This window comes from Aphis gossypii, chromosome 3 (genome assembly GCF_020184175.1).
Source record: "Aphis gossypii isolate Hap1 chromosome 3, ASM2018417v2, whole genome shotgun sequence".
Lineage (NCBI taxonomy): Eukaryota > Metazoa > Arthropoda > Insecta > Hemiptera > Aphididae > Aphis > Aphis gossypii.
The window spans coordinates 28,442,714-28,493,935 of record NC_065532.1 but is presented as its reverse complement, the minus strand read 5'-3'; the positions used below and the strand labels follow the sequence as shown (position 1 = coordinate 28,493,935).

The 51,222-nt window shown below is 27.1% G+C and overlaps 8 protein-coding genes across 12 annotated transcripts; 5 read left to right on the top strand and 3 right to left on the bottom strand.

Annotated features, from left to right (window-relative positions):
* The first annotated feature begins 2,785 nt into the window (after positions 1-2,785).
* On the top strand, positions 2,786-12,960 carry LOC114127707 (putative leucine-rich repeat-containing protein DDB_G0290503). Its single transcript, XM_027992032.2, has 16 exons — positions 2,786-3,273; positions 3,724-3,818; positions 3,946-6,196; positions 6,924-6,952; positions 7,033-7,131; positions 8,200-8,316; positions 8,393-8,449; positions 8,508-8,702; positions 8,773-8,907; positions 9,500-9,785; positions 9,868-10,006; positions 10,118-10,219; positions 10,860-10,956; positions 11,020-11,125; positions 11,195-11,482; positions 11,957-12,960. The coding sequence occupies exons 1-16, from the start codon at positions 3,141-3,143 to the stop codon at positions 11,992-11,994; spliced, it is 4,167 nt and encodes a 1,388-aa protein (XP_027847833.2). The 5' UTR covers positions 2,786-3,140; the 3' UTR covers positions 11,995-12,960.
* A 714-nt stretch (positions 12,961-13,674) lies between these two features.
* On the bottom strand, positions 13,675-20,505 carry LOC114127708 (serine hydrolase-like protein). 3 transcript variants are annotated; one of them, XM_050204996.1, is made up of 2 exons: positions 20,097-20,505; positions 13,675-14,623 (listed from the first exon to the last, which is right to left on the bottom strand). In XM_050204996.1, exons 1-2 carry the CDS (start codon positions 20,143-20,145, stop codon positions 13,725-13,727), a joined length of 948 nt encoding a protein of 315 aa, XP_050060953.1. In that variant the 5' UTR covers positions 20,146-20,505; the 3' UTR covers positions 13,675-13,724. The 3 variants fall into 3 exon arrangements, with proteins under 3 accessions (XP_050060953.1, XP_050060954.1, XP_027847834.2); XM_050204997.1 differs by lacking the exon at positions 13,675-14,623 and adding an exon at positions 15,596-16,731 and having other exon boundaries at positions 20,097-20,479; XM_027992033.2 differs by lacking the exon at positions 13,675-14,623 and adding an exon at positions 16,868-18,153 and having other exon boundaries at positions 20,097-20,496.
* Positions 20,506-20,617: 112 nt separating this feature from the next.
* On the top strand, positions 20,618-26,100 carry LOC114127680 (protein arginine N-methyltransferase 9-like). Its single transcript, XM_050204995.1, is given in 10 exon segments — positions 20,618-20,823; positions 22,839-23,136; positions 23,224-23,350; positions 23,634-23,870; positions 23,949-24,116; positions 24,174-24,908; positions 24,982-25,287; positions 25,403-25,556; positions 25,633-25,816; positions 25,819-26,100. Coding segments are annotated over 9 exon segments (2,229 nt in total). The 5' UTR covers positions 20,618-20,823; positions 22,839-22,970; the 3' UTR covers positions 25,971-26,100.
* A 1,467-nt stretch (positions 26,101-27,567) lies between these two features.
* LOC114127691 (ATP synthase subunit g, mitochondrial-like) lies at positions 27,568-28,619 on the top strand. The gene is made up of 3 exons (XM_027992008.2): positions 27,568-27,735; positions 27,821-27,981; positions 28,447-28,619. Exons 1-3 carry the CDS (start codon positions 27,699-27,701, stop codon positions 28,549-28,551), a joined length of 303 nt encoding a protein of 100 aa, XP_027847809.1. The 5' UTR covers positions 27,568-27,698; the 3' UTR covers positions 28,552-28,619.
* Positions 28,620-29,863: 1,244 nt separating this feature from the next.
* LOC114127714 (uncharacterized) lies at positions 29,864-31,337 on the bottom strand. 3 transcript variants are annotated; one of them, XM_050203691.1, is made up of 3 exons: positions 31,058-31,337; positions 30,093-30,309; positions 29,864-30,032 (listed from the first exon to the last, which is right to left on the bottom strand). In XM_050203691.1, exons 1-3 carry the CDS (start codon positions 31,132-31,134, stop codon positions 29,883-29,885), a joined length of 444 nt encoding a protein of 147 aa, XP_050059648.1. In that variant the 5' UTR covers positions 31,135-31,337; the 3' UTR covers positions 29,864-29,882. The 3 variants fall into 3 exon arrangements, with proteins under 3 accessions (XP_050059648.1, XP_050059649.1, XP_027847837.2); XM_050203692.1 differs by having other exon boundaries at positions 30,102-30,309; positions 31,058-31,336; XM_027992036.2 differs by having other exon boundaries at positions 30,090-30,309; positions 31,058-31,327.
* A 921-nt stretch (positions 31,338-32,258) lies between these two features.
* On the top strand, positions 32,259-34,520 carry LOC114127710 (pachytene checkpoint protein 2 homolog). Its single transcript, XM_027992034.2, has 8 exons — positions 32,259-32,466; positions 32,711-32,897; positions 32,962-33,153; positions 33,231-33,458; positions 33,528-33,721; positions 33,789-33,942; positions 34,012-34,124; positions 34,213-34,520. The coding sequence occupies exons 1-8, from the start codon at positions 32,423-32,425 to the stop codon at positions 34,379-34,381; spliced, it is 1,281 nt and encodes a 426-aa protein (XP_027847835.1). The 5' UTR covers positions 32,259-32,422; the 3' UTR covers positions 34,382-34,520.
* Positions 34,521-35,574: 1,054 nt separating this feature from the next.
* On the bottom strand, positions 35,575-36,750 carry LOC114127704 (uncharacterized). Its single transcript, XM_027992028.2, has one exon. It carries the CDS (start codon positions 36,395-36,397, stop codon positions 35,648-35,650), a length of 750 nt encoding a protein of 249 aa, XP_027847829.2. The 5' UTR covers positions 36,398-36,750; the 3' UTR covers positions 35,575-35,647.
* Positions 36,751-42,062: 5,312 nt separating this feature from the next.
* Positions 42,063-46,337, top strand: LOC126550843 (uncharacterized). The gene is made up of 7 exons (XM_050203193.1): positions 42,063-42,268; positions 42,874-42,900; positions 43,077-43,230; positions 44,513-44,673; positions 45,315-45,456; positions 45,565-45,681; positions 46,154-46,337. Coding segments are annotated over exons 1-7 (606 nt in total). The 5' UTR covers positions 42,063-42,264; the 3' UTR covers positions 46,155-46,337.
* The last annotated feature ends 4,885 nt before the right edge of the window (positions 46,338-51,222 follow it).

Sequence of the window (51,222 nt, the reverse complement as noted above, 5' to 3'; positions counted from 1 at the left end):
TGGGTTATAACTTATAAGGGTTATCTGTGTGCAACAATTTGACCGGTATTTATTTTATTTAATAAATAAGCAATTTATAAATTTATAATCATATGATTATATGAGCATATCATTACATCCACCCTACGCTTTTTTGTATTGTGCCCTCACAACAGTCACAATACGACTCATGATCGAGTATTCGAGTGTCAGCATGATAGGCATTAGTTGAGATGTTAGGGAAAAAAAATAAAAGTTTGATTACTATGTAACTGGGTAATGTTTTTTTTTTGTATATTCATAATTTAAGGTTTCGAGCTCACATATAATGTAGCCTATTAGAATGGTTAGGTTAGAGTGTAAGACTGAGGCTTGAGTTTTCTCCACTCCTATATTCAATTATTGCTCTATCTGCAGTAATCTGTATTAATTTCAATGTTTTATTTTTTAATTTGAATCTCCTAATTGGTGGATTCGTGGATTATAATGATTACTTTACAATTTTATTGTGGTTTAACATTAATGCACGTATTTGTATGCATTTACATAATATTTATTCTGGTAGATCGTATGATATGCCAAGTGAGCAAAAAATTTGTTTCATTTCATGACATATTGACATAGGTAACGATTTAAAAAATGAAACTTTTTTAGTGCATATTTTCGCATATTTTGACATTTTTCTATTTTAAGGGCTTGTTTTAAAATTTTAATTGCATATTTCATCTTTGAATGCATAAATATATTTTTTAATTATGTATACCTACTATATATCAGCCATCGCCCATCAGGGATGGTGAATCTTTCTGTACTCGCGAGTCAAATAAAAATTTTGATTCTGTTTTATTTTTCTTGTATGTGGTGTATCTATGTAGTAGGTATTATATAATATTACATTCATTTTAATGGTACATATTGCACATAACACGTGCTCCTGCATGACTACGTGTCTTATTCAATATATAATAATGAATGATAATAAAAACATGTTGTTATAATACAACAGAATCCAAACAAAAGTGTTCCTGATCAGAATATTCGGAAAACGATTATGAATTGGTTATTTAAAAAAAAAAATTTTAAATATCTTGTATCGTGTTTTTTTAAGTTCACTTCGGAAATGTGGGAGTTATAAATACGTTATAAATATGACACAACCATACAACCGTGAACAAACTAGGTATCCGAATCAAAAACATTCCTATATATAGAGTATTGGCTATAATAAATAATTCTCCTATTATGTATAGGCGTAGGTATAGTATATACCATATTATATATGGTACCTATTTAAGTCAATGTCATCGTCACTCTCGCGCATCTGTTTGAACTTGGGAGTCAGTCAACAAAACTAATTCAACACAAGTGCACTGAACAATGAATATAATAATATAAATTATATTATATATTTACATACTTATAGGCGTAGGGTGGTCAAATTTGTTGGGGGGACTTTATCCTTTCCAGAGGCAGACATTTACGAGTTTTTAGGAGGCTATATGATTCAATAACTGGGGAGCTTAGATTCAGACTGGGGGGGGGGGCTAAGCCCCCCCAAGCCTCCCGCTAACTACGCCTATATGCATACTATATATACTACTAATACATTACTACAATATTACTAAGCCCGGATTAAGGGGGGCAGAGGGGGCCATGGTCCCAGGTCCACAACGGATATTAAACAATGTAGGCCCCTGGCGAATAGTACATTTTTTTTATTAAATCAGAAATATTTGGATACAGTAATAATAGTATAGTTTGTATATCAAAAGAAACATGTACATTGCAGGTATATAATATATATTATATAAGATTAAATATAAATGTTTGCAATGGCCTATGATATTAACTTATATCATTATTATATTATAATACATTAACGTTTCCTATAAGCTATAACATACCTAATGTAAATTGTTTGGCTAAAAGAGCATTCTCTAAATTAGCTCGTATAAAAAACAAGTATAGAACAAACAGTTCTCAAAAAAATTTAAATAGTATTATGATTTTGTGTACAGAGAGTGATGTTTTAGACTTTGGAGGTAATTAATACCGAGGATATAATTAATGAGTTTGCTTCCCAAAAATCAAGAAAAAATTATATATACAAATAACATTTTTATTTTTGTATTTTAAAAAAGTAAGAGATAAGTTCATAAATATAATTTTTTTGTCCGAGATATTTTTATTTGTGGGTCATCAAAATTTTGATTATGATTATGGGCCTCTAAAATTGTTTGGCCTTATATTACGTAGGTAGGTACATAATCTGATACTCACGAGTCTTGGCAATGAATATTCCTCGGAATATTTGATGTATAGATGTGTCTGATATTTTCATATTTACTTTATAAATTATTAACATTTGAAACAAACAAATGAAAGGAAGCCTAAATGGTCTTATTTTCTAATTTTTACAAAAAGACTAAAAAATAGGATCTTTTTGGAAAATTTTGAATACTTTTTCCAGTGACTCGATTTTAATTTTAATTTATCATCGCTTCAGAATCAGACACAAAGTAGGGAATGGAATGGGATCGATATAATAAATATAAAATAATAAGTACCTATTTTAACACGTAACTTCAAACTCGGCGTAATTTAATAATTATAGAGGAATAAATAATAACATAATTAAACTATTTATATTATTATTATAGTTATTAGTTATTGTTCTAGGGTTATAATTAAGTATAGGATTATTTTAGCACAATTCGAGGGCGTCAGCTGATTAGTGATTACTGTTTGTCAACGTGTTAGGACAACCACGTACAATCATTCACAACTCACAAGCCGCCTGTGTTATCAACTGGCAGTAGACCGCGGACGTCGTTTTCTACTTTCGTTCACCGACTGATCTAAATAAATCTGATAGCTAAATTCTGGGCACAGGACGTATCAAACCACGGCAGTTGTTACTTTGTTAGTTTGTTTAGTTTGTTACTTGTTGTTCCTTTCATTAGTGCACCACGAAAACAACTGTATTTTAATAATAATAATATAACCGTACTATAATATCGCGTTGATTGCGTAGTACGTGTTTTTGTTTATTTATTTTATTGTGCGTGTCAAGATATTATTTTTCAATAACGATTAACGACGAGTTGGTCGATTATATTTTAATTGTTCAGATGAGTTGAAACGCTCAACCAACGCTCACAATGTTTATACTAAAGATAATCGTCATCACGTCAGTGATACTTCACATTGGTTCACCAGCGGCGCAATGTGGCTCCGATCCTGTATTTGAGTTTCAGTGTCTAACTCCTGAGTGTGACAGTATACTGGTGAATGGTAAGTGATTTGGAGTCTGTTGGAATGTTAAGACCGTATACTATGCAGGGCCGTAGACGCGAGGGATTTAGGGGTTCAAACATCCCCATTCACATTGTATATTGTTGAAAATATAGGTACAAATGTCTGACTACTTTATAAAGTTTTAAATATTACTTCAATATAATTATGAACCCCCCATAAATCCTGTCTACGGCACTGATACTATGTGTTTTGTACTCATTATATGTAAGATTAAATTAGAAATTAATAATGATTATAGAATTTGTAAATTTTGTACTACTTATAGTAAATGCATGGATTTAATTTCTTTAATTATTATTTGGAATATTCTGTTGCATATCTTATTTACCAAGAATATTTACATTTATATCAACAAATTATATTTTAATCATAATTCTTATTAATACTAATAAATAATACTTAACATTTTATTTGCTTTGAATTTAGATAAAATCTCTGTGGGCCGACGTCTTATTAGTCCAAAACAAAATGTCACTATTATTGGTCAAAATGATGACATGTTTTTGGTAAAAAGCATGAAGGTGAACTGATTATTTATATTTTAATAATATTGCACAATTACTAAAAAAAATTCATTTAAAATAAATTCTTTAATTTTTCTTTTAATAATTAATTCATTATATCACTTGTTATTTTATTTATTTTTAGGGTAAGATGTCTAAAATCAATAGAAAAGATATTAAAATATTTCATTTGGCTAAATTTGAACATTGGAAGTTTAAAGTAAATTTTTTTAAAAATAATTTGGAAATATGCGAATTAAATAATCAAAGTAATGAAGAAAACAATAGTGATTCCAGTATCTCTCAAATTAGTACAAATACAGATGAAATAAATGTTAAGATAAATGATGGAATTGATACATCAGAAGTTATCCAAAATGTAAATAAATTAGATACTGAACAATACGATGACAACTTAAGTAATGAAACAGATTCAATTTCTTCAGAATTTGACTCTGAATTTGATGATGAGATGGATGAAAGTATAGAAATCGAGAGTGAAGATGAATCAGGTCTAGATGATATTTTAGTTCAAATACCATCAATTGATAGTACTGATAGCAGTATAACTAAAAGTGCAGTTAATGATATTTTATCTACAACGAGTAATCAGATTTTAAATTCTGGACCTGTTAATTCTGAAAAAAATTATAAATCTAATATTATTGACCAACAAAATATCCATACATTAGCTAATGATCAACAATTGGAAAATGATTCTTCAATAGATTGTTCTTCAGGTTCTTGTGTAAAAGAAGTAAATGATAACATTGTTACTGACAATTCAAGAAGCAATATTTCTCCGGAAAGTACAGATGATTTTTCTCAAGAAATAACACAGCAATCACAAAATTTAAATAAAATGGATAACTCAATAAAAGAATCAGCTAATAATATGCTGCCAACAAATATTAATTCAGAAGTAAACTTACAAGATGACAATAATAATAACAGTACTGAAGAATTTATTTTAAACACTTCATATCAACAAAAAATTGAAAATGAAAATAATATTCAAAGATCATCACATTTAGATAATACAGATAATTCGATTAAAAAATCAGTTAATATAGTATCACAAATCTCTGATATAGATATTAACTTACAACATAATAATAATGGCAATGAAGTGCTTAATATGAACAGGTCTTATCAAGAAAGTAAACCTATACAGACTACTCAACAATTACCAAGTGAAGAGGAAAAACTAGATGTCTCAATAAAAGATTCAGTTAATAGTGATATACCCATACAAGACTCCAATACAGTAGTTAGTTTAAATGAAATTAGTAATGATTCTAAAGAGTTGAATATGAACAGTTCTTATCAACCAAAAAGTGTAGAAGCAATAACAAATGTTTTAATAAATGAATCAGTTAGTAATATAGAGTCACCAAACTCTAATACAGTTGAAGTTAAAAATGATGTTACAGAACAGCTTAATAAATCCCAGCAAGAATTTAAAGATAGTGATTCTTTACCAGCTATCACAGAAGTGGACAATCAACAGGTTAACACTAATAATTACATACAATCATCTTTATTAGAAAAAAAAATAGTAGGAATAAATAATGAAAATGGAATTTCAAACGATAATACTATGTTTATTGGGGAGAATTTAAAAAATGAAATTATAAAAGAGCCAGTCATTAGTGAAAAAACTATTATTGATATTCCTGAATTATCAAACGATCACATAGAATCTAAATCTCATAACATTCACAAGAATAATTTACCTAATGTTGAATCTGATATATCCATTAATGATTCAACTAATGGTAATATGGCAAATTTGTCCTCATCGCAGGAATTAATTAATGCAACAGAAATTGTTTCTTCTAATGATTACCATACAACAGTTGTTAATGAACAAGATGTAACAGAAACATTAAACAAAGAATCAATTGATCAGTGTACATCAGCTGGGTGTTTACAATCAATAGACAGTACCGAAAAGTATGGTTATGAAGGTATTCAACATCAGTATAAATCTGAAAACAATGAATTACCCTCCGAAAGTATTAAAAAAACTATGGAATTTGATAATAATGAACAGTTGAAAGAATTTGTACCTAAAAGTTTTGTGGCATCTTTTGGTCACCCAGAGGCTTGCAGTGGAGTTAGCTGTCTTAATTTTAAAAGAAATTTAGATAAAACAGTGAAGTCAACACAGCCTTTAAACCCAGTTCCCAGAACTTTAAACCCTGATGAAATTTTGCATTCAACTAATATTGACAATGGGAAAGAAAAAGAAAATATAATTAATGAAGTAACTGAGCAATCTCAAGTGGAATTAAGCTTCTTAGATCAACTTCAAAATTGGTTATCGTCTCCTTCTCTAATTACAATTGATTTTCTTTGGAACATTTTTGATGATAATACTAGTGAATACAATGGTGAGTAATAAATACTAGTTATATATATGATAATAACATATACATTTAATATCTAACAATATTGTTAAAAAAAATATGGTAATTGTTATAAAACCCTATATGTATATTACATATACTTGCAATTAGCACAAAGTTATTCTATAAAGATGTATTGCATAGCTTTATATAACATCGATTCAATTAGATAGCATATTTTTTAATATGAAAAATAATACAATTATTAAATTGTCAAACATAAAAATTTAATGAATAATATAATAGTATTTTAGTCTAAAACAATTTATACTTGAATATTTTAATTGTTGATTAATATTATTCAAAAGAAATTTTTTTCCTATTTTAATACCTTAATTTTTCTTTTAATGTCTGTATTATTCGCTCCAGTAGTATAGTGATTAGTGGTCTTCTAAACATTAAGTTTTCTAGGTTGATTAGAAATTCCTATCCATTCTTGCAATTATCCTTTTATAAAAAGCTAATTCAGCAGTATCAAACACTAAATATCTTTATTAAGTATATAAAAATATTAATAGATAATTTGTTTTTATTTTTAATAATTATATTTTGGGTTCTCTCATACAAGCATGTACAAATTATAGTGTTTACTAACAACTCAATTACTAACTAAAAACTATAGTAAATTAATTATGTACATATCATATACATTAAGAATATTCTATATTTTAAATTTAAATTTAAATTTAATTATAATTTTATACTATTACAGATGTATATCCTGATGCTGTTGAAAATCAAGTGAGTTGAATACAACTTTGCTATAAATGTTATTTTGCTTAAAATTTGAACTTAATTAATGTTCAAAAATGTTTTTCCAGAAAATTGTAGAACATAAGAATATCAAGCATTCAGAATTGTACTTCATTGTTGTGGCTTTAGTCACATTACTATTTACACTAATTTATTATAAATATCAAGTAAATATGTTTAATTAATAAACTAAATATGTGTAAAATAACCTACTAAAATGTACAAATTCCAAATACTTCGGTAGATAACAACATTTTTACTATACTAATACTTCATTACTTAGTCAATTTTTGTGAAACAACTTTTATTAAATATTTAAGTTTACTTTGCAATTAAAATAATATACTACTATATGGGCAATAGTATTGAATATCCCTCGTTATCCGCTAGGGTTACGTTCTAGCAAAGTCACGCAGATATTGAAACTGTAGATAACGAAACCATAAAGCATTGTAAAAAGGGTTGTAAGGTTTTATTTACATATGTATTTAATTTTAAAAATCACAATAAGGTTGATATTTCTTATTTTATGTAATTTATTAATTATCTATCATTGTATGAATGATAGATATGTAATTTATGGTTAGGAAGGATGAAAAATTTAGTGATAAATGTTTGTTTTCTACGTCTGATATAATAACAATTATTTAAAATAAATTATCTACAGATTTTGTATGATAATGATTAAATGTTATTGTATTAATACAATTTATTATGTATTATTTAATACAACACGGATAACGAGGTATTACTGTATGTCCTCAGAAACAGGGTATACTTTATCACTCATTATTTTGTAAATATTTTTAAATTCTGTTTATAGGACATTAAACTAGACTAATGGATCATAAATTTCTATGATTTATAATTTTCTTAATTTATTTATTTTACACATAAGCAACACAACTTCATTTTTGTTAAATGGCAACTCCTATATTGCATATTATTTTCAAATTAATCAATCTTTTTTCAAGTTATTTTGAATTATTGGGTGTGGTTTTTAAACAAAATGTATTAAATAATTTAATTGTACATATTTTTTTACATTCAAAACACAAATTTACTATTAAAGTAATAAATTATTGACTTATTATGTATTATTGTATTTATGTGTTTTGAACAAATTTATGTACAATTTAAATTATATAATAAATAAATAAATGCAATATTGATGATTTTATATACTTTGTTGCTTATATTTTTTTGTACAGCTTTATAATGTTAATATTTTTTAGAATGGATCATATGAAAATCATTTGTTAACATTACTAGCAGCTAAAGATCAAAGTTTACTAATCGTGGAAAAAGAACTATTATTATTAAAAGTACAAAACTCTGGAAATACACAATCTGTAAGTTTTTTTTTATCGAGTTTCAATTCATTTAGGTGTTTATTAAATGTACTTAGATTAATAATTTTATTTTTAGACAACAGAAAGGAATTCTGAAATTGAATCTTTGAGTGATCATTTGACTAAAGCAGAGGTAGTAATTTTATTTATTTTAATAAGTTATTTATTACAAATAACAATTTTATGTTTAGGATATTATATCATCTCAAGCCATACGAATTGAAAATCTTGAACAAGAAGTTGTAGAATTAACTGAAAATGGTATGGAAATGCATACACTATTATCTTCTGCATTAGAATCTAGTACAAAAAATAAAGAACAATTAAATACTTTGAAAGTAAAATTGGTTGATTCAGAAAATTTGATAACAGCTCTTACACAAAAAGTAAAATCTATTTATATAATATAATTTATTTGTTCAAACATCTAAGTTTAAATATTTTTTTTATACTTAGAATTTTGAAAAATCTACAGAATTAGAAAAAAAAATTGATGCTGGGAAAGCTCTTTTAATAACTGTAGAAGAGTTAACTAATAAAAATAATAGCTTGGCTGAAGACAATGCTAAACTATCTTTACAATTAAAAGAAGTGAGTGATGACATTTTTTTAATATAATTTAAAATTAATTAATATTATTCACAGTTACAATTTTTAATACAAAGAGAAATGTTAGTAAAAAAAAATACTTGTTTTAATGGATACTTAAATTATTTTAATCCCATATTGGCATATTCAGTAAAAAAAAATTACATTTACTTTTATTTTATTTGTATTACTAATTATTAAGAATATTCTATAAAGTTTTAATGATTTTTACTTTAAACCAATATTATATTAAATTGAGAAATTGGCTTTGCAATACTATTATGTTTTAGATTAAAACCGGGCAAAACTTAGGTTTTTTTGTGAATTCAGTTATTATTGAAAAAACAACTTATCTTATTATATTACTAATCAAAACAAATATAAGATAGAGTAAATTCTAGTTGTTTTATTTATTAATTTGATTTTACAAATATTGTACATCATTTTTTAACCTACAAAAAGATATAGGTTAGGGATGCCAAAATACTAGGTCTTTGTGATAAATAATTTTAAGTATAGCATCATTTAAATCATTTTTAGAAGTATTACATTAATAAACTATTAATCATTGGTACTTACTAAACAATATTTTTAGGTCATTAATAGAAATAAGGCAAAAGAATCAAAACTACTTGCTGAAATAGATAGTTTGCAATTTGAACTGGACAAGCATACTTCTGCTTTAGTGACAGCAGAAAATGAAGTTTCTTTATCGAAGGAAGCTTTGCAAGAAGTTATGTCACAGAAATTTAATCCTGCAGATAGCAAGCAATTTTTATCTTCAATTAAATTATCTGCTGAACTCAAATCAGCAAAACAAATATCTGAAGGATACAAACATAAATTAAATGACGCTTTAAAATCTAATCAACAATTCCTGGGTTAGATTTATTTTAATGATAACTTTTAGTGCTTAATGTTTTAACAATCAAAAAAATAATTAATTATTATTGAATATTATAGATAATATTGAAGTTTTGAAAAGTAATATTGCGGACTTAGAAAATAGCTGTTCAAAATTAGAAACAATGAATGAAGAGTCTGTGAACAAATTGAATATTCTAACAAAGTTTTTTAAAGAACAAGAACAAGAGTACCTTAAGTGTGTATTACCAATGTTGTTTTTTTTCTCATTTGTTTTTAATATATAATTTTAGTTTTTAAAGTAAAATTATATTTCAAGAGTTATTTATAGTTTCAATGTTTGTTACAGACAAATCAATGAGAAAGCAATGTTGTGTGACAATAAAGAAGGTGAATCTAGTGATCTTAATGAACGTATTAAATCTCTAAACCAAGAAATTGTCAATTACAAGTAAGTATTAGATGCATGTTTTTCAAACAATATATTCAAACATAATACAAGGTTATTTAATCAGAAATCATAAATTAAGATTTTTGTGATTACATTAAGACTTTTACTGTTTTACTTGATCCTAATTTCTCTAAATAGATAGACTTTATTAACAAAATATAAATAAGTATAAAATATTAAAAAATTTTATAATTCTTATAAAAAATATTGATTGGTATAAGAATAAATAATTCTCATCAATAGTCCTACCAGTTGTACTACTGTAGCCAGGTAGTCTTTATTCCATTAAAAAATAACATTATTTTGAATATGCAAATTATATTTATGTTCATCTATGGATATGTATTAGTATTGTACTAAACATAAAGGTACAAAACCAACATGTATAAATTAACACAATTGGTATTCACGTTCCAATTATTCCAAACAAAATTCTGATTAAATATAAAATAATATGAAGTTTCATGTAGTTATAATCAGTTCAATATTTATGTATTAATGTATTAATTTTATTAATTATTATTTAATCTATTATAATTTGTAAGGACTATATTTATAATAGTATACTTTAAAATGATTTCTTAATTTTAAAAATACAACATTTGAAATTGTAACTTGTTTCAAATGATTTCTTATTTAGATCAGAAATTCAATCATTGAAAAAGGAAATAACTGATCAAGAAACTAGTTTCAAAATTCAATTATCTGCAGCAGATAAAAAAGCCAGTGATTATTGGGTAAATTTCTCATATTTAATTTTATCATATTATGATTAAAAATTATTATTGTTATTTTAAAAGATATCATTCAGACAAGCTGAGCGAAAACTCAAGGAAATGGAACTCGAAACTGCTCAACTAAGAAATAAATTGACCATGGTTGATAAAAAACTTGAAAATGGTGCAAGTTCGTACAATTTATAATAAGATTTAATTAAAATATAAATTAATTTTTCTTTAATTTTTAATTTTGTAGAAAGCATAGATTCGTCTAAAGACTTTGAAGATGAACTATTGGATATACCATTGCCAACTGTGTCTCCTGATTTCACATTATTATCATTACTTGATTTTGAGCCACCTCCTCCAATTTTAACCAATCAACGGTTACCTCCACTTGGTGCATTGGGTCGAGCTCCAAGTCCACCAGCTCCTTTACCAAGGAGGCACAATCGATCACTATCACCTGGTTCTCCGCCACCTTTACAAAGGTCTTCCGCATTTCGGCCATTGACTCAAAGATATAACTATATGAATCGTGAAAGTAAGACATGCAATATAATACTATTAAGAGAACACTACACCCGAATGTGCTGTCTCCGTCTTACAAACATACAACATACTAAATTTTCATTCTGTGGAATCAATTGTATGCTGTTAGCTTTAATAATAGAGTAAGTTTACCTATTATCAAACTTAAAGGTAAAAATATTATCCAGCCAATCTCATAATCATTTATTGATATTTTAATTTCGAAGTTAGTTACGAACATTTTAAACTTAAAATATTTTACATAACTACAACTCATTTAAAAATTAAAATATCAATAAAAACCTAAGACAGATTATATTATTATCGTAAAGTTTGATAATAAGTAAATTTACTCTATTAGCTAACAGCATAAAATTGATTCCACTGAATGAAAATTTGTTATGTTGTATGTATGTAAGACAGAGATAACACATGCGAGAATGGCATCCTCTTAAAAATCAATTTAACATATTTTTTTATATTGCAGATTCATTGGGTCATTCGGTTGAATCCCTTGACAAATAATTATATTATTTTGCACACATTGTTACTATTATGATATGCAAATCTCTGAGATTATTTTCAGAAATTTAGTTTTTGTTAAGATTAATTATTTTTGGTGTATATCATTTGATTTAAGTATTTTAATTTTTTACAAATCCTTTTTTGCTTATTTTTTTGGTTTTTTGCTTACATATTTCTAACAATTGTTATATTTATTTTTGTTTTCACTATTAAACCTGTAAGTAATTTCACTGTGATTTAATGCATTTTTAAACTGTCCATATAACTACAATTAAATGTGTGTAAAAAATTTCATTTGAACCTATTGTTAGAAAATAAGTCGTTTAAAGATGGATCCCTATTGAAGAATTTCTGTACATTAGACCAACTGATGGTAATTCAACCACCATATATATATAATATGGTAGAATTGTATCAATATATTACAATTCTCTGTAATGTTGTAAACAGAAATGTGCACGTGTAAACACTTATGAGTGCTTCATTCATTTTCAACTTTGACTGATGACTGATGATTAAAGAAATATATTTTTGTAGTATAAGGATTAATAATAATGTTTTTAAATGTATTAAATACTTTATTGCTACTGTAATATATTATGTAAAATATTAATATGAATTTGGAATATCAATACTGTTTAAAATATTTTATAAATTATAAGTTATGTTAATAGAATTATAGAATTAAACTCTATTTGCCATTCCAACTCAGTGTAAAAAAAAAAACTTATTTAGTTATAATATTTGTTTAACATATTTTATAGTTATTTTAAGATTTATGTGTTAATTTAAACCCATTGTGCTATCCATGCTAACACTTGGTGAAGTGGTGAATTTTCTGGTACACAATATTTTATTTTCATTATTATTATTTTCATTATTATTATTATTATTACTATTATGTACTGCTGTTGTTGTTAATGGTTATTACTTATTTCTAATAAAAATTACTTTATGCCAAAATCATTACAGTTGATTTCTAAATAAATTGATTTTTAAACCAATGTCTGTAAATATGAAGGACAGTGATAATATAAATATAGAATTGAGAAATTTCTCACAATATAATTATACAAAGTATTTATCCAGTGTTACAAGTACTGACCGTTAGTCATATTAATTTACTCAATTTTTTATTTAAAAATATCCTATATCTTATGTGTATGTATCTGATATTGGACAGTCAATTAGTTCGTTACTCAAATTTATTAATTTTTGAAAATTTGAGTTTTTATTTTCAAATCGATTAACAAAATCCCTATGATATACCTAAAGTGAAAAAAAAACAATTTATATAGTTATTAAAAATAAAAAACTCGATTTATTTGTCGGCAAATAATTATTTACAATCATATATTATTATGTACGGAGACCACCATTACCATCACCACCACCACCACCGCGTTGATGTTCATCGTCGCAGCGACACAGTCGATTATACGTAGGTATAGTTACAGTATAAGTACCAGCCGTACCCTAGCGCACTGATACTGTACACCACCACCGACCTCGTAAAAGCGTGCGCTCGCCAGTGGCGTATCCACGGGGGTGGTTTTGGGGGTTCAAACAACCCCCTTGGGTTTTTTTTTAATGTTATTTTTACCTAATAATTTAAATTTATATTTATTTAATAATACTTGTAGATATTTTTTTATTCCTGTAACCACCCCGCATAAAGTCGTTCTGCGCCAGGATACGCCACTGACGGTACTCGCCGCCACAACGACGCACTACAATTTACTGTTCGGTTTGCTTTCGGAAATAAATCGGTCTATGGTCGCGGCCACCGCGCGCGGGTCGTTCATGTGCACGTCGTGATTGCCGTCCACCGACACCGTACGGAAATTCGGCGCGTGTCTGTACATCTGCACGAACACGCCGTACACGTCGTCGAAGTACGTGTCGCTGTCCGACGCCCTGATCAGCAGCGCTGGACACCGGACGTTCGTCACCACGTTCCAGTGCTGTGCCGCCGAAAACCACTGGTTGTACGACACGCTCAGTCGCGGGTCGTTGGCCGGACAGTACTGGCCGGCGGCGGGCCCGGGCCGCCAGTGCCGGGCCATCAGCGACCCGGCGGCCTCTTCGTCCAGCGGATCGCCGTAGAACCGCCTGCGGACGCGGGCCAACGCTTCCGGTCTGGTGTACGCCGGCGGCGGGCGGCCCGCGCCTGTCCGCTGCGCCGCCATGTCGTCCTCGCGCCTCAGCTGTTCGTCGGCGGCCCGGCGCGCGCTCCACGCGATCTCCTCCGGATGCACGGCCACCGGCCCGGCCGAGTCCAGCAACACCAGCTTGGCCACGCACTCCGGGTAGACGGCCGCGAACAGCGTGGCCACCTGTCCGCCCATGCTGTGGCCGACGCACGCGAACGGCGACGACGACCACCGGACGTGGTCGGCCACGCGCTTCACGGTCAGCGCGTAGTTCTCCATCGTCCACCGCTCGCCCGGCGGCGTGCCCGACGACCGTCCGTGGTTCGGCCAGTCGAAGCACAGGTACGTGCGGTCGCCGTCCAGCAACGGTATCAGGCGGTCGAACGACGCGCAATTGTCCCAATACCCGTGCAGGCACATGACCCGTTCGCCGTTATTGTCGGATTTACGCTGCTGCTGGCCCGGCCACAGTTTCGCTACAAATCACAAAGGAAATTATGCGTATAAAACGTCGATTTTCGTCCTTATATAATGTATTGAAAATATATTGTGTCGTTGGTATATAGGATTACACGGCAATATGTTATTAATATTATAGGAAATAGCTGGAATCGAGTTGAGTTAATGAGTGTCATTGTTTAGTTGAAGAGCATTTTATCTAGGGGTGGTCCAATTTTTTTTAGTCACGATCTATTAAAATATATTTCACCTATATATTTCACATACCTCGATTTTGCAATAAATACAATTCGAGTGTTAAGTGTTTATTTTTAAACAATCTAAAAATAATTTAAATAAGCCCAGATTTTAAAGATAGGAATACAATATTCAAATAATTCTTCATTATGGGCCACCACATTGAGTATAGGTACACTAATATTACTGACCTCATTCATTTCAGAAACACGGCACCCTGTATAGTGTATATAGTTACAATATCAGACAGATGCCGTTACGGAGTCACCATAAGAGACGACTAAAAGATCCTGTGAGATTTTTTCCCGAGAAACTAATTTTCGCACTAAAAACGCAATGGCTCTAACACGCTAAGTCGATGAAAAGTTCTATACAGCGTCAAAAGTCAAAACGTTACATGCAAAATTCATACTTTTACGTAGTCCATCGAAACATTCTCATTACTATTTTCTGCAGCCCCACTCTCGTTTACATTACATCTCCTTTATTACCATAAAGGACAATTCTGTACATGTACATCGCCATACGGCTCGCCTCGCTATACAATATAATAAATATGATATAAAAAATAAACTTTTCGATAGCTCTTTCAATTTCGTAATTTAAGGATTTATAAATTATATAATTTATCATAATATAGCACGCACCTCACAAGTGTACCTAAATGACGTATACCATGTGCACATTGATTTTAGGTATTATTTTTAACTTAATACCTAGGTATAAAATAATAATAAGTATAGGTACCTACGTAAAATAATAAATCGCTATATTATCCGTCTTTCCCGTAACCACATACATAATATAAATATATAAATTTTTTTTTTAAATTATATTTCTATATTATAACATATATTAGTATATTATAATATATTATATTATTATACACTACACAATAAAATCGAATTCTATCCCATATTATAAATATTATACTATAACATTGTTATATATATTATATTGTATTCCGCGTCGTGCGCATCGTGATGCGGTTTACTGCTGCAACGGCTGCAACTACAGCCGTTATACTGCTTGACGCGGTTTCAGCTATTATTGTAGTGTTCTTGCAGAAAATCGACCACGTGTCGGAAAACCCTGTCCGGATAGTTCAAGTGCACGTCGTGGTCACCGCTGACCACGCGGATGGTGACGTTGGACCGCTGGCTGTTGAACTCGTAGGCGTCCTTCAGGTACGTGGAGTACCGGCCGCAGTTCTCGTCGGCCAGGACGAACACCACTGGGCACGTGACGTTGCACAGGATCTGCTTCTGTTGGTCGAACGTCATCACCGGATAGAACGGCAGTTTCAGGCGCTGGTCGCTGGCGAACGTGTACTTGTCGCCGCCGTCGTCCGCGCGGACCAACGCCCGGCCGGCCAGTATGCGCGCCGACTCGACGGTCAGCTTGGACGGCCGGCCGGCCATCATCTTGGCCACCGCCTCGTCGAACGTGTACGTCGGCGGCAGGCGGCCGCGCTGCCGGCGGTGCAACGATTGCGCGCCGTCGATGCGGCCGCGGACCGAGGCCAGCGTGTCGCCCATGTCCACCGACCGGGGGCCCATGGTGTCCAACACGATCAGGCACCTCACGCGTTCCGGGTAGACGCCCGCCAGCCACGTGCCCAGCTGTCCGCCGAAACTGTGGCCCAGGTACGCCAGCTGGGGCCAGCCGAAATGGTCCAACACCCATTTGATGGCGGCCAAATAGTTGGTGAACTCGAGCGGCAAGTGCGCGGGAAAATGGTCGGAACGGCCGTGGCCGGGCAGGTCGACGCACACGTAATAGTAACCGGCCGGCAACGACGGCAGCAACGTGACGAACGTGTCGCAGTTGTCCTGGACACCGTGCACGCAAAGCACGCCGGGATGGGTGTCGTCGCCGTACGCTTTTGCTGTAAATAAAATTCGTTTCGATCAATTTCGGCCGTGACGTGCAGTCGAATATAGGCGTTTATTGCTGCTTATTATAATAAATTATAACGATAATCGCGGTTATGAGATCAGGAAAAAAAAATAAAAACCAGCCGGTTAAGTGTCGATAAACGTATCAGTGGATACATATAGTGTGTATTGGAAAATGAAAATCGGTTATAAACGTCACGATCTTAATACATACATATATTAAACACATTAAATTGACATAAATTTAGTATATAATAGGTACACAGTTGAAACCGACAAGTGTTAACGAAAATATAAAAACAAAAACATAACAGATACATAATTCTAACGTACAGCTATAGCACGATAAAAGGCTCTCTTATTGTGCTAGAAATAAGTATATCCTTAACGTTATTATATTATATAAATCACCGTTACAAATTTAAAAAAAAAACCCGTACAAAAACAAAAATAAATACCTTAAACCCCCCGGATCATTGACCATACTAATATTACGTATAATAATATATTTAATATATAGGTAGTGATCCTGTATATAATACATAGTAAAACAGCGCCAATCTGCGATTAAAGTTTGCTGCGTTCAGACTGCAGTAGAAACGTGTTGATCAAATCCGCTATCTTTTCTGGCTCGTTCAAGTGTACGTCGTGATTCCCGTTTACTTTGACCACGCGGACGTTCGGGTTGGATTTATAGATTTTCCTCGACAATTTAACTGCAGGAGTCTTTTGAATCGGGTTATCCGTGGCGCGTAACATCAGAACGGGACACCGGATGCTGTTCACCAATGCCAAATGCTGAATCGGCGAGAACATCTGTTGGTAGGGCACTTTGAGCCTCTGGTCCATGGTGAACGAATAACGACCGCCCGGGCGTTCGGCCAGGGACCGTTTGATGAGCACTTCCGCCGAGTTCTTGGTCAACTTGGACGGTCGTTTCGTCATCAGCACGTCAACTGCCTGTTCGCGGGTGTACGACGGCGGCGATCCGCTGGCTACCTTCTTCTCGATCGTCAACAGACCGTCCAACACCGTTCTCAGCCACTTCGTAGAGTCCTGCGGAAACACGGGCACCGGGCCCGCGCTGTCGATCATCACCAGACTGGTGATGTGTTCCGGGTACATGGACGTGAACTGGCTGGCGATCATGCCACCCATGCTGTGCCCGATACACTTGAACCGGTCCCATTGCAGGTGGTCGACCACCCGTTTGATTGCTAACACGTAACACTCTGTCGTTACCCGGAAACCGGAAGGATAGTGCGACGAATGCCCGTGTCCTGGCGTATCAATGCATACGAAATAAAAACCTCGTCGGAGCAAAGGGATAAGCTTGTCGAACGTACCGCAGTTATCCTGTATCCCGTGCAGACAGAGTACTCGCGCGTCGGAACTGTGGCCCCAAGTTTTGGCTGAAATTAAACACATCGACACACATTCACTGGTTTGTGTTATTAGCGGGGGCTGGGCTGGGAATGACACCTTAAAATTCAGTGACAATAGCTCGACGGAAACGCTGTTAGGTATACATAATAATATATCTAGGTATAGATACGATTTTTGTGTCGTGTATATTGCATAATATAGGTAGTTAATATATTAATCTAAATGTTTGTTGTTATTTGTATTAAAACTATATATTGACCACCAATGAGACTATGTTTTTCATTTTTCGTTTATTTTATCACTATACAATATATTTGCAATTTCACACCAATTCGACGACGACGTTGGGGCTTTTTCAAACTTGAAATTATGCAAAACATTTTTTTTAAATTATTCGGAGGAGGATGAAAAAATGACATAACACTCAAATATTTGTATTTTAAAATTTGAATACATTAATTACCTATCTATCATTTAAAATAGTTACCGATTGGAATACTATGATTTCAGTTCACAGTCATACGAGTTAACGAGTAAACGACCGAAAGCATAAATTACAAGATACGGTTATTTGATATTTTTAAAACTGATTGAATACATTTTGATGAGTTATCAATATCAATAATAAATGCATGGTTATTCAAATCATCATATTATATGTGTATGCATTACTGTATAAAAAGAAACTTTATTTATTTTTTTTTAACATTGACCTATAGTCGCTATAGATCTCCCAATATGCGATCTACTGATGTTTTGTGTTCTACCATGGATAAAAATATAAAATGCTCGTGCTGGTATTTTATACATTTTATTTTTGTATTTCTCAATGTTTAGCCGAGTATTGGTGACGAAGTTTAAATAAAATTGGTAATATTTTTGATTCGTTTTTACTTTTTAGTTTTTAAAAGATATGAAATAATGTTTTGTGGATAATTCAAAGCAGCTTTTTTTTTTTATTATTATATTAAAATCCACAGGTACACGTTTCTTTTACATATTATATAATTAATAGATTAAAATAAAATGAATTCTGTTTTTTTTTTTCATAAAATACATGTTTTTTATATATATGTAGGTAGACTGGCTGCCTACTATACTGTAATAAAAACTACGGACTACGGTAGACCACATATTGGAAGATAGCCAAATATTGACTATTTCTAATGTAAACACTTAACACCTGGAGTATAGAAAATTTAAAATTTGAATATCTCTGTATTCAATATTCTAGAATATAGCTCTATATTCAAAAGTAATGTTCTATTTATTAGATAGGTACCAATAGATAATACCTACTTAATACATATAAATTCATTAAACATTAAGATTAAGTCCTATGAAATAAATTTAAATATGAGGTACAATATATTTTGTAATAAGTAGATAGAATAATAATTCATAAAAAAAAAAATAATCGTAATTTGTAAGTAATAGAAAATGCGATCAGACCCTAGTTAAATGTAAGTACTAATTATGTTAATTATTATAATATGATACCTGCCTAATATAGGTAATGTATACTATCTAAGAACTTTCTAGTTTAACGAATCTTTAATTAATTACTTCAATTATTAGTTCAATACTTACAATAATTACATTAATTTTAAAAAATAACCAATGCCCAATAGGTTAATTAAATTATTACTCATAGCCTATATTTGCCTAAATTTATGTTAATAGTTAATTTATTAGGATTGTAAGTAATGATTTCTAAATGCAATTTCAAATATAAAATGTATTCTTAATGGGTACCTACCAATAAAAAATTTGATCTTGTTTAATGTATACACTTGTTGCATTATAATTAAATATTTTGATAAAACTCAACATTATAATAAATATCATACTTAAATAGTAGTCTTACGAACTTAACTTTATTCTAATACAAAATTAGTTGTATGAATAATTAAATACTAAATAGACTAATTATCTATTAACTTTTTTTTTTAAAATTGACAAAACTTACCAGCAATATGTCCCCAAGGAACCGGGATCGAAATTTCTTGTGGATTCATTCTGGAAACTCAATTTATACAGTTCTTACTGAAATTCTAATACCAAGTGCTTTTGTTTATAATTTATAATAGGTACATGCGTTGATACCAAACGTTAAAGAATTTCAGATTAACATTGACTGGTTCATGAAAAAATTACTATTGACATTGGCAATAAGGTTCTGTCTTTCATCAGCAGAATCGGTAGCCAAAGTCGCCTACAGACTAAAGTATAATAAAGTATCCGTCTTCAAACACGGTTCGTAATTTCTTATCGACCATTAAACTCGTCCTATTGTCAAAAAAAATTTCAATTTGCCATAAATATATTATGTTTTATATTATTTATTTACTGTTTTAACGATAGTAAACGTACAGATTGTCAGAATAGATTAAATACGTCATAACAATAATGATAACAGTATTTATGTTATAAAATGCCGCGGTCTGTGATAAAATTGAACTTATCTTAAATTCATGTTCGTGTCTAGTAATATAATATTCAATCATAATATAGTATTATAATTTATTATTATGTATTGAATAACTACGAAGTATAACTATTGAGTAATAACTATCAAATAATATGGCAGTATTATACGAAAAATACCATGTTATAATGTCGTTGTGTCATGCATAGATAAGGAAGTCATGTCTTTAAAATGAAAAAAACACTTAATTATCTTATATGTATTTTAAGTAGGTATTTCAGTATGTATATTGTATATATCTATCTATTTTCAGTGACCCAAGTCCAAAGGTACAGAATAACATTCTGTGCCTTGCTGTAGTCCATAGGTAAGTATCATCATGTGCTCAATGGTGTTTGAACAATTCATCACACCTAGTAGAATATGTACACCACATTGTTATAGTGTTTTTTTAATAAATATTAAAACATTATACCTAGGCTATACCTGCCTATTATGTTAATTCGTATTGACATGGTGACATTACTCTATACTGAATTTTAAAAAATTTACATAATAACACATAAATTATAGAGACTAAGACTATACTGAAAAAACCATGATTTTTATTTTTGATCTTTTTTAATTTCAATAATTCATTTGTAAAATATGTACATTTCACAATTATAAATTAAACTACCCATAGATATTTTACAATACAAAAATTAACTATTATTCAAGAGATTAAAATATTATGTTATTCTCTAGATAATTCCATGTATGTGTAAAACAATTTTAATATAATAATATACCTAATTAGTAATAACATTAGTTTCTACCATTATGGGCTTTCTTATATTTTTATTTCATACCAATATAGTAACCATGTAACATATTATACTAAGACGAATGTAACTAAAAGAATCCTAAAAATTATGTAACACCTATAGGTAGTTTGTAATTAAAAAGTTTATGTATACATTAACTTAATGTTTAATTAAATATAAATGCAAATGAAATAAGTCAAGAATTTTATAGATCTGATTTTAATGGAGGTTACCTCACTGATACTAAAAAAAACATTGCCTCGACATTATACTATGTTTCATTATTACTATACTACAAATTACTACATACATAAATATTAACATAAAACATTTTAAATGTCTATAAATAACTCAAATATCCAACATATTTTGAAAATTAAATCATGTCTAAACTCTAAATACTACTAATATATAAAAACAAATACCTGTTTAGTAAAAATTTCAAGTCTCCAAAATTAATCCTTATTAAGTAAAACCAAATTAATCTATACTCAGGTTCTAAAACTGTATAATATACAATTGTTTGCACTATTGATATTATAAAATAAATGTGTGTAGTAGTTGTACTATATTTACCTTGTAGCTAATGCATTTCATTTCAAAGTTAATTTAACTTAAATTTAGTCAATATAACTTAACCAAACAAGGTTCTGCTATAATTTAAATTATAAGTTGTCTTATAAAAATAAAAGTTTATTTTACAAAAAAGCATGTTAGGTATGTACAATTTTATAATATAATTTTCAGTTTAACAGTTTTATGTTTACCCAACTTAAATCTATATTTTTTTAACATTGAATTATATCTTGATGTAATTTTTCTTAATTTTAAATTTCTTCTATTATATTTTAATTATTTAATATTTTTCTAAAACATTATTACCTTTTGTGAAATTACAAAAAATTAAAGTATGCATTTTATGTTCTCTTTTTTTATTTTTTATTTATATCTATTTCTGGACATGGTACAGTAGCAAGCTAGTAAGCTAGTCGTTATTAATATATTTTATTAATTAACTAAGTATACATTAAGTTTTGACCTAAAATCTAATGAAACTCTATCTATGTAGATATTTTTTCAATTTTATAATTGTTATATAATCAGTAATGACTAGGTATTAGAAAATATGACTGAAACATACTTATTAGTAATTCATATTAAATTTTATAATAAATGATTTTAAATAATTTTTTTACCAATTTCTTAAAAATTATAAACAAAAATAAAAATTAAGTATTATCTACTATTAAAACTACAGTTTGTAAAATTAAAGGAAATCACATTCTACTAGTCAACATTTGACTAAACCACTATAAATTAATGTAAACAAAATAAGAAGTATTTCAGATCATGTAATTTTAAATTGTGAAATTGATTATAATGATTTTTAATGTTTAATAAATGCAAAGAACTAAATTATCTTTTGTTTATTTAATTGAAAATTTTTATTGTAACTATAATATTTAAATTTTTTCAGCTGAAATAATTGATTTATTCAAGAATTATTTTTAATTATAAAGATACTGTTGCAATGATAATTTATTCAGTTAGGAATAGATAAAAAATAATGCATAAATGAAATAAATGTCATATAAAGTTTACAAAAAAAATGGAATATACACTTAACAACAATATGATTAGAAGACTACTTCGATTAGCCGATTTAGCTATGGATCGTCTAGAAAATGGGCCAGCATTTGTTCATCTATCAGTTTTAGTAGACATTGCACCGAATCTCAAAGATATTATTAAACACAAATTCATTACATGTTTGTGTATGTTATTGTATTATTTTATACAACATTTAATGTATGTAGTATAAAAATTTGGTATTATATAAAATTTTTTACTATTCATTTTAGGTTATTATGGAAAAGAGCTTGAAGACCATAAATGTTATTCTGATATTTTTAATTGTTATGAAAATGCTTTAAAACTATTTCCAAATAATGAAATATTGCTCAATAATTTAGGATCTCATTTAATTAGGTAATTATAATTGTATTTTAATCTTTAATTTTAAAATTACTTACTAAAAATCTAAAGAAAGGATTTTTTGCCAAAAATATATTGTGACAAATATGATAATGATAATTATTAGTTACCTATTATTTAAATTTTTTTTTAACTCTTCAGTACTCTATAGTATTGTTTATATATCTGATGCAAAAAAAAAAAATGAAGCTCATCTGTATTCTAGCTTCCACTGCATTAGATTATTATTTTTATTTTTAATTTTCAATTAAATAATTTATTGGTTTTTTTTTTTTAGATTAGGTTACAATGAAGAAGGTCGACATTTTGTTATGAAAGCACTTGATATTAATCAATTTTATTTACCAGCAATAACTAATATTCAAATTGTAAACAGTCGCTTTGTTGAACGTTGGCATTATAGAATGTTAAATGATTCAAAACGTAATTTAGCTTATAAAAAAGCTATTGGAGATAGAATAAATCAAGGTCATAAAACAGTATTAGATATTGGATGTGGATCTCTTATTTTAAGGTTTATGAATACCTACATAAATATTATTTAATGTTAGTTAAAATATCCTTTTTTAAATGTTAAAATGAAATCTTCTAGCTTATATGCAGCAGAATATCCAGTTGACAGAATCTATGCTTGTGATTATTCCGAAATTATGTCAAACATTGCATCTGAAGTTTTAACACAAAATAGTTTACATAATTTAATCAAAATATTTAATATGAACTCAAATGATATGTGTATTCCAGATAATATTGATGAACGGTAAACAAATAAGTATATTATTGAATGTATTAATTACAGTTTTAGAATATATTTCAGAGTTTCTTTAGTTGTTACTGAAACTATGGATGCTGGTTTATTTGGTGAACATATTCTCACTTCACTTAAGCATGCTTGGGATAAATTACTTTTACCTCCAAAATCAAAAGTCAAACCTGAACTACCACATGGATGTGTTATTCCATACCGCGCAACAGTGTATGCAGTTCCTATTCAATGTTCTTATATTCGTAAGAGAAACCTATTTTATGGAAAAGAACAATTATATTTTAAACAATTTAATTTATGTTCTACTACCAATGAACCCTATGACTGTGAAAAATTAAATCAATTGCCTGGAGATTGTGTTTTCTTAGCTTCACCACAAGTAGTCATGCATATTAATTTTAATGACCCAAATCAAATAAATAAATTATTAAACTCTCAAAATGTAAACATGAAAAGTATGAAGTACAGTATAACTCATTCAGGAAGTGTAGATGCTATTGTTTCTTGGTTTGTTGTTGATTTGACGGAAGACATATCTATTAATACAATTGATAATAAAAATGAAAACTGTTGTTGGGAACAAGCATTGTTTATTTCCAAAAGTAATAGAAGAGTTGAACAAGGAGATAAACTCTGTGTGTTGTATAAATGGGAGGATGATCATTATGTTTTGAAATTAAATGATGAAATTAGCAACCCAAAATTTATACCATTAGAAAAAGAAATAATTGCATTTTTAAATGATATTAATCAGGTTGAAGGTTATATTAAAGCTGCTAAACAATGGTAAAAATAGAAACTAAAAACTGTTATACTGTAATTATTATGCTTAAGACTTTAAAATTAACTTATGTTCTAGGTATATTAATAATAAACATCTTAAAAATGTAAGAATTTTGGATACATGTCCATTTCCAATTTTTGGCATAGAAATTCTTTCATTAATAACTTCTTCTACTAATAGTAATATTGATGTTGAAATTTATTACATTGATACAAATTTGACTGAAGTGTTAAACAGTTTTAAAAACTCAAATAATTTTTGCTCAAATATCTTTTGTTTTGATAAAAAGAAAATGAAAAAGTTTGATGTCATTATTGCTAATTATATTAATTTTTATGGAGAATTTAATATCAATGTTATTGAAAATCAAATATATTCAGAGTAAGGATAATAAAATTAAATATAACTTATCAAACTATTAAAAAGTTGAATATTGTTTAAATTGTATAAATTATCAATTTAGCTATTAATAAAATACCTAAATATTTTGTTTTAGAAAAATGTTAAAACCTAATGGAATTATTTTGCCAGAAAAAATTTCAATAAAATGTCAGTTAGTCAATTCAAAATGGTTGCCACGTGTTAGTAAAGTGATTGAAAATAATGATAGTTGTAATCCTCATATTCGAGATTTAATAAATGCATATAGTGTAAGTAATAATAAATTAACAATTATCTACATATAAGTTAATGAAAAGTTAATAAATTAATATTTTATTTGAATAGGTTAATCATCATTTGGATGTGTTCAAACATTTAGTAACAGATATTTGTCTGTCAGATTGTATGACATGTTTGACACTATTACCAAAACAACTATCTCAGGAAATATCATTACCTTTAAGTATACCTATCATAGCTAATGGAAAATTAAATGCGATCTTGTATTACTTTGAAATACTTATTTATAATAATGTAGTGTTTCTACAGCAAATGAAAATTCATACGTTAATCAGTGTGCTTTTCTTGTTGAAAATACAATAAATGTTAATCTAGGAAATAAGATTAAAATAAATACAATGATTAACAATGGTCATTTACTTTTATCTGTAGACAAATTATAATACATAAACTAATAAATTATATTGTGTAGTTTTTAGTAATAATGTTATTATTTTGTTTACAGTATATTTGTATTATTTAGTATAAATTTGTATAATTACTGTTGGTTTGGGGTATTTTAAAATATTTTTTAAATTTAATGTTTTATTGTATATTCTATAATCTATAAAGATTTTAAAGAATTTGAGTTATGTTATTTCATTTTTAGTTTTTCATTAAAAATTATTTATTCTAGACTTCACCTCCTAAGACCACTCCGGAAATCCAAACTCTCACTATTCATTAAACTTACCATGTACAAGTAAATAATTCGACCATTTTGGACATATGGTTTTCAGCTATAGGATTTTGCAAAGTCGAAACTCATATTTTAGATTCTGAGTAGAACAATAATTGTATTAATTTTACAATAATGTATATGTAAAATTTATTTTTTTATTATTTCGGTTTTTATATTAATCATCACATTTTAGAGCTTTAAAAATGCTTAAATTCTTAATTGAGGATGTGTAAAATTGGATTAGTTGGTATTTGTGAGGTTAAAAATGAAACTTTTGATTACTTCAAATAATAATTAAGAAAAACAATGAAATTAAGAAAATATGCAAAAACCAATTTACAAAATTAATTTTGTTGTAATTCTAAAACGAATAACAATATAAATACCTACTTGATTTTTAATTAAATATTTAATTTTCAAAATATTTTGACTCTTCTGAACTACTCGTTAATTTGCATGGTAAAAAAGCTTGAAAATTGATAACTATAGATTTTTCATTAGTTGTTTTATTGAAATAAAAGTTGAACGTATTTCCATAGATATAATTCATAAACAACTTAAATTTTGATGAAATAGGATTCACTTATAAAATACTCACCCATCAATTAATTTTAGTTAATATGTATTAAAAAAGTATTGATCGTTGAAACTTAAAATATTCGGTAGTCACTTTAAGTATTACTGTCATTAACATTTTTAAGTGCAATGTATACTGCTATGCTTCCAGCATACTGTATTACTATTTAGTATTTACTAATAGTGAAATAAATACTTTAATAGAAATTTTAAATATATTATAAAATATACTTAATAATATAGGCTGATAGACTGCATTTTGTATGCAATAATTTATCATTGCAGAATTAAAATCTTACACAATTTACCCACATTATCTATAATGAATATTTACTTGTGAATTAATACTCAAATTCTATACATTACAGTAGGTACTGTAGTGGTTACTTACTTTTCACTTTTTTGATCTGAACTCAATACTTTGTATTTTTTTAGTTATTGCAACTGTGATTTATAAACATTTAAAAAATAATTGTATTATGAAATAAATTATGAACAACTAATACTATTGATAAAACATAATTTATGTCAAATAAGTAAATTACGAAAATAATTTCGATTGAATAACTGGATAAATAATAATTTATAATATTTTATTTGATGTTACCCAGCAAAATATTAATTTTATTATTTTAATATTTAAAAATTAAACATTTAAAAAATTATGGCGCCAAGTGTCAAAATCATTTAGAACCTCTTTGGCTTTTGCTTAGAACGTCTTTATCGAATTTGTACAGCTGTTATTTTATCACGACCTGACATTCATAGTTCATACATATTACTTCTTAGACCTCGTTAATAAATAATATTTTACGTTTTCATTCTCTATTTCACATTGAGTTAAACTTATTTCTAACTTTAAAAAATCAGCAAAATGAGCGGGGCAGTCAAGAAAGTCGGCTTAGTTAGCTGTAAGTATTAGTAGTTCCTTAACTGAATCTCAATTATATAGTATAAAGTAATTATTATAAAAAAATATTCTTACATATTATACAGCATTCATTGCCACAGCTAAGCCCAACTTACAAACTTTTGTGAAGTACGCTAAAGTAGAATTAACTCCACCCAAATTATCTGACTTACCAGAAGTAAAAAATGAGATTTCCAAAATGATACAAACAGCCCGAACTGGACGTTGGAAGAATATCACCGTCAAGGTATGTTTATTGTTTATGTAGTTAATAAAATTTAGATATAAAGAATATAATATAATTTTAAAATAATTTTTTTTTTAGCAAATGTTAAATACCCTGAAAAAATTTTAACTGTCTTAAGCATCTCGATAATTTACATTAAAATCATTCAATAATTTGAATTCTTTTGTAACTATTGTGCTATCATAGTTGTATACTTGTAGCTTTTTTATAATAGTAACTATAAAAAAAAAAATTGTTTTTCTTTAAGTTTTAATATATTAATAGCATTATTTTATGCATGATTAAAATTTCAATTATTTTAATTTTGTATTCATTGATATGTCATACAAATAAGTAGTTTAATATTATTGATTATCTAATTAATAACAATATTAAGCGTTATTTATTTATACTTTAATTTCTTAAATACATTTTTTTTTTTCAACATCCTTGTATAATATAAATTTTTAATATTTTATTTTACAGGACGCTACTCTCAAATCTCTCATTTTTCTTGAAGTATATATGTGGTTCTACGTCGGTGAATGTATAGGAAAGAGACACTTAATTGGATATGATATCAAATTATAAATGTATTCCTGTAATTTAAAGTAATTAATACTTCACCAGATTAAATACAATTATTTTGTATCTAGAAATTGCATTATTTTGTAGGTATACAACATTTTTATCATTCAAATACACATGTAAACATTTTTTCAGTTATATAAATAGTAAATGGTAAAAAACAGTATTATTTTATTTACCAAAATGATATCCTATAATTATTACAATGATGTACATTCTAAAATGATTATTCCTGTTCTGTATTATTCGTTATATTTAATGAAATTTAATAGTTTTATTTTATTTCATTAAATTGTTGGTCTAAACAATTAATATTTAAAACATAAAAATATTAGATGCAGGTGATTTCAATTTAGTAGTTTGAATAAAATATACACACTAAAATAACAAGTACATTATTACATCTATGATTGAGGGATAAACTCTTGAAAAAAGGTGTCTATATACTAAGTTTAAAACTATGTCATATATCAATTTATTTCTGTATATGATGGATTCAACAATTTTTTAATTTTTTAAAAACCGTATACACTAAAGAAAAAATAATTTAAATACTACCTATGTCTGGTTATATCAATTTTTTCTCTTTTCTGAATCATTTTATTCACAAAAATTAGTTTCATATTAATTGAAATTAACTTAATGTTTACAGCATAGGTCCAATTTAAACTGTTAAATGATGTAAATTTTTTTTTTTTTGTTTTTGTAACATTTTCATTGAAAAACTTATTGCAATGTAATTGTATATTGGTACATATATTTGTTTTTGGTTTTAGTTAAAAAATATTTATTATAGTATGGATTGTGGGCTACTAGACTGTTATGTTTTAAAATATTTAAATCATCGAGTGTCAATAAATTAATTTTACCTTTAATTTCTCAATTTAAAAATATATTCATTGGTATTTAATACTAGTAATATTAAAAATTTGTTGGATCAAGTTTCAATAAAAATAAAGTAAAGTAGTTCTATACAGGACCTAAAATAGAATGATTTTAATAGCAAAAAAAACCTATGGAGGTTGTAACTTTCAAAATCCCCTTTCTTATATGAACCACTTACACATTATTATTATACATATGATACTGATACTAAAAATACATAAAATAAATACAACTTATTTTTATAAGTTCAAAATATTTTAAATTGTGTTGAAATTCCTAAATATTTGTTATTACTTATTTCTGCAATCAAAAGTAAGAACACATAAAACTTGGAACACTTATTTGTTATTCAGGCTCTCAGGGGTTACTTTGATTTTTGGGGGACACAGTATTTTAGCCCCTGGTTTTATTATAAATATTGTTTGATCAATACATAAAAAATTATTTATTCATGAAGTTTGACCAAAATATTTATTCCAATTTTCAGCTGGTGAACATGTTGCTAATGGTAGGGTTAAACACTTTAAATTTTGTTTGCATTCCGGATGTTTACATTCATTTTCAATACCATTGAATTTAACACATGTACATCTTTGATCCTAAATAAAAAAAAGTAATATAATAATTATAATTTTTAGCTATTGAGCTTCTTTCACCACTTTGAATACTTCTTTATAAATCGCAAATGATGTTCTCCTGGAAAACAATGGCTCAAATAATAGTTTAGATTTATAATCATCTGTAGTAGGTATTGGGGACATAAGACAACAACCACTTTCAAAACACTTGATCCTCTCTAATGGGTTAATTGACGAACATAATACGCCAGATTTCCACAATTCTTGGCATGTTCTGGGTTGTGTTTTCTGTGTTTTACTATAGGTATGTGTGTTAGCAGATTCACAAATTTTGGAGATTAAACAGTTAACATTTTACATTGGTATGCTCTTTGCGCACTTTATAGACTAATATAAATTCCTAAATATTCTTTAAGTAATTTTACATTTATTAACTTAAACTAATGAATAGTTAATGTAATAAATTTATACAATTTTAAGAACACGTGAACTTAATAATTTAAATGCTGAAAAATTGTAATTAGCTTAAGAGATAATATAGAATCATAAAGTTACAAGTTCAAGTTAAAAAATCATTACTTAGGTATCTATCACTTTTTAATACCTATAGGCACAGTTGTATTATATCTATCTTTAATCATGATACAAACTCACACAATCGATCATTAATATTCCAAGACTTATATAATATAAAAGTACGAAAAAAACACTCAACTTGTCTTAAATCAAATAATCAAAATAATTTTATTTTAAACTGACAACTATATAACTGTCAACTAACGATTGCATTTTACGTAGGTAACAGCTGTAGGTTATATTATCCGTGTTTAATCGTCAGTTTTATTATAATTTATACTTTATAGGTACTTCAATTTTTAAGCTAGTTATAAGTAGGTAACAACTCTGTTGTATAATAGCTGGTATTGTAAATTGTAATTTATTAATGTTCATAACTTGCTTAAAAATTAAAATATCGCAAAAACTAAAGCTTAGTCGCTTATAAAAATTAAATTTAAACAAAATCTCAGTTGATTTAATTTACTCACTCCTTATGTAAATCGTTTTTTTCTTTTTTTTTCAGAGTGTTTTTGTTTTCAGTTCTACACGTATACTTATTGATCATTTTTTAAATTAAAATTACCTATTAAAAACTTAGGTTGATCGCAGGTACCTTCCCGTATTATTTATTGTGTTATTAAATAATAATAATTTTTATGATTGTGAAATTGTATAGAGGTACCTCTGTAATTAAATTTTAAACATATATTTGTGTATTGTAATAGTAATAAATTATGATGTTACTTAGTGACAGTTAAGTGTATTATAAAAAATTATACAAACATAAAATACATAATATTACGTTGGTATCTACCTGTTCGCATCAGCTAGAATGAGTAGACTCAAGTTTGTATATACCAGGCACATATAAAAATTAATTTCAGAGGGGGGGGGGGGTTATAAAAAAATAATAATCAATATTTATCGAGGAATGATGATATATAAATAAACTACACAATTATAAATTTTCGGGGGGAGGGTTTGAACCCCCAAAACCCTCCCAGAATACGTACCTGGTAGATACATAGCCGTATTATGCTATTTAATGTATCCCCGTTGAATTGAGAATACTAAATTGGTTCTAATGGTATGATTATGTAAAATGAAAAATTACTGATGAGGTGGGTGAGTTGAATTTTTTTTATAATTTTTCAGTGAATAATGTTTATTTTATAAGCTATAAAAATGAAGCTCTCTATTTTTAATATTTTTATCGCGAAGAATTAATTGTTATGCTTGGAATTTTCGCTTAATTGATATGGGAAATACTAAATAGTAGAATCACTAATATACTTTTAGGCAAGTTATACTCGAACATTAGTAAAAAACTCGAAAAAGACAGATATGGTACCTAATTGGTAATCGATAATAGCCACTTTTGTGTAATTTATCACCTTTGGCAGAGGTCAAATGAAAATAGATACTTCCAATTTAATGAACGAGCGAACGGCCAATTGAAGAATTGTTGATTTTGGATATTAGTATAATATATGATTCATGAATGCTTAGGTATATTAAAATAATTTAAAAAATAGTTCACAGCATTATAACTAATGATAACTTTGAAAATAGCCGCCATTCAAGATATTATTATTTTTATATTCTCCTTGGATAATTTTCCGTTACATATCTTATCATATTTTGTATATGTTAACTTTTTGAATTTTCCAAATAATAACTCCATAATCACAATTATATTAGGTATACACAATTTAACACAGTATACACGTTTGTCGTTATATAAGAGAATATTTCTGAATATCTGAAGTCTGAAATAGACATTAGGGAATAACAGACTTACTACAACCTATTACCTAACTTAAGAATAAAATAATTTATTTTTCTAATTAACTATGAAGAATGTTTTGCACGTGGAAGTGCTTTTACAACCCGAGAAGTATGTACATTATATTTAAATATGTATTATGTGCTTAATTTTAAGTTTTAGCCAAACATTTAGTATATAATTTAAAATTAAAAATATTTACAATTTGTCTTCTAAAACATACCAATTAAGCTTAAAAATCTTTATAACAAATAATTATGATTTTATTATTAAAGATAAATGTAAATGAGTAAATAATATTCCTTACATTTAAAAATTAAATTAAATGTATTGCTTATTAATAATGTTTGAATAGAGCTATTGAAATTCCTGAATTAGAAAAAGCCATCAGACTTGAACTAAAAAACATTGAACCGATAATCCCAGAGTCAATACATACTACATTTGTTACTGATGGATTATCTGATTATGTAAAAAGCATACAAATTTGTGAAATTGAAAATTTACATGATAGTGAAAATATTGAACAAGTGGTAATAGAGGTATGCAATATAATAAATCGTTTTTTTAATTTTTAACTAAATTATAATTAAGAATAATTTACAGGCAGGAGTTGAATCATTAGACTTAGATTCATACTTAATTAAAATCTATTTCTACAAATTAGATGATAGTGGTTTAGTAGATGATGCCACATCCGATGAAGCTACATGCAAAATGAGACGTTGCATATTACCCAATGTAGATTTTTGCGGTATTTGGGAGTCATTGGTGTTTCAGGAACCAGTTAAAGAAATTGTAATTATATAAAATATTAATACATAATATTTGCCATGTATAAATAATTTATTTATTTTAAAATTTATTTGTTTTAGCTTTTAAACTATGCTCAGACAGGGATGAATTTTGCACGTCATAATGTTAATACTAATATTATTAGCTATAATAGATTAATCCTATTACATGGTCCACCTGGTACTGGTAAGACATCTATTTGCAAGGCCCTTGCCCAAAAATTATCAATACGATTAGGCCAACAGTACAATTTTTTTGAATTTATTGAAATAAATAGTCACAATTTATTGTCCAAATATTTCTCTGAAGTAAGAATTTAAATTTTAAATAATAAACAGTGAACTATTTTGAATTATTGTGAATTGATGTTATTATAGAGCGGATCATTGGTAATGTCTATGTTCCAACAAATAAAAAGTGTTTTGGAGTATGGTGATTCATTGGTATTTATATTAATTGATGAAGTAGAGAGTTTAACGCGAGCTCGAGATGCAGTGTTGTCTGGTACTGAACCATCTGACTCAATACGAGTTGTAAATGCTGTACTCACACAACTTGATAATTTAAGAAAGTAAACATTAGTTCATAGTTAAAGTTATTATTGTTACTTATTTGTTTGTCGTGGGTATCTTTTAAAGGTATCCAAATGTTATATTTTTAACAACATCAAATGTAACAGAAGCCATTGATACTGCATTTACTGATCGAGCTGACATAAAAATGCTAATTAACCCTCCTCAAGAAATGGCAATTTACACTATACTTAAAGCAGCTATTGAAGAACTTATCAAAGTAAATAATGATTGTTAATGAATTAAATATAATATATATACCTATTATAAATTATTTACTTAAAAATAGGTGAAATTGATTATAAATGTTGAAGAACATGATCAATTTGATCGTCTTCCTGATGTTAATGCTGAACAAAAAGAAATTCTCAATACTACACAAAAATTATATCAAATTTCCAAGTAAAAAGCAAATAAATAAACATTTTTATAGCATAATTATAATTGAGTAAAAAATATCTATTGATTTTTCTTATTAATTTTGTTTTAGAGAAAGTGTTGGTTTGAGTGGCCGTGTTCTAAAAAAAATTACTTTTATTGCACATTCTATTTATGTAAGACAACCACAATGTGATGGTGTTCATCTGTTTTTGGAGGCTTTGCATAAAGCAGTTAAGTATCAAAAAACACAAGATGCTGGCATTACTAAAATAAAATAATTAAGTTTTCTTTTATATTATTATTGTAAATTACAGTCTATTTTTATGATAATTTGTAATTATATTCTAAATAGTTGTGTTTTGAAAAAAAATTAAATATTTATGATGCAAAATATAAGAATAATAATTTTATTTATTATTTTGACAAATAACATTTAATAAGCTAATAGTTATTAATTAATAATGAATCATAAAATGTCATAAAAAAGTTATTTAAATTTGGATTTTGTTCCATTTAAAGTTAATAGTAATTATTTATAACTATTTAGAATGATCTCATAATAATAATGTTTATAAGCAATGGTGTTATATCAAGTTGTATTATGCAGTATACTTGTATATTGTTACTTACCCCTTATAGATGCAATATATCGTTTGATTTACGCCTTGGCAACAATTTGTTACTTTCATATTTAACCTAGCTATGGAGGTGGGGAAGAGACTAATAGTAAAATCATCAATTTATTAATGGAACCGAAAGTATTGCAATGTTTATAAGTAGAGTTCGGCTGGAAAAAACATGTGCTAAAACATCTATGTGATGCTTATTAATTATCATCACTAAGTATGCTAATATTTAAGTAAAAATATTTGTTTTAATTATGTTCAAATTTAATTCATTATTAATTGAACAGTTTATTAAGAATGTTCATATTAAAATCAAATTTTAATTATTTATAGAAATATAGAATAATGCATATTATGTTAACTGTTGGTATTCAGTAAGGAAAATGTAATAATTAAAATATAGGTTCTAATTTATTAAAGATGCACTCATCTGAATATACATTTATGAAGAAAAATCAATTTTTAATAGAATTTTAGATTTCTCTAATATTTTAATACAATTTGTTACCAAGATTGTTTTAGTTAAGTTAATAACTGATACATTTTGTATATTAAAAAATGTTTTAAATTTATGTTATACACATTAAAAAGGTTGATTATCACATCCAACAATTTAAAATTAATAATTGTTTGATTTGAATATAATATAATTAAACCTTTTAATATTAATAAATATATGACTCCAAAAATGTATTAAAAAATATTCTTATGAACTCAAGTGTTGTTTTCTATTTTTAGAATCTATAATTAAAATGAATTATCTTTATCTTAATACATTAACTAAAAAATTAATGTGATTGTATTTAAGGTTATAAATGAGCTGGAAGAATAAAAATTTAAAAACAAATTATATTTTTTTTAACATTTATTTTAGAAACTTGAACATTTACACAATAATGACTAAAAATAGTTGATTTATCACTTATCTAATGTCTTAACTAAACCAATCATTCTGTCATAATCTATAGGCCTTTTAAATCTTTCTCTTAGGACAATTGATTTGTGTCCAGCTAGTCGATAATATTCTTTGTGCCAAGGAATGAAAACATTTATACTATCGGGCAACTTAATAGCTGTTTCGAATGTGCATGTTATATTTTTCCATGGTAAAACTGGATTTATGTACACTCCCACATACTGTTTTTTGGTATTGTGTTGGTAAATTCTCACCACGTATTTTGAAATAAAATTGTATGATACTATTTTCAAGAGAAACAATGCAGGAATCATTATCATAAGTTCCAATGTTGAATTTGGTAAAAGCAATATATCTAAATATGTTTGTAAATCTATTTTACCTTCTGTAAACAAAAGATACAAATAGGCGATAATAAAAGTGGATGGAAGGACTATAATAGCAGCGATTACCATTCCACTCAATAACCGTGCATACTTTTCGCCAGTACCGTTATAAATAAGTTCGTACTCTGTAGGTGAAACCCTGTCTTGAGCAGCTTTTTTATTGTACACATTGTAAGCGGGTTTCTCGCCCATCTTTTTCATAAAACAGCGTTCCGGCATCAAATATCCGGGTAACCGATTGATGGGTAGAAGCGTGCGATTGTTATGAACTATTGAAGTTCTCGAGAACATTGTATGCGATCGTTTCATTGTAGAAATTATCGAAGAATTAACTCTACTCCGGAGACAGTAATTAAAAATATACATTTTAGTGTTAAATAATCAGACACGCGAACAAAAGTATTAAGTATATCTTTCAATACCAACTAAAATTTAAAATAACATTGAATTTATTTAAGTATTAGATACACAAAATTAAGTTTTCTTGCCTGTTAGAACAAATACATATCTGCAGGATTCGATCATTGAACGATAAAGCAACTCATAAAATTGTATAAAATTAGTATAAACAATAAGTGAGAGTAACCTTTCAAGTCTTAACGGCGGCAATCAAAAGTCAGTTTTCAAAAGCTGCTGCTCCGGGATGCTGGTAAAGTTGCGACTTGAGAACTCGTGAAGTTGTAAACATCGGCTGAACGCCTTAACAGTGAACGGTAGGTTAAGAACGGATATCTCAAATTTCAATTGTGATAAGAACTATCATTTAACATAGTACCAATCTTGAAAATAAAAATCCCGAAGTATTTTTTTTTTTGAAAATGTGCAAAAACTTAAAAAATCTTAGAATTTATTCCTTCAAAATTGGTACCGTATGCTTCATAATATTAATTAAAGTATGTGGAGCTTTAACAAATTTCCAATATCCACTGATTAAAAAAGTAGACATGTTTTATTTACAGCCAATAGAAAATTAAGTTTTAAACAATTAAAAAATATAAACCAAAAAATATTTACTATAGACAATATTATCATTATTTTATTGTTATTTATTATTATTAAATATATTATATATTATTTATTATTTTAATAAATAAGGAATAAATTCCTTAAAATAAAAGTGTTTAATTTTATCAATATTTTCAATCCATTGTTCATGTTTGGGAACTTCAACTATAACTAAATCCTTAAGTGTCCATATAACTAAATAACAAATTTGTCTTTGTAGGATACAAAGTTGCCCTTGTATTTGTGCATAGTGTTCATGATTCTTGTTGATTCTTATAAAATCATTTTCATCATAATAAATTATGTATGATTTATTTTTTTTTAGCCCATGAATTAAAAGTTCATTACGATAAGGATATGGGCACTTCAGCACTTGACTTCAATAATAGATATCTTGACCAACTAAGCCATCAGGTGAAACACCCATAACACCTGATGAATGAAGCCATAATCCAGTAACAGATACTATTTTTCCAGTTTCTTGTTCAAATTCCTCTATTATGTGTTTTTTGTTTTTTTTAACCCCATTTATATGTTCCAATAAGCTTTTTTGAAAAGAGTGTGTGGGTATCTATTACGTTGAATTGCATTTAAATATTAGTCCAAAATTACTAGCTGTAATTCTTTACCTTCTTTTCATTAACCACATTGAATTTAAATGTTGTCCAATGGTTTCTGAAGCTAAACTTTTTATTTCTTCTTCTGTCATACTAACTTAACTAAGTAAATGCCTACTGTTTTCTATCTGTAGCCTTTTCAAATTCTGAAGATCTAATAATGTTTTCTATTTCAATAGATGGTGGTAGTAATGGATCAGGAGAAAATAACCATAAAATATTAAATGTATTTTAAAATGTAGTAGATATAACCAACATGATATGATCGCAAAAAACCATTTTTATTTCTAGCCTTATTTTTAATTTCTAGTGTTTTTTTAGTTTATACCTACCGGCTACCACTAGTATAGTAGTCAAGGTAGATATCCTCCTTGCTAGTAGTATACTAGTATCACTTGATATTTTATTAAAACATTTGATCGACCACTTCACAAATAGGTACTGGTTCGATTTTAATAAAAAAAAAATGTGGTCTGACCACATCTTTATTATTTATGGGACTGATCGATCTCAAATTTTCGACAAGACGTAAAATATATGTAAATCCTTACCCACCATATTTCGGCGTAATTTTGACTAACTAATGAGGCAATAATCAACAAATCATCAACTTAGAATAAACGTAATTTTATCACGAAAAATGCACGAATACGTGTATTGTCAACGTAAAATCTATCTTCTTTAACGTATATTATACGAATAATTACTACATAATATATACATACACCAAAGTTTTCTTATTATTAGTGTTGATTATACGTGCTGTGTTTACTGGGTTATTATTTATTACCTTATTGGTAAATGGTAAGTTAGTCCCGATCAAAACCGTTTTTGTAAAATAAAATCTTATTATTAAGCAACAACGCAATAATCGGTATTGTTATTAACATGGGGCCACTTTCAAATACTTTGAATCGATATTTCAATATATTTATAAGATTATTAAAACTGCATATTACATATATAGCCTCTTTTAAATAGCGGATGTGTGCTAGCAGTTGTCCTCATGATATTAATATTTAATATTTTTAATATTTTTTTTTTACTTTGTTATAGGAAATTGACTTAAACAGCGTCTGCAGTGAATGCTTTTTTGTACCATTATTGTAGATTCTATTAATTTTTGTAAATATATATTAACTTAGCATATAATAATCGGATAATTGACTCAGGTTTCTGCATTAAGTTTAAATACGATATCAATACAGGAACTAGTTGGAGCTATCACGATCGTGACGTGTTGTTTTTACAAACTATCAAATACGTGTTTATATGCAACAACTATTGAAATAGATAAATACCTATTATTTCAGATACACATTATTTAATTTCAAAAATTATATACTTTCTAATTATTATAAACTTTTAAGATCTTGAAAATAAATATTTTTTGGATAATAATAGCATTTAATTACTATATAAGTACAATAAATATAAATATATAATATTAATCATATGCATTATGCGTTGTAGTTTTGTAGACTGTAAATAGTAATATAGTTGTTAATAATGAAAATTAAGTTCATTAGGACATAAGTGCATACTGAATAGTCGTTAACTTTCACATTAAAAGCTAAAAAATAATTATTTTAAAGTTTAAACTCATATTTATTATTGTATAATATAGGTACTAATTTTTACAATTAATATTCACCATAGGTATAAATGATTATAAAATTATTAAAATATAAAAAAAATGTTAAGTTCCGTATATATTTTAAAAGAAGTATAATGATAGAATGTATCTATTACAATTATAACTAATAAGTTTCTCTTAGTTCGTATAGATAGTTATTTAATCGTTAGGCTAGTTTGTAAATTGTAGGTAGGTATGCAAGATATCAATAAGTATCAATAATTTTAACTATCACTTTAAAACTATTAGAAAATATATATTTAAGCCGTTTCCCTATGCTGTATACACTTAAAAAAAAAAAATTGAATAAGTGTAAAAGTGATAAATTTTAAAAGTATATTACATATTCTGTGAAATAGTGCTTAATGCCTATGATATAATATGAAATGAAATCATTTATTTCATTAGGTTGATTAAAAATATTGAGATATAGGTACCTAACTATAATTTAAACTTAATAGTCAATAAGTATTCACTTTATACTTCGTGTGATTGATAATGTGCCATTCATTTAATGTAGGTGTATTGTGTGTATTATATAGGGTAAAAAATTTCAAGTAGATGAAATGGAGAGAAATTTTTTATTATAGGTATCTATATAATATATATTATATAACTATATAACGTATCTAAAGGTATAATATATATAATATATTATTATATTCTGTACAAAAAATAAAATAAAAATAAAATAAACTAAGTAAAAATAAATAAAAATAGCCAGTCAAGATGTAATCATCAAAAGTGTGTTAGAAGCAGTATGCTAAATATATCTTAGATCAACAATGAACGAAGTAATCTTTTAATTATTTTGGAGAATATTTAATATCTACTATATAACAGTAAAGGTTAGCAGTTATAAGTTAGGATAAGTTACTTATTGTACTGGATTTTTATATAGACGAGGCCAATAGACTAGCTATGATGTTTATTCATCGGGACATACATCTAGATGTTGATAAAATAATCAATATAATTTTTTTAAATTATTTTACTTATTTTAAGCCTATTTTGTTTAGTTTTTTTTTTTATAAATATCGATAACTTTTTTTGGCTCAGTCAAAATATTTGAAAATTTAATACAAAGTTCCTTATGAGTAGGTTAGTGATTCAAAAGTATAAGAATACACATTCACATTTTTTTTTATTAGCATTTGAAGTTCAAATATTGACAATTCATCAAAATCATGAAAATTTGCAAATTATTTTATTATATATAAATTATAAGTAGTTTTGATATAAAATATCGACGGTCATATCATAGAACAGTAAATATTTTATTATTATCTTTTATATTTGAGTGTAATACTCTATATAAGATCAATGAACAATATAGCTTAGTGAATAATACAGGGGTAAAATTAAGGTTTTAATTATTAAAATATAGATATTTAATAACCGTTCAATTTTTTAGTAGTGTAATATAATAATGACCAAATAACAAATAATTTAAGTCATAAAAAATTATGACCTTGATACTTTCTCGCATTCCACGGCTATCGAATAATATCTTACCCTATCGTCCTATGTATTCAAATATTAGGTGTATAATATGTTATTATACAACGATATAATATCATCACGTATATTTTATAATTATTGATTATTTTTTATTTATTAATTTAGAATATATTTTAAATTATTATTACTAACTTTTAAGTCCAAACCGTGGCGTATGGTTATTGTTCCGAACATGTTCTTAGTTCTTTGAATAATTAGCTTAAAATTAATTAATCAACTAATCTAAATATTTTGAAAATGTCATTGTACATAGAAAATAAAAAAATATAGATATTATGATACAAAATACAAGTCCTTATGATTAATTTATTTTCAATGACATCATAATATCTGATTTCATTTAAATAAAATCTTAATGTTTTTAAATAAATAACCAAAATTATGTCTACGTATTTTCAATACTTTTTGATTCTTGTAAGACTAATTTTTGAAGGATTTGATAACACCTGTAGTTAGTATAATATTAACTACCTGCTGCAAGATCCAGACACCCTCGTTACAACGAAAACCTGTTATTTTACGATCGCAGGTGCTGTAGGGTTATAATAACGTAACGTCGACGCTGGTACTACATGCTATTTACGATTGTACCATGCAAGGAAAAATATAAAAGACCCCAAACCATCTGTTTGTTTGACGACAATGACGAGGGTCGATACAATTCAATTTCAATTCATGTAAGACGTAGGTTGGTAGAGGTTAGGTCAGACAGGTTGCTTGACGCCTTATGGAATGTAGGTATTTAACACTAATAAACACTACTGTTTTCATTGTGTGCGCTCCCCTTGGTTTGTATTTTTCTCTCTACGGTTAAAGACTTGATACCGGTGGTGAAAACTTGATTTGCTGATTTGCCATAGTAATATTATGAATTGATATCGGGTAACTTTTAAAACATAACTGGATAAATTAATGTTAACAAAATGATGGTTATAACACAATATCCATTAATTATATTACCTATTCAATTATTTATTTATTAATAATTTGGTTCAAATTTTAATTATAGCAATATCCTATCTATTGTATTATATATTGAATTTTAAAACACTTATCAATATCAATAAATGGCATGATATTGAAATATTTTTCTATCTGTAAAAATGTTTTGAAAACCGATTATAGAAAAATACGTCCACAGAAAAGAATTCTGTGTTAACGAATAATAAATCGTTCTGCCCCACCCCATTGAACTGCTCGCAAACCGGTCATATTAAAACCGGTTGGGGAAAATCAAAATCGTTAGTCTTGTTTTGGTCGGAGTATTCGAGGGATAGTTTGGTTCTCTCCTTTGGGCATAGGATCAATTGTGATTTTCCGTTGAGTTATTATTTAAAGTCGTTTTTAGTAAATTTTTGTATAAAATCGTTATAGGTAGTAACAGTTACATACGTATTCGACGCACTTATTCAATAGATAATTATTTATAGCTGTTATAGATTGCTATATTAATCATGGGTAAGAAATATAAAATTTAATTATTTTATTGTCAATTATTATTAGGATTGTCTTAGTTTTTATTAACATCTATTTATTATCAATGCTATTGGTAATCGATTTTTGTTTTAAATTTATTGTTAGTCGTCATCGATGTTAATTATTTATTTTATGATTATTTATTACCATATGAATTTATTCTACAGTATATGAGTCAGAAATGTCATAGACATCACATGCGTTTTACATTGTACAACGCACGTATTACAGTATTTAACTGGAAAATAATTACCTATGATTGAAATTTTATTTACTAAAATTTTTGAAAAAAAATTCAATTTTACAATAATAAATATTTTAGAATAGGATCTGGATTATATTGGTTTTTACGCGATTTTCGTGATTTTTGTCACCTACAATTTAGAAGACTTTGTATTTATTAATATGTCTTTATTTTCTGAGTTAGTTATGATTAATAAATAATGATCAATAAACAAAACACCTACAAGAATATAACATGTAGTAAATTTAATTTATTTCAATGTTTTATTCATTAATTGAGATGTACAAACTTATAACTTATAAGTAACAAATAAAGATTTTAAATATTGTATATTATATTACAGATATGCTGAAACTATTCTTCGTATTCTGTGAGTACCATAATTTTATCAAAATATTAAATATTATTATTATTTTTACAAAATTATAACATAACCATGGTCAAATTCAGGATTTGTTTCTCACGCGTTTATAATATTATGTCACAGGTACATCGTTTTCTTTTCGAAGTATTTAATAAATTAGATTTTTATTTCTTTATTTACAGTTCCACTAATGATGTTGGCGAAATCCGAGATTGCAGTCGAATGGATTTGCCCAGATACCGAACAAATGGGCAATTGCAGTACCGTACCTAAGATTACAGACTTGCTCCAAAGGATTTCTGAAAATAACGAATATCCAGACTTATACTATTGCCCGTCAGTATATTATTGAATAATAATAATAATTATTATAGTTTAATATAATATAATTAAAGATAGATGAGTTATTGAATAAAATTAATAGTTACATTAAGAAATTTAAGCTATAATTTAATAATTAAAATATATTATAAGTAATTGACTCTTAATATTTAAAACATACTACCTATTAAGAAAAATACTAATCTAATTCAGACGAAACAAAATTTAAGACATTTTATTTATTTTATTTTAATTACCATCTGTCACACACACACATAATATTGTGATTTTACAATTTTAAATAATTTAAATAATAACTAGTTGTAAAAAATATTATTATAATAACATTCTTTTATTTTTTCTTATTGCACATTAACTGTAAAAGCTTAGAAAATAACTCTTTTGGGTTAGTTAAAATAATAGACTAAAAAATATGTTTTATTATATATATAAGATTATTGTTTATAATGCAATTTAACAAAATAATATACATTTACAGATAAGCACATAAATATGATTTTTAAGTATTTTTTTTTTCAAATTAACTAGGAAAGAAATATAATAAATACTACTTATAACAAGATAGGTAAGTTATTAAGTTGATTCGAAAATTTACTAACTATTTTAGTTAATTAACTTTTTAACTACGCTATATTGTATAATGAACAAACATAGGTATATTTTATTACTACGTAGAAGTTCTTTTTCGAGTACTAGCTTCTTAGACTTTAGAAAGAGGTTACATAAATGTCAGTCTTAATTATTGCTTATTTATACATGAAAGATTGAAAACGGGAATAGGGAATAAGTTAGATCATTTTAAAAAGATAATATATAAGTGCATGGTACTGGTAACAGTACTAGGTACTGTAATATTGCATTATTTCTGGATTGTAAAGAATAGAGTAAAAATTATTTTTAAATGATGTTTAAATGAAATTATGTTTATACGTCAAGAGATGGACGATGATTTATGTGTGTCGTGGTGTATATTAATATGATATAAGTAACCATACAGATGCATCAATGTGACTTATTTTATTACAACAATACAATAACCTTATAATTGCAGGATTGCTTCACATGTGTGATATGTATAGTACGTCATAATATGTAATAACGGTAATATCTGCTTTGCAATATCAATGGTTTAAGTGATTGTTATAGTATATAAGTAATATTCCTTACTGGCTATTATAATATATAGTACATACCTATGTATATAGTTATCTAATTTAATGCATAAAATATGTTATTGTTAATTTGTCATCATATGTTTTTGATTTGTCAAACACAGATTCAATATTGTGGAACGTTACTCAAAGTGTATGCAATATTTCTTGTATAGTTGTTATGCACATTCGAGTGATCCTGATAAAACTCTTCTCGCGACATATTACCTGCCATTTAACGAGGATTCAAAAAAACTCTGCATTAAAGGCCGACCTTACAGGAAGGGTTTGTTAAAACATTAAATAATAATCCAGTGTAAAAAAAGAAAAAAAGTATTAATATTTTATGTATTGTAATATAGTCATAGATATGATGTATTGAAATTTAAAAATTATATTTAGGTACAGTTATAAAATACAATATTGTAAGTAATATTATGTTAACGCTGTGCTTATAATATAATAATATGTTTGAAATTATAATTAAGTATGTATCGGGTGTTTATTATAATATTTTTACTTGCATTTAATGTCTCATCCAACCTACTCAATTGACAAAAACTATAGTTAGGTACTTACCTACTCAGTTTATTTGTCATATAAAACTACTTTCCCCGGGTTTAAATTATTAACAAAGTATCTTTATTATACTTATACTGATCACATAGATAATAATAATATTATTAGTAGTGAGTATAATATATATACTAAACTAACTTATTATATAACAGTTCGATCGAATATAGTTCTATCGTTGGTCTAACATAATGTATAATGTAGATAGACGTTAAATTCATAAAAATAATTCGTTGACAGTGTTTTTATAATATCTTCTTTGTACCTACAATAAAAAATATGATAAACCGTTGAGCTCATTTTACATAATATTGTCAGAAGTGTTTAATTAAATTTCATTGTCGTAAACAGAATTTATAGAACACGCGGCTTGTACGAATGCAGTGTTAAAAGCTGAACACCTATGGAAACAATATTGGCAACAGAAAACATCGGAACTTGGTGAACTTGAAAAGAAGAACATAGACGACATGCCAATCAATGAGAAATGCCAGTGAGTTTATTCTATTGTATCTTAAAATATTTTTAAAATAATACATATGACGGGTTTTTCTTCCACTATTGATATTTTTATTTAATGTGTTCCGTTGATTTTCGACAGACTGATCAACAATTATTGGGATTCAACAAACATGCATATTCGCTTTCAATGTGGATTAAGACCGAAAAGTTTCACCGCCAAGTGCTTGGGAACATGTGGCCATTTTCGATTTTATTGGTCAGTATACTTATTCTTATTAATCATAGGTAGTAACGATTTTAATTAATTATTGGCAAGTCTAAATTCATTATTTTCAAACTGTATACCTACACATATTTGCATAAATGTCAGAAACGAAAAACCTTCAAAAAGTTAGTAATACAACTATAATTATTGTTATTACTGTTATTACTATTATATAACGTGAACAAGTACTAGTTTTTGTATTACATTTTTATTTAAATCTAAAATTTAAGGAAATTTAATAAAATGACATTCAATTTACAAAAATTGACCTCAAATAAAAAAATATATACGAAAATAGGTTCCTATATAAAATAAAATATATTATAAATACTGATTTATTTATTGGATTAATAATTTATTCAAAAATGTGAACAAGTTCATAAGCAAAAATATGCGAAATTCATAAACATCTTAACCTTAGTGATAACTACGCGTTTTTAATCGACGTTTTATTTCATTACAGAAATTATGCAAGGAACTATCAGCTTATGGAGTGTGATTCGATGTACAGTTCAAACCAAAGATTTCGGATTATCAATAAGGGTTACAAACCATTGCTTTTCAAATTTATATAATTGAGTCATCGCTTATTAATCTATATTTATGGATTATTAATTTAAATTTAATAATGTATGGTTTTTTATTTGGTTTTGTTTCATTTAATAAAATGGTATATAATACACTTCAAACATACTGACTTAGATATATTATTATTTTGCTTTCATTGTATATTAGATGAATATTAATTTCAGTCAATTCAATATAATATATAATTTGTAGGGAATTGTTTATTCAACGACCCATCATACATTTTTTTAAATAATCATAATAAAGTGATTTTCTTAAAAGTAAAAAGGTAAATATTCTCATCGTGTGTAAGTAATCAACTCTCATCAAATTCGTTTTTATGAGTGTTATAATGTTACATGCGTAAACTGTTATTAATGAGTAAAGGTTTACATAGTAATACATATAAGAATTCATAATTTTAACTATATAGTATATGATAATATAGGTTTTGAATATTCTCAAATTCGTTATTGTATAAATACAAGGTAATAGTCTATAAGGTATACGAGGGCCAGCGGCGTAGATGCTACTTTTTCTGGGTTAGGGGTTAAAATATATATATGATACAAAATACAAGTTATTAGGTTAAACCAAATGTCATTTTTTTTTTGTTTCAAATTGGTAATAATTTATAACTAGTTTTTATAGTTTTATATTAGTTAATTAGGGCTGGGATAAAATGCCTTAAAAAATGTCATAAAATGCAAAAATGACTTAAAAATTCAAAAAATGCACTATAAAAAAAGCATTTAAATTATATTTATTGTAATTAAAAAATTGGAAAAAAATGTTATATTTTATAGCATTGTTACTATAGTATTTGTTATTTATTAAATTCAGGACGTACTAATTGGTTACTAATTCAGTAGTACCTATCGGGGCCTAGTAACTTGGTTACGGAGTAAGTTTTAAGATTCAAAATTCAAAATTCCACATATATGATTTAATGCATTGCCTTATTCATGTACATGCATATACACGAAAAGATGTCAAATTTATATTTCTTAAATGGCTCACAGCCGCTTATTGTCATTTTTTTTTTTTTAAAAACTAGTTTTTTGTATTTTTCACAGTGTAATATTCATGTCATCATTTCACAAACGTATAGTCGTTATAAAGTTTCATCATTTCACAAACGTATAGTCGTTATAAAGTCTTAAATTATTGTTCAACTAAGGAATTAATTTTATATTTATGAGATTATTATTTTATTTACCAAATTTAAAATTTTAATATACAATAATATAATTTTAAAGTCTAACCCTAATCATATGAAATTCTTTTTTTTTTTGTTTATGATAAGTATTAACAACAATACAATAATATCATTTATTTATTAAAATGTACGAATAAAGTGCTCAAATAAGGAATAAATAACCTAATTGTAGTTAATTTGCCTATCCATATCGCCGTGTATTGAAAATGGTATCATTGAAAGTGATTATTTTGTATTACTATTATAATACGTCTATAACAGTTATATTATATATTTACTATTGTTTGTGCATTTTTAGATGTTTGTTAACCTATATTGGTCGTATCCATTATGAAATAAAACATTTTACTAAATATTTAATGTTTAAATAAAAACTATTATTGAAAAACAATTGGTTTATAATATTCAATAATCAATGTAGGTACAGCCAAATTATAATCACAATGTTCTTATAGTCATATTAATTATAAAATTATTTTAAATTTAATTTATATGTATATGGATTAGAAATAATGAGTATATTTCTCGAATTTGGTTTTAGGCTATTTTTATTAATCCATATTTCTACAATTATTTTCATATTTATATTGATGTATCATATCTGTGGTATATTTGGTTATAACTTATAATTCATAACTATTTATTTTATAAAATATCCGAAAATAAATATTGTTTGTATTAAATAACACTATAAATTCGTATGAACACATTAAATGTAAAAAAGCGGGCAAGTGAGTACCGCTCTGCTGTACATTAGGTGCCGTATGGATCATTATTATATATTATAGGAGTGTTAAATTTGAATCCAATGATAGTTATCATTGTATACGAAAAACGATTCTGAACGAAGATGATTTGTCAGCCTAGGATATAATTTCTAGTGGTTGGTGAAAAAGGTGGTTTATGTTTTAATGGCCTGAATACAACAAAATTTAAGTTCTTTTATAATAATTGTAAGCTAAACTTATGAAAAACCTTGTATTAAATTTTCAACTCTTAGCTACTTATACAAAAATTTTTATGAAATATACCTACAAAATAATTTGCAAGTATTCATAGTTTTGACGAATTTTTGTCAATATTTGAACTTCAAATGCTAATAAAAAAAAATTGTGCCTATGTATTCTTATAATTTTTTAATCACTATAAGAATAACTTATGAGGAACTTTGTATTAAATTTTCAAGTATTTTGATAGGGCCAAAAAAATTTTATCGACACTTCAAAAATATTTTTTCAGAAAAATTGAAAATTTCAGTTGTCTATAAATAACTCAAAAAAAGTCAAAATATTTTGAAATTTAAATCACGTAAAGAAAACGCGAATCTTAATAACTGGTAAAATTTTCAAGTATCTACGACTTATACTTTTTGAATAATAACAAATATCAAAAATAGTTTGAGGTTAAATTGTTATTTAACGCGGTTTTGTAAAAATTTAAATTTCAAACACTCATAAAAATTTGTTGTCTGAATCCGGTAGAGTTTTTTTTACAGATATTTGAAGAAAAATGTATGGGAACCTTGTACCAAATTTTCAAAACTTAGTTATAAAAGAAAAAAAATTTATGATTTTTCAACTTCAAAATTACTTGCAAATTTTCGCGTTTTCGACAGATTTCGTAAAAATTTGAACTAAAAACGCTTATAAAAAAAAATTGTGACTAACGATTTTTAATTTTTTTTAGCTACATTAAAAACAACTCATAAGGAACCTTGTATTAAATTTTCAAAACTTTTTGGTCATCCAAAAATTTTTTATCGACACTTTAAAAAAATTTCTCAAAAAAATCGAAAATTTCAGTGGTCTATAAATAACTCAAAAAAAGTCAAAATTTTTGGAAAATTTAACTATATACGGATACCACTGACATTAACATTTGGTGAAAATTTCAAGTATTTTCAGTGATTAGTTTTTGAATTACAACCATAAAAAAAAATCGATTTGGTCGAAAACTGGTTTTGCGTTAAAATTCCCGTTTTTCCGTCATTTATTTTTGGGTTTTCCCGGCGCTTTTGAAAACTATTGGAAATTTTTTACTTTTGACCCCCCAAAGTACAAACTACATTCACTTTCCTATCCGAAACAGGGTCCACTTTTTAAAATCGGAGCACTTTTACTGCTCCAAAACGTGGTGACAGACACAAAAATAAAAAAAAAAAAAAAAAAAAAAAAAAAACACATCATTGTAAAATCAATACATTCATCACTTCGTTCAGAATCTAAAAGAGTTGTCAAGTGAGTAACGCTCTACTGTATAGTAGGTTACTATAATTGATGTATTAAATTTTAATCCAATAATAGGTATACGAAAAACAATTCTGAACGGAGATGATTTGTCAGCCAAAGATATTTTTATCGATATTTATAAAAAAAAAAAATTAAACAAAAACGAATATTTTCAAATGCCTATCAATTATATTAAAATATGTGAAATATTTTAAAAATTAAATCATGTAAAGAAAATGCCAATCTAAATAATTAGTGAAATGTTCAAATATTATCGTTATGCAATAACGTAACAGTATATTAGTATATAGTCTGTCTCACGAAATAAAGGTACCGTCTTGCACATGTAGACTGTTGACCACGGACCACCTGCGGCATGACGCACCACCAGATAGGGAAAAAATAACTTTACTACCGAGCTGTCTCGAACTTTCCTAATCTGGTGGTACGTCGTGACACAGGTGGTCCACAGTCTACACGTGCGAAAAAAAAATAAAAAAAAAGACCAAAAGTTAATACAAACTAGTTATAAAAATGATAAAAAAATATCTGAAAAATTAATTTAAATTAAAAAAAGAATTTTAATTACCATGTATTTCTCCAGATTTGTAATAGTGAACTTGACTCTATCTTGTCCGATGGAATATTTGCATACATAGAAAACGACTCTTTACATTCGCTGAATTGATTGGTGCATACTTCATACAAGAGGATTCAAATTTCAACACTAAAACTTAAATTTTGAAATGGTTGATATCGATGTTATAGGTATATTGACCGTATAGGGCTGCATGTAGATTGACAATCTATATACGTTTAATACATTTAATTACCAAGCCGATAAGGAAAACAATAATAATCCAATATAAACATTTAGTCCAGATTCTGGGGTTTTACGGTTCTTATTCATTCAATTTTTTTATTATTTCTTTAGTAGTATAATAAAAATATAATAATTCTACAGCTGAAATAACTGAAAAAACAATAAAATCATTTATACATAAAAAAAGTAGAAAAAAGCAAAAATAAATTGGTTTATTTGAAATCAGAATGAGCAAATGACGTGAAACGAATTTATTTATAAAAATTATATTTCTATCTCATATATAAAAAAGAAGCTTAGACTTTAAAATCCGAGCCCTACTTATAATTAATAAAATATATAACAATAAAAACTCAAAACAACATTATGTTAATGAGCATATGATATTTTATTTTTCAAAAAAAAAAAAAAAAAATATATATATATACGAGTATTTATGTCTTATTTTAAGTGTAATATAATATAGTTATTACTTATTAGTTACATTATGTATAATATATTGTAACTATCTGTTACGTTTGATATTATATAGTATACAAAAGAAGTATGCACATTTATAAAAAAAATTTGTATGCTATAAATTGTATGTACTTATTATTATTTATCATTATTTTTATCTTCTTAGTACAAAACATTCATTTTTAATTTAAATATCTATCACGATTCATGATATGCAATTTTTATGATAATTGTTA

Coding starts and splice junctions, on each gene's coding strand:
- LOC114127707 (XM_027992032.2), top strand. CDS start 3,141: ATGTTTATACTAAAGATAATCGTCATCACGTCAGTGATACTTCACATT. Junction 3,819..3,945: donor TTTTGGTAAAAAGCATGAAG/GTGAACTGATTA, acceptor ATTTATTTTTAG/GGTAAGATGTCTAAAATCAA. Junction 9,786..9,867: donor ATCTAATCAACAATTCCTGG/GTTAGATTTATT, acceptor TGAATATTATAG/ATAATATTGAAGTTTTGAAA.
- LOC114127708 (XM_050204996.1), bottom strand. CDS start 20,145: ATGAATCCACAAGAAATTTCGATCCCGGTTCCTTGGGGACATATTGCT. Junction 14,624..20,096: donor TCCTTGGGGACATATTGCTG/GTAAGTTTTGTC, acceptor TGTGATTTGTAG/CGAAACTGTGGCCGGGCCAG.
- LOC114127691 (XM_027992008.2), top strand. CDS start 27,699: ATGAGCGGGGCAGTCAAGAAAGTCGGCTTAGTTAGCT. Junction 27,736..27,820: donor GAAAGTCGGCTTAGTTAGCT/GTAAGTATTAGT, acceptor CATATTATACAG/CATTCATTGCCACAGCTAAG. Junction 27,982..28,446: donor GGAAGAATATCACCGTCAAG/GTATGTTTATTG, acceptor TTTATTTTACAG/GACGCTACTCTCAAATCTCT.
- LOC114127714 (XM_027992036.2), bottom strand. CDS start 31,134: ATGATCAATAAGTATACGTGTAGAACTGAAAACAAAAACACTCTGAAA. Junction 30,310..31,057: donor AAAAACGATTTACATAAGGA/GTGAGTAAATTA, acceptor ACATACCTATAG/TAAAACACAGAAAACACAAC. Junction 30,033..30,089: donor ATAAAGAAGTATTCAAAGTG/GTGAAAGAAGCT, acceptor TTTTTTATTTAG/GATCAAAGATGTACATGTGT.
- LOC114127710 (XM_027992034.2), top strand. CDS start 32,423: ATGAAGAATGTTTTGCACGTGGAAGTGCTTTTACAACCCGAGAA. Junction 32,898..32,961: donor TTGAACAAGTGGTAATAGAG/GTATGCAATATA, acceptor AATAATTTACAG/GCAGGAGTTGAATCATTAGA. Junction 34,125..34,212: donor AAATTATATCAAATTTCCAA/GTAAAAAGCAAA, acceptor ATTTTGTTTTAG/AGAAAGTGTTGGTTTGAGTG.
- LOC114127704 (XM_027992028.2), bottom strand. CDS start 36,397: ATGTATATTTTTAATTACTGTCTCCGGAGTAGAGTTAATTCTTCGATA.
- LOC126550843 (XM_050203193.1), top strand. Junction 42,901..43,076: donor GAAACTATTCTTCGTATTCT/GTGAGTACCATA, acceptor CTTTATTTACAG/TTCCACTAATGATGTTGGCG. Junction 45,457..45,564: donor CCAATCAATGAGAAATGCCA/GTGAGTTTATTC, acceptor GATTTTCGACAG/ACTGATCAACAATTATTGGG.